The sequence below is a fragment of the Lontra canadensis genome, unplaced genomic scaffold (assembly GCF_010015895.1).
Source record: "Lontra canadensis isolate GAN:19392208 unplaced genomic scaffold, GSC_riverotter_1.0 scaffold1, whole genome shotgun sequence".
In the NCBI taxonomy this organism is placed as follows: domain Eukaryota; kingdom Metazoa; phylum Chordata; class Mammalia; order Carnivora; family Mustelidae; genus Lontra; species Lontra canadensis.
The window spans coordinates 6,583,299-6,655,387 of NW_022630995.1; the positions used below are offsets into that span (position 1 = coordinate 6,583,299).

Consider the following 72,089-nt stretch of genomic DNA (forward strand, 5'->3'; position numbering starts at 1 on the left):
ATTCCTTCACTACTGTCTATTTTTGTCAATTAATATGAGATTTAGGTCAGGGACCATATGTGAAAAACTTGGTAAATAATCATGTTTACAGAAATACAAAGTGTTTATATATCAAGGAAATATGATGAGATTGTTGGATGATAGTATTTGAAGTCAAAGTTTGATCCTTCAAAGATGAGTAAAACTTCCTTAAAATTCTAATTTAGGAATTAAATTCTTGTTAGTCACTAACGGTACTGGGTATTTTAATATCTAGCAATTCTACTGAAATTATATCCAATAAATTAAAGTCTTTTATTGAATTCAATCAGAAGGATACAGGGGTTTTTTTGCAATCATAAATACAGAAATAAATCGAAAATGAATTCTATGATATATCTGGACCAACTGTGAATTTACAAAGTAAATAACAAATATTCAGTTCTCATTTTACCAAATGACTTTGATGAACAAGTGAAAAAATACATCATTCCTGTTGCCGGTTTCCTGTGGGATTCCTTGAGTATATTTTAAGTAAATAAAGAATACATTAGACTACAAAGCAACAAAGAGATCTATAGCAGAAGCAATGATTGAAATGATGAATGTCCCCAGCGGTGGAAGGAGCATTTCGCCAGAGGATGCAGAGGGATGGGTTTTGGGACCGGGAACTGGAACCGGATCTGGAGCTGTTGATGAGAACACACAGTCACTGACACATGTCATTTCTGATAGCCAGCCTCATGCACCTAAACCAGGTACCCTGATGTAGATGATGTTCAAGTTGAACTACAAACTTTCCTCAAACGCTAACCAGAAACAATGTTGGAATAAGTACAGTTCAATACAGATTTCAGGCTGTGTTTTCATGTATATCAGCAGGGTGTGCTGACATAGTTTTTACCTAGGATTCCACAGGTTTTTTTTTTTTTTTAAGATTTTATTTACTTATTTGACAGAGAGTAGGCAGTAGGCAGAGAGGCAGGCAGGGGAGGGGGAAGCAGGCTCCCCGCTGAGCAGAGAGCCCGATGCAGGCCTGGTCCCAGGACCCTGAGATCATGATCTGAGCCAAAGGCAGAGGCTTAATCCACTGAGCCAACCAGGTGCCCTCCACAGCCTTTTTAGTATCTCTGTAGACAAGATACCTTTTGTTGTTCTTCAAGTACTCTAGAATTTCTTAGCAATTTTTTGTCTTCATTTTCTGTATATACATGCAAGGTAGAGTTTGATTCTATTTCAAGACTATATTTCAGATGTATATGCTAATAGTTACCAATATGTGATTAAATACAGCTGCATTTTTAAACACTAAGCCCTGCCAACTGAAAAAAAATGAACTTTTTCCCTCCATACATGGATCACTGGTCTGGAGGAAACAGTTTCCCTTTCACCTGAACTAGTGAAAAGAAACAGTAGAGTCCACTCATGTGAGGATGATCTGTTTCACACAGAATTATGTAACTGAATGATGGCTGTGCTTCGGTTTAGACTATACAAGGGAGGACTGGGAAGTATCCCAATGGAATCACACTCAGACTTCATACACAAAGCCTAGAGAAACAACCAATAAATTTTATAAGTCTTTAACTCCTATTATCAATTTACTCAACCATAATTATAAACATACAGTTGTATGTATACAGATGGGGAAAGGGAAAGACAGGTAGACTCATACATTAGTTTGTTACTATAGACCAGTGGTTCTCAAGGGATCAGTACGGCCCCCTATCAGGCAGTTTGGAGTTTGTCAGGTGTGTGTGTGTGTGTGTGTGTGTGTGTGTGTGTGTGTATTTTAAGAATTAAATCTGTTGGGGCGCCTGGGTGGCTCACTTGGTTAAGAGTCTGCCTTTGGCTCAGGTCATGATCTCAGGGTCCTGGGATCGAGCCCACGTGGTCTCCCTGCTCAGCGGGGAGTCTGCTTCTCTAGCTCCCTCTGCCTCTGCTGCTCCCCCATGCTCATGCTTTCTCTCCTTCTCTCTCTCAAATAAATAAAATAGTTTTTAAAAAGCTAAATTTGTCTTTAATGGGATCATCCCTACTAAAAGTTATCTGCATGTACACTCATGTCAGCATGAGTGTAGGGAAATTGTGAATTAGAATCTTGATCCTGAGTATTTCCTTGTCTTAAACCTTTTCCAAAATTTTGCTCCTTTTATAAATCATTTCCATTTGTAGGTAATCTTCAGGATCTCTAAAAAGAGCATACTGCTTCAAGTTGCTTTTTTTCTTTAATTTTATTTAAATTCAATGAACAAATAACGTATTATTGGTTTCAGAGGTAGAAGTCAATGATTCATTAGTCTTACATAATATCGAGTGCTCATTACATCACATGCCCTCCTTAAATCCAATTTGTATAAGTAAATACAATCATCTGTCAATTATTTCTTTCAGTATAATGTAGACCCTTACATATTGAAATCTATGCAATTTTGTTATAAATTATAGTTATATAAATAAATAACATTATATTGATATTCTTATGGGTGCAAGTAGGTCTTCTTATCTATGAATGCTATTCCAGGACACTATAAAGGCTTTATAAATATTTGTTATAAAAAGGGAGACTGGATTGAGAGGGTTAAGAACCACTGCTCTAAACAAAACACACAGCTGAAAATGATTGCTTAAGAAATTAATTTACTCCCCCCATATCACACTAATAAATATTTGGATATGACATTATATCCCATATAATGATCCCTTAAACTCTTGAAACTTTGTACCTGTTATTGAAAAATAAGTCTGTTACTTTTTCTATATTGCAGATCAGACATTTATCAACTAAGGAAATGAAATATTTCTTACCAGGATTGCCGATATCTTCTTGACTTTTGTCTTCTAAAATATGAACAGATTTTGGGTTAACTATATTGTACATCTATTTACCCAGAAGAGAAAAATCTGATTAAATGATTAGGCAAACTTGGTTGTCTCTGACAATGGGTCTGCAGGGCAGAGTATCACGTTTAGATTTATGCGTGGGGTTGAGGAAGGGTTTAATTTTTTCTCACTTTGCTCTGAATTTTTTTCACCATTATGTATATTTGTTTTCATTAAAAGAAAGATTAAACTTTTATATACAAAAAAAGGTACTTTTTCTGGACACTGTACTAATTCCCAAGTACAACATTAATACCCATCATTGAGTGCTTTCTGTGTGTCATACTTTGTGCTGATGATTTATGTACATCATCACGTTTTTTACAGTCTCAGAAGGTGGATATAGTTATCAGTATTATACAGAAGTTCCTCAAAACTTGCATAAAATCACAGAGGTAGTCAGTCAGTGGCAGCAATGTCTAAATTTAAAGCCTCTGCTCTCAATTACTGTGATATACGACCTCAATTACAATGCTACACTAGCACTGAAATATTACAATATTGCCGTATTTTGACAGCTTTGAAGCCAAATACCAATTCTAGGGGCCCAGGACAGAGGTGTATTTTCTGTAACTACATCTGGTTGGAAGACAAGTGTCATATGACAGAAGGTGAACAAAATTTGAGAAGTCTGAGTCCCAGTTTTCTCTTTCCCGTCTTTAACAGGTTCCTCAAGCTTCCTATATCCCATATCTTCATCTCTAAACTGGCAATAACAATATTTAAGTGGATTAAATGAGATCCTGTGTAAATGTTTTTTGCCACTTCTAAAAAGCCTGCACTACACACATTTGTCTAGGAGAGAGCACAATATGAAACATTCCCAGCAAAACCTAGTGGCCTATTTGTTGGAGGACATGGTGAGCACAGTGAGAACACAGAATGGTCTCATGCCACAGGGTTCCCACGGATGGCTCTTTGACGATGCTGTCCCAATTACTACAGATTCCCTCAACTTGGGAAGCCTACTGTCCTATTCTGGAATAGACCCCCGCAGCTGCAAGCCAGCAGTCTTTTTCTATGCTTAGCCCAGACAGCCGTAATGGCAGCCTGCTGCTCTCCCTGGTTTCTCAGCCTTTTCTCCTTCTGGCTTGCAGATTGCAGTATCAGAAGATGGATAGTCCAGGTGTTTTCCTTTGCCTTCTTAACACTGAACTAACTGAATGATGATGGTAAAGGACCCAGAAAACCATGATACGTCCACCCCCAAAAAAGAATTTATTACCAGGTTTTTCATCCAGTTGTACCACTTTTATTCCTAAATGAGAAAGAATTTCAGATAATAATAAAGACAACCACCATTTACTACTACTTTAAATTACCATTCATTTTGCCAAACTTTATCTCATTAGGACTTCAATCAGTCTTGCTAGACAATGTTTTCTTCACTTTACAGATTCGAAAGCAGAAGCAAAGAAAAGTGAAATAACTTTAATATAAAGTTACCCAGAGGAAAATGGCAGAGAAGAGACTTATTGAAACGGGGTCTGTCTACACAGCCTGTGATCATTTCCCACCCCGCTGGGCAGCTGCCTTCAGATAATCACCGTGCCTGGAAGGAACCCATGAGAACCCTGTGCCAACTCAGGTCACTGAGCTGAAGAGTTGTAGACACACAAGATGGGCCATCGGTGTTGTTAGAGGTTCACTTCGAAGTTGTGAGCAAACAAACACGTGGCCCAACGTGACAAAACCGGGTGAAGGCAGAAGAGCTGCTGGACCTTCTCTCGAGGCCCGTATCTGTGAGTTAGGCGGTTAACTGTGCGTATGCGGTTTCTGCACACAGCGCTGTGCTCTTTCCACAGACAGCGACGTTAGGCAAAGCTCAGCACCGTGCTATTCATTATATAATAATAAGACATATCAAAAATTATTTTCAAAATACTACGTGAACCGAGGAGGAAGGATTTAAGCATTAAATGGGGGCTTGCACCCTGAGATTTTGTGTTTTTCTAGTCCGCAGAGATATCCCCATAAGGTAAGCATGACAAGTATTAGCCTATTTGAAAGATAACAATTCTGAGGCAGAGAAGTGTTACTACTGTCCATAGCTCTCTTGTAAATTATGTCTACTTTTAAAAAATAAACTTCTCTTTGTCCCAGGAGAAAAATTAAGTTTAGGGACCTTTTTCCTCCTCTATAAGCATAAGTTCTGAGCCCCTTCTGAGGAACTTGACAGAAATTACTGTTCAGTCTCTCTGGCCACCGAAGCTCAAGGCCCCTCGGCCTCATCCTCGCCAACAGCCTCACACCGTTTAAATTCTCATTTAGCATTTTCATGGCTGTATCTGATGGGCAGGCTACACCGGCCACGGTAAAATGAAACTGGAAAATCACTTGAAGATCCACAAGTCTCCAGGGATGGGTACTACATCGTAAGTTAAGAGAGGTGGGTCCTTTACTCACTTACCTGATCTTGTGCGAAGTTCTTAGGCTCCCCTGCATCCTCTAATGGTGACAACTATAACTATACCCCCCAGACTGGCAGCTTCCTCTCTCCTATGCCAACTACTGCTTACCTGGTAGTGAAACAGTTTCTGGAATTTTCATTCCTAAGTGAGAAAGAAGTTTTCAGTGACTTACAGTTTGCTCCGGGGAGTCCATTTTCCCAGCTCTTCCCTGATGAGCTTAAGTGATACACGTGCCAAAGCTCCCACTGCGGCGTGGTTTCTGACTACAACTTTGGGCTGTGAGAACCCCCGCCGTGCAAACCTACGTCCGGCTTAGAGGAGCCTTCTGCCTTGGCACTGGGCTGAGCTCGTCCGTATGCCAGAAGACTGTACTTTGTTAGTTGGTAAATTCTAGATGCGGAGTTCCTAGCCAAAGCTAAAAGTCAGCTTTCTGCTGAAGCTGAACTTTCTACTGAGTAACTTCAGCTGTGGAAGCTAGAAAGTGCTGGCTTGCATACCTCCGGGTTCCAGCACCCTTGCCTTCAGCCATGCCCCAAACAGGCTAACTTTCCTGCTCCAGGAACACACGTACACTAGAGAAGAAAGACACTTTTTCCTCTCTATTCTCTTCCCCAGCTAAATCCGAAGAATGGTTAGTAGGCAGCTATAAGGCAAATGTTAATGAATAAGAGTCTCATGATAACATGTTCTTTAATGCCTGGGGGAATTCTTCTCATCTCACACTTGGGCCCAGAGAGTAAAAAGAAAGCCGTCTTACCAGGCATTTGGGTGGCTTCACGGCTTGTCATACCTCAAGACAGAAATGAGTATTAGGGTTAATCAGTTTCCTTGCACTGTGAATGCTCTCTTTTGTCTACATCTCCCCCCTCTCCAACCCTAAAAAAAGGAAGAAGAAAACAGCCAACAACAAAAACACCTTTCAATGGCTCTTTGACAAAGCCCAGTGCTTGGCCTGCACTTTAAGAACTTCCAGGATCTGGCCCCTCTCTCTCCAATCTTATCTTTGCAAGGCAGTCCCAATACAGCAGCTTTTAAACGAAACTGTACTGAGTGGGTACTGGGGAGGGCACGTATTGCATGGAACACTGGGTGTGGTGCATTAACAATGAATCTTGGAACACTGAAAAATAACATAACATAACATAACATAACATAACATAACATAACATAAGAGAGTCTACTTGGTTTAGTTCTATTGTCATCATAATAATCAGCTCTCTGACGGGTCCGGCTTCCGAATCTTTCTGAGCTTCAATTCCTTATTTACGCAAAAGAAATACACTCTAGGCCTGGAGTAAGTGATGATTAAAGGAAATAAGTCGTACAAGTGCTTGGTATACTGCATGGACCATACTAAGTAAGCATGAATTAATGCAGTACCTCTGTTCTGACTTAACTCATTCCTCAAACTCTCCATGTCCAGGAATGTCCTGAGTCCTAGGAGTAAGCCCTTATGTCTCCTCCTAACCCTGCAGCTAGTCTTAGAGGATAAGGAAGAGGTACCTACCAGGTAAGACTGGGGACTCCTGGCTTTTCACTCCTAAAGATGAGAAAAGAAACTCTTCAGTGAAAAATGCAATCAACTTGAAAATTAACCTTGTATTTATATGGCTATTTACAGTGGAAAACGAAAAGCTTTGAGAGACGGCAGGGACCAGGGTAAAAGGGGAGAAATTTAATCCACCAGAGCTTGACTGACTTATGGTGAGAACAACTATGTCTAGCTCTCTCCTAGATTATGCAAAACAGCTCTTATTTTATTTTTTTAAGATTAAATCCAAAGACTCCCACCTACATGTGTCATATTCTTAAAAATAAAACTTCTTGATTACATAATACATTATAATTACTGATAATCTGGAAAAACCCAAGAAATAATTAAAAATTACTCATAATCGGGGCACCTGGGTGGCTCAGTGGGTTAAAGCCTCTGCCTTTGGCTCGGGTCGTGATCCCAGGGTCCTGGGATCGAGTCCCGCATCAGGCTCTCTGCTCAGCAGGGAGCCTGCTTCCTCCTCTCTCTCTGCCTGCCTCTCTGCCTACTTGTGATCTCTGTCTGTTGAATAAATAAATAAAATCTTAAAAAAAAATTACTCAGATTAATCCCAGATCTCAGAGCTTTTCATCCTCAATATTTTGGGTATATCTCCTTTCCATTTCTTTGCTATATATATATATATTCATACCATTTTAAGCATTGTTTCCAGCCTTTCTGAGAAGTAATTGATAGCACTGTATAAATTAAAGGTGTACAGCATAATGATGCAACTTATATATGTTGTGAAATGATCACAGTTAACATCTAGCATCTCATACAGATATTTAAAAAAAGAAAAAAATGGCTTTTTTCCTTGTGGTAAGAACTCTCAAAACCTACTCTCTTAGAAACTTTCCGAAGCGCCACACCCCTGTGCTGCTCTACTCACCCTGCTACATGTTACATCTCCAATACTTGGGTCTCCTATAACCGAAGTTCGTATCTTTTGACATTCAAGATTTACTTATTTTAGAGAGAGAGAGAGAGCACATGAGTGAGCACAAGTGGGGGGAGGGCAAAAGGGGGGCAAGAAAGAGAGACAGACAGATAAGCAGACTCCTGCTAATAAAGCACAGAGCCTGATGCAGGGCTTGATCTCACAACCTTTAGATCATGACCTGAGCTGAAATCAAGAGTCGGATGCCCAACCAACTGAGCCACCCAGGTGCTCCTCTTTTGAAATTTTTAAATAAGCTGCTATTACAGTTCATATGCTTTTTTACACATTTTACTTGCCACTATATTATAAGCATCTTCTCATATTTTTCAAAAATATTATTTTTAGGGGCACCTGGGTGGCTCAGCATGGAGTCAGCTTCTTTTTCCTTTGCCCATCCCCCTGCTCACACGTGTGCATGAGCACTCTCTCTTGAATGGATAAATAAATCTTTAAAAAAATATATTATTTTTAACTTGTTTCGTGTTTCATTATATGGATATTATTTAACAATATCCAACTGTTGAATACTAAGGTTATTCAGAAATTTTGGCTACCACACACTGTAACCATTTTGTACACAAATCTTTATTTCTTTAGTACAAATCTTAATGTGCTGTAACTAGGTTAAAAGGTATGGACATTTTTAAGGCTAATAATACATACCATCAAACCGTCCTTCAGAAAAGTTCCAATTTATAATATTACCATTAATTTATGAGTGTCCCTGTCCCAGAACCCTTGAGGACATTTGAATAATATTATAAAAAAAGATAAAAAACAAAAACTTGGGAATGAGCTGTACTTCAAAATACATGAAATAATCAGATGGATACAGCTAAAAGCATCTATTACTCAGATTGCTGGAAACAGAAATAAACACACAAAATCACTGTAATTTAGAAAAAAACAATGACACTTTACAATGCCTCTGCCAACACCCTAGGTTACAAGAGTCTGTGAAGTCACACCTTCTTCTATCCTGCCACAGCGAACACAAAAGCATAAAATACGCTCTGTAGTATACATGCTGCCACAGCGAGCGCAGGAAGCAGGCCCTTTAGAACCAGCTCCTCGTGTCATGTCTCTAAATGCTCTCTGGTCATCTTGGAGATAAATGGGAGAGTTAAGCAAGAGAGAAGGCAGCTGCGTCATCTTTATAAGGTCGACCTGTAACTCAGGACGGCTCTGATATACCAAACTAGTAAGCTAAAGTGGGTTCTGTCTTCTTCCCACTTTTCCCGACTGTGTTATGCTTACCTGTTTCCATCCCTGAGAGAGCTAGACTACAAATGAAAACCCCTGGAGTTTACAAAAATATCTTACCAGTGTCTTCAATGTTCTGGTCTTTCTCACCTAAGTTATAAGAAGAAACTTATCCGTTTTAATGATAAAACAAAATAACTGAGAATTACTACAGTTACAGCAAACTATTCTCAGATACTAGAACCATAAAGAACCACTTGGTACATCCAATAAACTAGAGCTACTAAATTTAAGTGTCAGCCAGAATCTAAATGCACCACATTGGGCTGGAACCTTCCAGAGGCCCCCTTGGACCCCTTTTCTTAAGAAAAATCACTACAGAGACAAAGTCTCCTGGGGATCTCAATGAGGTAGAAAAACATCCGTCTTGAAGACTGAGCTGAAGCCCCTGTGAAATGACCAGTAAAACTTGCGTCCGCAACGGGCCAGTAAGAAGTGAGGCTATGCAAGCCCTCGGGCTCATGCGAAGCTTCACAAAATGCTTCACCTCGGGACAGAAGTGTCTTCCAAATATCATACTTAAGGAAAACCCAGATGCTTTTCTCTCTTAAGTGAAGAAAAACTTATTATAGCTACAGGGGCCGAACACATAATAAGGAACTTAAATGCAAAAAAGTGATTTGAGTCATATCAACGGAAGTGGAAACTTAGGGGGGAAGCATCCAATCACCCAGGCATCTTATTTAGCCAAATGATAACAAATATCAGCATATTTGACAGATGAAAATGAGTAGCTTTTCCCCTTTCATCTGGATGCGTGGTGCCACATAGGCTAACCTCAGTGATGAATACAGACCTCTCCGTAAGAGGCCCGCATCCCTGTCAAGAGCGACTAGCCCTTCGGGTCCTACCAACCTTACTCCCCAGAATGTTTCCATATTATTCATATCTCCGGAGACCCAACCTTCCATTTACAAAAAGCTAACTTTCCCCCAGAATAAATTCTTTTCTCCCCTTCTCTTATTTCTCAAGTTACACTTTCATATCTGCAAAGTACTCTTTCCTAAGCTAAGAAGTGAATTTGCTAAACAGGAAAGAGCTAGTAAATACTAAACATCCATGTAAGGATTATTTAAAAAAAAAAATTAAAGCCCACTTACCCGGGTTGTAGAGATAGATGGGGAGATGATGTTCTGAAATACAGACATTTTTCATTACCTAGTACTATGCTCAGATGTAAATAAATGTCAGACTCAGTCTATTTTTAAATGCTCATTAATAAAATAGATTTAAGTTGGCTTCCAAAAATATAGTAATATGAGAAATTTAAAATTTCAATCTCAAAAACAAATGGGTATGGATTTATTTTAATTACATGAAGAATTCACAGAAAAACTGGCCAGGAACACAGCTAGAAACAGACCTTTATTCCCAAATCTTTTAACAAGGATATCTTCAAAAGGATCCACCCAAAGCATGCATTAGCCTCAAGCACTTTCTGGAACCTTTGGTTCAAATCTCTTGGGCTTATCTGATAATGCTCTTCCCTCCTAGAATTCCCCTGTATCCTCCCAAATCTTTCCCACCTTCCTCTACGGAAGTTTGTTTTTGTTACCTCCTCCTATCCCCCAAGCCCAGGAAGGTGAGACAGACCCATTATCGTTCCGTCCTCTGTCTCCCCCCTTCAGCTATACGCACTCAATTCCTTCCCTTTTTAGTCTCCCAAATGTTATTTCCTAAGATGTCAAAATACGGGATATGAATCTGGCCCTGTGCACAGGAATTGCGTAGGGGCTTTCAAAAGTCCTTCCCCGCCTACAAGGACAGGCTAGGGTGAGAGTGGCGCAGTCCCTACCCACCCAAGGCGATGTAGTGTCCGCGAGAATGGCCACAGGCATGGCATGGGGTGGAGAGCAGGCAACAGAGGCCCGTGGGCCCTCCACCTGACAAGACGGTGGCCGCTGCACAGCTCAGCCCTGAGAAAACGATGGCTGTAGCAGGACAACATGGTGGCGCGGCTCTGACCCACACCTGGGAGAAGTAACATTCCCCTTACAGAGGAAATATTTTAACAGCGTATCTTACCTGTGTTCTCCACACAATTTTCCGTTTTTAGTCCTGAAATATGAAGATAAAGCTTTATTAGTTAGACACACTCTGCCCTAAGAAAAATTTCAAATTGGTCTTAGAGCTACTGGTAACCTAATGTGTCAGCTTTAATCTATCAGATCTGTAATTTGGCAGGATACAAAATGAGGAACAACTACATTTTTGTGCTCACATTACAGCCATCAAAGAGCAGTATGATCTTTGATAAAACATCTAACATTTCTGGAATTCAGCTTCCTTATCTGCATCTTTTACTGGGAGTTTGCTTCAAATAACCTCCAAATGCCCATCCAAGGCTAACACTTTGATTCTATTCTATGATTAGTCCGCAACCTTAGGAAAAAATTTATCTGTCTGTTCAATCAATCTTCTCTTCAGATACTAAATGTCCTCAACAGAAAATCTAACCTTTCACTATGAGATTTCTTTTTTTTTAGACGAGAATGGGTGCGTGTGTGCACAAGAGCAGGGGACGAGGCAGAGAGAGAATCTTAAGCAGACTCCACGTCCATCCAGCACTGAGCACAACCAGCGCTCCATCTCATACCCTGAGATCCTGACCGGAGCCTGAATCAGGAGTCAGACGCTTACCCGACTGAGCCACCCAGGTGCCCCTATGACAATTCCTATTCATTGGAGAAAAAGAATCGCAATCAGATCTTCAAGATCCTTGGATATAGAAAGATCCTTCACATTCACATAAAGAAACACATTGGTCTGTTCCAGAACACTGATTTATATAGTAAGGAAATCCACAGTTTTTGGAAAGCAAGGATACGGCATAATATGGCATCTACCACTATATCTTTATAAGGCCCCAGACCCTCTTGCTAAGTCTAGGGCCTTATACAAAAATCACCAGAGCTGCGGGATTCCTCTGAGGCAGGACGCACAGGGACAGCGCTGGCCTGCCCCACAGCCAGGAAGGCAGGGACTCCCATGGGAGGATGTTCAGATTTGGTGCCAGCATGGGCCGCGAGGGCTTCCCAGGATGCTGAGAAGGCCTAGGGCTCTGTGGTCTCCTCTCCAGGTCCGGCTGACTCACTGATCCAACCTGGGTATTCAGCTGCCTGAGGATGAATCTCTCCATGTAAAATGGGGGAACCCCTAAGAGGTCTGTCTTCACGACGAGAGATGCGCTTTTCTGTAATCTCTCAAATCCTGCTCTGTGTGTGGAGATTGAACCAAGAATCTCAGTGACTTGGTCCAGTTTCCGCTGGTCCAGGAAATGGTACGGATCCATTAGAATTTGGATGGTGCCCTGAGGCTAACCTCAGGTGTCTAGCTAAGCTAGAAATTAAAAAAAAAAAAAAGGCTAGAGACTAATACAAAATATTGCATTAGCAGGAGATCAAAGAGTGCAAGTTTCACTCAGAAAGCTAAGCTGAGGGTGAGGTAAAGGCAGGGGAAGGGGTGACTTGAGAAAACTATTGGTATAATAGAGAGATTCACCAGGAGATGAGACACTGGGGGGGATTTTAAAGCCTTTACCTTTCATCTGTACCATAAATTAGAGCAGGTTTCTCAAAGTGTAGTCTTCTAATCACATACTTCAGAATCATGTGGGTGTTTACTGAATTTACAAATTTCTGGGCCCTAGCCAGGACTACTGAGAGAGAATTTCTAGGGGTGATGCCTTGTAATCTGCATTTTAAAAAGGATTCCAAGTGATTTTTTTTAATGCACCAAATTTTTTAAAAAATATTTTATTTGTTTGCCAGAGAGAGAGAGAGAGAGAAAAGAGCGAGCGAGCGCACAAGCAGGGGGAGTGGCAGGGATAGGGAGAAGCAGACTCCCCTCTCAGCAAAGAGCCTGATGCAGGACTCGATCTCAGGACCTGGGATCCTGACCTAGGCTGAAGGCAGATGTTTAACTGACTAAGCCACCCAGGCATCGCTATGCACCACATTTTTGAGAGCCTTGTCACTAGTAGAGGATGGATCTCCTTTAATATTTAACACGGATCCATTTCTTCAAGACTGCATTTCTCCTCCCTATTTGACTTTGCATCTAATTTTTCACTAGTGTTTCAGCAGCAGAAAGTAAACTATTTTGGGTTTCTAAAGAAGTAGCAGGGTTAAAATGGAGGACACTGATCCAAAAATAAACAGGAGAAGGCAGAAATAGAATATATAAGGAAAGAAAGAAGAGACTATAAGCACAGATTTGGTAGGTATAAAAAACCAAGAAATACTATGACTAGCTTTAGGCCAATAAGCTTGAAATAGAAGACAAGTACCTTGAAAAGCAGACTTTACCAAAAATAACTCAAGAATAAGTAGAAAACTCGAATGACATTATAACCATGGAATAGCTTACATTTTTTCCACAAAAGAATTACCAAGATAATTTGATTTTTACAGAGTCCTAAAGAGAAGGTAGCTAGCTGCACAGAGAGCTCCGGAGATCTTCAAGTATCGAGCACAATACTGATCAGCTTACACATGCGAGGAAACTTCGGGAGGCCAGGAAAAGAACCCACAGGAAGAAGAGTCGGGTCTGCTCCCACCAGCACACTGGAAAACCTTCTAAGCTGTCATTTTAGCATCGAGCTCTACAGTAAGAAGACTCCAAAACAGTCCAGACAAGTCCTCTCAGGAGCTCCTGATCTGCTTCGGATCCTACGAAATCACAGATGTCTGTGACCAAGCTCGCAGCTGGTTGGAATTTCCAGCAACAAGACTAAGGCGGGTTTGTTGCCCTCCGGGTTTCCACACACAATCACTGCCTCCCTTTGCAGGGCGGCTACTGCCAGCCTGGCACTGCAAGAAAAGTCCGGACTCTCCGACACGCTATCTTATCACGCAATGGATTCTCTCTCAAGTCCCACAGGATAAAACCCTGAAAGTTCCATCACATGGAAATCTGACTTCCAGTTAAGAGCCAAACCAGGCTGCTTAAGCCTTAACCACTTTCACAAACAGGTGCCTGTAGTTTCCAAACAGTGGCCAAAATTCACAGGGCTCCCAAGGGATATTTTAAAATTGTAGGACAAGCACAGATATACGTGGTATCTGTCAGACACAGCAGTTTCAGAGTTTCAGAGTTTCAGAGTTATACCATGCTACATTCTGTTTGATGATATCATGTATTTGCAAGGCTGGGTTTTCAGCAACTGTGATTAAAAAAGCAAATATAAAAATTTTTTTTTTTAAATCTGATCCAAGGTCTGAGAAGCTGTGCAGTGTCTAATAGGCACATACACATCCCATTAGCAAGTTATTGTGGCTAAGAATGAAATAATATATTTTTAAATTTTTGTGTATTACTTTCTCAAAGTTACTAAGATGTACATAATACTTACATGAACATAATACTGAGTTTTTTGACTTCACTTAATAAATGGAACTTTCAGGTATTTCTTTTAGCCTATGGACATACTTAGGACACCACTAGGGACACCATGATCCAAGAAAATCTGAGAACCTCCTCATGAGACACCACAAAAGCTTACTTACTACTTTACCCAAACTACTAGCTCAATGGGGACCTTACCTACAAGACTTCACACCGGGAAAGACAGCAAATTCTCTAATAAAAGAGCTCACCCCAGGTGGGGCAAATTCAACGGAATGCCGTATTCGTCCACTGTAGTAGTAGCTGGTCCATTGCCTTGGATGTTCTGGCGAGGAGAAGAACTTCAAATGTGATCCTGGCAGGGGTCCTCGCACCACTTTGGGACTGACTGAACTCTACGAGTGGCAACGCTAACCCTTTACGGCTGCATGACCGGGCCACTGAGACACTGAGAACTGCACTACTGAAGACAAAACCATGTGCAGTCCCTCTCTATGGAAACAAAACCAGCAAACCCAGCTCATCCAGTCAGTCTTTATGCCATACACCTACCTGCTCGTGTGCACTGACTGCATCTCAGGAAAGGCATCTGGAGTCTGGCCTGACAAATCCAGCCTGTGTGGCCACGGTCTCTACTACAGCTTCTGGCTCTATAAGCAAAGGATTGGGACTTCCAATAACAAATTCTGTCAGCCTCCCCAGTAAAGATGTCTGCAGGGCTGACTGGTCCGGCTGTCTTCCGCTATTTATAAGTCAGCCTTCAACCACGCTAACCTCTCTTGGCTGAGTTCCCAAGCACCAAGGAATTAGATGCTAAAAAATGAGGTGCACTGGGGGACTAGTACACTCGCCTCCTTTTTGTGTAGGCGTACTTGTTCTGACCTCAGTGGATGGACATTTATAGAAAACCTGCTTTTACTTTAGTAAATGAATATATATTCCATATAAGCCCAGCAAACAAATAGATCATACTGATTAGATCAAAACACCAGTATGTGAAACTGTGGGCTGACATTGAGCGGTTCTGTAGCTGGTCTCCTTTGCCAGAGAGGTCACCGTGGAACTCATCATTATGGAAAAAGGAGAGCCAATCTGGGTCATGCCCAAGAGGAAGCGACACTATGTAATGGGTTGGGATTACCGTAGGCAGCTTCTGACATGGTTCCCAATGACCCTGCCTCCTGGTATTCACACCCTTATATAATCCTCTCCTCTTGACAGTGGACTGCACTAGTGACTTGCTTCTAGCAAACAGAATACAGCACAGGTGATGAGATGTTACTTCCGTGATTAGGTTGCAAAAGACTGACTTACTGGCACTCTTTCTTGCTCTCTCTCTTCCTTGCTCTCTGATGAAGCAAGCTCCCATGCTGTGAGATACTCTGTGGAGAGGCCCATGTAGCTGGGAATAAGGGAGGCCTCTGGTCAACAGCCATGAAGAACTGAGGCCTTAGTCAACAAGCTACAAGGAACCGAATCCTACCACCAATCATGTGAGTGAGCTGGGAAGCAGATCTTTCCCAGTCAAGTCTTATGATGACTGTGGCCTCATGAGATGGCAAGATCCCAAAAGACTCAGCTACATTACACCCAGATTCCTGACCCAAGGTAACTGTGAAATAATAAATGTTGTTTTAAGCCACTAAATTCTGGAGTAATTTGTTATGCAGTGATGGATAACTAATGGAGGTGTGAGGGTCAGTTTTATTTATGTCAGATGTCTAGGTTACCGTCCTCTATTACCCAAAGACTAACCTAGCTGTCGCCCTGAAGTATTCTGTAGGTGTGGTAAGAGTCTATAATCCGTTACCTCAGGGAGCTAGCCAAGACCATCAGGTGGGCCTGATTCAATCAACTGAAAGGCCTTCAGAGACTGAGGCTTCCCAGGAGAAGAAATTCTGCCTGGAGACAGCAGCTTCAGCTCGGCCCGAAGTTCCAGCCTGCCCTTCCTGGCAGCCTGACCTACAGATTTCAGACTTGCCTTGTAGCCCCCACAACCACGTAAGCCAATTCTCTGCAGTTAGTGACTTAATACATACATTTCCTATATATTTTCTACGGATTCTGATTCTCTGGGTGAATCCTGATGGATTCATAGGGATGAACAAGTCTGGCGGATGAAAGTCTGGAGGAAGCTGATGGTGAAGAGCTCTCGTTTGCTATAAATACAGATAAACAGTCTGCACAGCCTTCCAAATTGCTCTAGGTATTGACTCACACTGTGAATTTTCCTGGGGATGACTATGTCACGTCCTGTCTGGCCTGTCTACATGAGATCTTATTGATGTCCCAGTACCAGCCAATCTCAGACAGCAGCAACGAAACTTCACTGTTCCCAGAGAAAGCAAAAAAAAAGACTGTTAGAACCAATGAAGATATTTATGTTTAATGAGCCCGCAAGAGTTAGACGTGGGTTTACAAAAATTAAATCTCTAAATCTTCTTTTGCCCTGTAGATCTATCTTCCTTCCCCCTTTGATGGCTTAGCAGAGAGCTGGCTCAACAGGTGAGTAAGAGTAACAAAATCTACTAATACCAGCCACTGGAGTCCAGGGGTTCCTCCTTTCCAAAAGGGCCAAGTCTCCAGCCAGAGAATCTTGCCATTCCCTGCCATGACTGCTAATATGCAGAAATATTTACACATGCGCAGCCTGGCCCCTCTCTATAGAAACACTGGCCAAAATGCCAGATGATCTATGCCCAGCTTGCTCAGTAAAATGATGGGAGTTCAGAGTATGGTGTGTACACTCTACGACTTCATTCTCCAGTAACACCTTACATTGTGTCTGCACTATAAGGTCCAGGGAATCCCAAAGCTATGGCCTTCTACCAGGTATTATAATTCATCTACAGCCTTCCCAAGCCATGTACGTTTTCCAAATGGGGTCTTTTTTAAAAGTAGAGAACACAGCTTGAATATACCACTGACATTCCACCTTTAATCAAGCTTTCTAGAAAATCAGTACAGCAGAAGGTTAACCTGCAGTAATTTCCCCATGAGGAAGGAGACAGGGTTTTGTTGCCATTTACTCACAGTTCTCTCACATATTCTTGGATTAAGAACAAGAGGAGTATTTTTGACCACCAGGAAACTGTATTATCTAATGGGACACTGGTTGTTTTCTCCAGTTCCTAACCAAATGACCTGTTTTTTCAGGTAAAAATTTATTGCTGATCTTTACAAAAATTAGGTATCTTGGAAATCATAAGCAAGTTTAAAACAATTAACAGAGGACTGCGTTAGCACTAAATTTGGTGTAATTTTTTTATCCCCTTTAGAAACAACTTTTTTAATACCCTTTAGAAACAACATCTAGAGTTACATTCAGTCACAATGGAACAAGGCTTTGATTATATCCTCTGGCTTGAATTTTTAAGTACTGGCTTAAGTTTTTAAGTTTTGAGTACTGAGAACAGTCTAGCTTTAACTACTTCTGTGTGTGCCCCTGAGATCCCAAGAGCTGTCTCCAGATGGCAGCAGAGGACACTGGGTAGATCACAGTTTGGGATTAAATCAACGCAATGGCCAGCGGCGGTCTTTGTCGGGACTCCCCAAACAGTGCTTGTGAGTGGCCGCAAAGGTCTCCGCTTGCGGCTGGTTCGGACGTTCACTTGCTGGGACGGCCCCTGCGGACGCTGTGGGCATACCACGGCCGCGTGCACACTCCCTCCTCCCTCACGGGAGCTCATGCGGCGCTTCCTCAGGCAGACCTAAACCCGCTCATTCTCAATCAACCTGATGGCTCCACCCCCTCTGATCACCGTAATCCCACTCACGAACAACTCTGTGGGTTCCACTACCCCTTCTGTCCACCAGCCAGTGACCGATTTGGCCTCTATCTACCGCGGCCGGGGTTCCTGTATAACCAGTGCCTCCACAATGGCATTTGGCTGAATCCATCAGCAGCACCAGAGCGGAAGGATTTTGCCAGCCTGGCTGCCACTGGCTTCCTGGCTGTGATGTGCTAGTTTAGTTGAACGGCTGCTGGGGTGGGTGGTGGGGTCCTGATTTGTACTGTTCCATGATTTCCATGGTAAAGCTCTCAGCCATGGCCAATTTCAAGCTGCGAGGAACTGGGACGAGACGCGTGCCCACAGTCAGCTTCCTTTAACTGGTATGAGTCAGCTCTAACTGGCTTAGGTTTGGGTCAGCTCCACTATATGGCTGGTGAGGGGAATGGGCACTTTTCCTCTTAATACTGATTTACTCGCTTCAGTCTTCATCTGTCCTCCCAACGTGAATAGTTAGTCTCATTTACTTGCAATTCAGGTCCGGACAGGGGCGAGGCAAATGAAGTGCCTATGAGTGGAAAATTTAAAAAGGCACTCACTCTTAGAATCATGCAAATTTGCAGATGGTACAAGTGTATGACCTAACAGTAAGGACCTTCCTGAAGTTTTGTGCCCCAGGCATCTCAGTGGCCACAACACTTCTGCCATTAAATCTCAAGTAGACCAGCCCCGCACCCATGCATGGTATCTCATCAGCACTTTCCTACCTGTTCTCTTTTAATCCCACAGTGCCTTGGTCACAAGCAGTCATGGTCTAAAAGTCTATCCCACTTCTGAGGCACTACTGCGATACCCACCCTGCTTGATCAGGAGCCCTGGTTGTGGGTTCCGCTAGACAGCCACGCTCATGAGACCCCAAAGGCTCTCCTCTCACTTGTTTACTCGGTGTTGCAGAAGAATGAGAGGCAAGAAACACAGCACAGGATTCAGCAGCAGGGCGGAATCAGATATGTCCCTTCAGTGCAAGTCCTCACAGCAATCCAGGCCTGTTCTCCCAAAATGATGGCTCGGGTACAAGGAGACAAGCTTCCACAGGGGATGCAGGAACCACCCTAGCTCAGTAGCCTCGTGCCACATGAGGACAGTATCTCTCATGCGAGTCCGTGAGTGTAGTTCAGGACTCAGCGAGAAAAACATGAGCGTTATGTCACACCACCTTCAGGAATGCCCAAAGCTCTGGCTTCCCCCAGGTATTTATAGTTCATTCACAACCCTCCCAGCTCAGATGCATTTTACCAGTGAAGGGCTGAGTCTGCCATTACGCGGTGTTCTGTGGTTACGCAGCTGTCACTTCACCTTCAGCAGATTACAGAGAAAATGCATTAGAAGATCAACGGGGGGCACCTGGCTGAGGTCATGATCTTGGGGTCCTGGGATCGAGCCCCACATCAGGCTCTCTGCTCGGCAGGGAACCTGCTTCCCCCTCTCTCTCTGCCTGCCTCTCTGCCTACTTGTGGTCTCTCTCTCTGTCAAACAAACAAACAAAATCTTAAAAAAAAAAAAAAAAAAAGAAGATCAATGGGAGGCCATTTTTACAGGAGGAAGGAGAAAGGGTTTTATTAACCTTTCGCTCCTAGACACTATGCCAGAACAACATAAAATCTCAGAATGTTGGGGGCAAGGAAAAATTCTAATACCATCCAAAGAAAAAAACAAGGTCTCCTTCAAAGTTTCAGTAATTAGAATGGCTTCACACTTTTCAACAGCAGCACCAGAAACCAGAAGACAATGAAGGAGTATCTCCAAAATTCCAAGGAAAATGAATTCCAAAACAGAAATACAAATCTATGCAAACTATTGTTCAAGCTTACAGGTAGATTTTTCAGACATGCAAAGTCTTAAAAATTTCCCTCAATGTCCCTTTTTCTCAGAAAACTTCTGGAGAACACAAACCCTTGCCAAACAAAGAAAGAGCAAGATTCAAGAAAGAGCAGAAAATCCAAGACACAGGGGATTCCTCACAGGGGAAAAACAAAAGAAAGTCTCTACAGCTATGAGGAGATTTTAGGATATTCAGCAGACCTGAAGAGTACATCATAGATTAGTCTGATGGTGGGAATCCAGAAGGAATATATTTAAAAAGAGAGAGATAGAATCTGATATATTTGAATGTACCAAGTAGAGATTTATATTTTGAAGGAGTTGGAGTGAATTACTGAAGGGATATAAAAAAATAAGGAAACAGAAAAAATCATATAATAATCTAGGATAAAAAAGGTATTTAAAAAGGTACCAGTCTGGGGATGCCTGGGTGGCTCACTCAGTTAAGCACCTGCCTTTGGCTCAGATCATGATCTCAGGGTCCTGGGATGGAGGCCCGCATGGGGCTCCCTGATCAGTGGGGAGTCTGCTTCTCCCTCTCCCTCTGCCATTTCCCCCTGCTTTGTGCTCTCTCTCTCAAATAAAAAAAATAAAATCTTAAATAAACAAATAAATGAGTAAGTAAATAAAAAGGCACCAGTCTTTCTGACTGGGAGGCTAGGAAAGGAGAAATGCCCGAACAGTGAGGAGGAGTGCAGGGTAGGCTATCAGATATATTTGGTTTACTGACATGACAGCAACTCCTAACTCCCTTCTCCTTGCCTCCCTATACTAGAGAGGCTAGAAAAGCTAATTTCCTCTCTTCCGAGCTTTTCTTCAAGTTATGGATTATCAGGTAGGTGTTCTGGTCGATGATATATAATCAGAAATCTACTAGCAATTTCTGGGAAAGCTTTTACTTTCCTGATTAAATAGGCAGATCTAGCTGCCATCCCACTTCCCTTTCTCTCTGTCTCGAACCCGGCTTGATGCCTACAGCTACAACAGTCACACTGCAAACATGAATCAATAAAACCAACAGGTTAAGACTAGTGCAACAGAAATACAAAAGAGTCTGAGTTACTGATGATGTATTTGATGAAGTTTAAAAATTTTTACATCAAGAAATAACATGCTGAAGCATATCATTAAAAACTTTAGCTTAGGGGCAGCTCAGTGGCTCAGTTGGTTTGGTGTCTGCCTTCGGCTCAGGTCATAATCCCAGGGTCCTGGGATCGAGCCTACATCAGGTTCCCTGGTTGGTGGGAAGTCTGCTTCTCACTCTCCTCTACCTCTCACCTTGCTTGTGCTCTCACTCTCATATAATAAAATCTTTTTTTTTAAATTTTAGCTGAAAAATTAAAAATGAATGCCACTGAGGAGTAAAAATTGGAGATCGGGAACAATGGGGCAGGAGCTGCTATTTTTCATTGTAAGCCTTACAAGCAGGGTTATGGGCCAAGTACTTCTTTGTCATGGGGTGCTGTTCTGAGCATTACTGTTTGGCAGGGGCCTTGGCCTCTACCCATTAGATGCTACTAGTAGCAACTTGGGATGACTGTGACATTTAAAAATTCCAGTTATTACCAAATGACCCCAGGGCAAAACTGCCCCAGTTGAGAACCATTGCCTTATAGTGTTTTATTTCTGTAACCTTCCAGAGTGCTACAATGTATTCTTTTGATAAAATTAAATTACGGGGGGGGGGGGGGACTAATGATATGAAAGGAACCAGGGACCATCAATGTCATTTTTCCCCTCAAACAACTGTCCGTTTCTTTCCTGACCCCTCCCTGGGTCTCAGAATCCCGCTCCTTCCCTAGCAGACGAGCACAGACAGAACCGAGACGCTTACCGCCTAGAAAAGCACACTCGTAATGGCTGCAGGTCTTGTTGGTGCTTTGAAGGATAAGGTTATTGCTGGTCCCATCCTGTGACACATGAAAAATCTCATTCAGGGGTATTAAAACAATTCTCTCACTTTCTTTATCAAAAAAGTGTCCCATGGCAACTGCAAAGCACGTGCGGATGGTTAACAGGACGTGCTGGTCGGCGGCGGCTTGCGGTCTGGCGGAGTAGGCCAGCGTGAAGCGGCCGAGCCTGGCGCGGCCGGGCCCTCCGGGCGGGAAGGACACATCGGGGCTTACACTATAGACCGCAGCTCTGTAACTGTCCTCACAAGGTCTTCTCAGCAACTGCAGCGCTCTTGTCAGATAAAAATGAAAAGCTTTGAACTGGAAGTCATAGACGTAGTCTTTCCGAGACAGGCCGGCCGTCTTCACAGCTTCGCTGAACACGCGGTGAAAGGGCGTCTGCGCTCGAGCTTCAGCAGCGAACGCCGTCAGTGCTATTCCGTGGTCATCTGTAAAACTCCTCGGGAGGAAGGGGCGCGTCTTCTGGGCTTGCCATCTGGCTTCTGCGTTTTCCCACACATCCTTCAAGAGCTGATGGCTTGCTTTCTCCTCCTTGAGCAACTGGGGAACATACTTGACCTCCATTCTGTCAGTGCATCTCAGGTACTCGTCGTCGAACGCGCTATCCGCCATGTCTAACGTCTCAGCCGTCGCCTCCAAAAGAAAAGGAAAAGGAAATGAATGCTCTTGAAATGAGATATTTGGTGTATATCATTTTCTCTCCCTTACTGTTCCCATACTCTCATGCCCCGCCTAGCATCGCTCCCTTACTTAGAACAACTCCGGACATGATTTTTTTTTTTTTTTTGGCATGATTTTTATACAGGAAGTCTATTCCACTGTTACTGATAACTTTTCTTAGCTGTGATCTCTTTGTATGAAAAAGTAAATGTTAGCAATGAGAAGTGTGGGAATGATTATGTCTGTAATTCATTCATCTGAACTTTATGGTACAGAGGAAAGAGTAAGTATGAAATTGAAGAAATGGGTGGCAGCCCTGGCTTTGAATATTCTTTTTTTTTTTATTTTTTATAAACATATATTTTTTTCCCCAGGGGTACAGGTCTGTGAATTGCCAGGTTTACACACTTCACAGCACTCACCACAGCATATACCCTCCCCAATGTCCATAACCCCACCCCCCCTTTTGAACAATATTCTTAGCTAGATTTTCTCAACCCCTTAACACTGCCGAATGATTTTGAAATACCATCTGTGAAATACTCTACATGATAAATACATAATAATAAATATTATTCATTTTCCTTGAGGACTCCCCCGCATGGGTGGGGTAGAACTGATCTGCACCTTGCTGCAATGATAAGCAACGATGCAGGGGTCTTTCTTTCTTCCGAGAGAGCAAGCACGCATGCAGGAGAGTGAGTGAGCATGTAAACAGGCAGAGTGGGGAGGGGCACAGGGAGAGGGAAGAATTTTAAGCAGGTTCCACCCTCAGCGGGGCAAAGCCCCATCCATGCAGGGCTCAATCTCACAGCCCTAAGATCATGACCTGAGAAAAAATCAAGAATCAGATGCTTACTACTGGATATTTACCCCAAAGATACAAATGTAGTAATCCGAAGGGGCACCTGTACCCCAATGTATATAGCAGCAATGTCCCCAACAGCCAACTATGGAAAGAGCCCAGATGTCCATCAACAGATGAATGGATAAAGAAGATGCAGTGTATACACACACACACACAATGGAATTTTATACAGCCATCAAAAAATTAAAATCTTGCCTTGTAATTTACAATGATGTGGATGGAACTAGAGGGTATTATGTTAAGTAAGTCAATCAGAGAAAGACATTTGTCATATAATCTCACGGATATGCGGAATTTAAGAAACAAGGCAGAGGATTGTAGGGGAAGAGAGGAAAAAATGAAACAAGATGAAACCGGAGAGGGAAACAAACCATAAGAGACTCTTAATCTCAGGGAACAAACTGAGGGCTACTGGAGGGGAGGGAGGGCGCGAGGGATGGGGTGGCTGGGTGATGGACACTGGGAGGGTATGTGCTATGGGGAGCAGTGTGCATTGTTTAAGACTGATGAACCACAGACATGGACCCCTGAAACAAATAATATATTATACGTTAATAAAAACCAAAAGGAATCAGATGCTTAACTGACTGAACCACCCAGGTGTTCCAGTGATGCAGGTCTAAAAACCAGAGCACTCCTGGGAAGAGGAAAAAAGCTTTCTTCCCCTACAACCATAAGCTCTAAGGGTGATATTGGCTTGGGGCAGCCAATAGTTATCCTTTATAGTTCCATGAAGAATCCTGTCTGTAAATAAAACCAACAAAGGAAGGCTTGCAGTGCTGAAAAGAAGAGAGATGAGGCCTTGATGACATTAGTCAAGGCCCTGAGTTTAGCTGCACCTGAAGACTGTATTCTACCTTGGTCATAAGTATCAAGATTCCTTATTTACTTGAGCTAGTCTGAATTGTGTTTCTGTCACACACAACTGAAAAAAAAGCCTAATGTACCTTTAAATGATACCTGTAACATAGTAAGTGGGATTGTATAATATAATTAGCACTAGCTTGGAGCCAGACAAATCTTAGGTTTAGATTCCGTAACTAGATACTATTTGATATGGGAAAGTTACTTTTTACATTTCTGAGCTTCAATTTTCTCATCTAAAAACGAGGATAAAGGCAATAATATCTTAACTGGAGGACTGTTGTAAAGAATAATGATAAAATGAATATATGCAAAGCCCTTACCTACACTGCCTACCACCTATTAAGCCTTCAACACGCTGGGGTTATTTTCATTATTTCATGATAGGAATATACATATTATACTGGAAGCTCCTCAGGGCAGGATCTGTGTCACATTTGCCTTTTGAATTCCAAGCTTCCAGCATAGTAACTAGCAAAATATTTAAGTGAACTAAATTAATAAAGGATAGTTGGAAGAAAGGCAGGCAGAGATGACCCCTCCCACCCCAGCCACCAAGAGGAGACCATCCTTAAAAGAATTTTACACCACCCGGGAAAGAGCCCTCCACCCTTTCCCACACAAGAGACAGATGACAAAATCTGTTTGGGTGACAGGGGCAGGGAGGGTTAATCAGATTAAAACAGCTTGCCAACAAGCCCATACAAACCTCTAGACATAGAAACTCCCAGGCCAACCCTCTTGGGTCCTCTGCCTCTTCAGGAGTTTGTACTATCACTTTTCTATCACCCAATAAACTTTGCTTTGCCACCCACCACTCTTCATGGGGTCTACCTCTTCATTCTTCGAAGTGGTGTGACCAAAAACTGAGGGCACTAAAGAAAAAGAAATCCTGCAAAATAAGAACCTGTACTCTGGCCTATAGATCAAAACACAGGACAAGAAAATCTGCCCAGGGATGCCACTTAAGGGTTTCTACAAATAAAAGGACAATGCCCTCATCATCTTCCCTTCCCACTATTCTATACATGTAATAGTACATTGGTGACATAAGCTGCAACCTAAGCAGGAGACCGCAGCTAAAAACTTTATAAAGACCCTTAGTCAGGAGCTCTTGAAGTTGCAGCTTCCACATGAACGACTTTTATTTATTTTTTTAACTCACAAATGATTTTTGAAAAGTGTGTGTATGAGTGTGTGAAAGTGTGTATGCCAAGGGTGAGGGGAGGGAGAAGGGAGAAAGAGAGAGAGAATCAACTCAAGAAAGCAAAATAAACATCCCAGGCTAACTATCTGCTTCCTACCATCTCTTTTCTCCCCCTCATAGACCAACTTCTCAAAAGAAACATCTACCCTCTCTATCTCCACTCATTTCCACTCATTCCCACTCATATCTCAGTCCTCTTCAGTCGGCTTCCCACCCCATTCCTCCACCCAATCAGCTCTTGCTGAGGCAACACCTCTTCTTTTGAAGACCCAACATACTCTATCGGCCATTAAATGTTGGGAATTGCTCAAGGCTACTTATTTTTTAACTCTCAACTCTAACCTTAGGCAATTACATACACGCGCATGGTGTCAGTTATCATCTAAATACCTCTGACCTGTCCCTGTAAGTACAGACGCATATTACCACCTGCCTACTTGGTAACTCCACTTGAACTGCGCAAAGACCCATCAACTGTCAATAGTCAAGAGCAAACTCATCTTACCCCCTACAACCACCACCACCAGCCTGGTGCTTACACAGACCCATCTTTCATTTTTGCGTTTTCCTATGTATCTTCTTCTCAGTCACCCTCTGTGGCCACTCCATCACTAAGACCTAGCAAACTTCTCCCAGGTGTCATCTGTATTGCAAGCACTAAGTGTTCCTATATATTAATGAGCTCATTTAATCTTCATGGCAACCCCGTGCGGCAGATACTATTAGTCCCTTTTTAAGGATGAGCAAACTAAGACAGATAAAGTAACTTGTCTGAAATTGAGATATGAAGCCACACAATCTGGCCCCATAGTCTGTCCTCTTAAACAAATGTCCTATTTCCAATGACAAAGACCACTGATATTTACGCAGCACTTTCAGAAGGCTTTAATTTTCTCCTAACACCTGTTACAAAGGTTGGGCAGACAATTCATAACATCATTTTACAAATGAAGAAACTGGGCCAGCATCAGAAACTGTCTTTATTACCAGCCACAGAATATTCTGCTGGGGAAGTCACTGAGTTTCCTGAAGTGGGAATCTGAGCTCTAGGAGATTAAGTCACTACCATCTCCTAGCCAAGAAATGCATTTTTGTCTGCAGCACAGAACGTACCACGGTGTATCTTGGGCACTGATACTGATTCATCTTCAAGGCTTCAATATAAGACATCACAACCCTGAAACCACCTCCCACATTCCTCACATCATATCTGAGTCACATCATATCAGAGTCATATCCTATCCTATCCTGTCCAGTATGTTCCTATCTTTTCCTATGCCTCTAACCAGTCTCCACAGGTCTAATTTTAGACATTAAGTCTTTCTGGCCCAAAGCCACAGTTGATTCTGTGTTCTGTACAGTGAGTGCCTTGAGCACTGAAAAAGTTCACAAATGCCACCACCATTCAGGGTCAACTGAATGGACATTAAGGGACATGTCCAAAAGGCTAGGTGAACACACTGATTATATTTTCTTCCCCTGTTTTATCCACTGAAACAAAAGCCCATATTAATGAAATTCAATTAGCAAAAAGCTAATACAAAAATATTACCAAAAAATGTGGAAATGACCTAAATGCTAATGAAAAGAAACTGGTAAAGCAAATTATGGAACATTCACAGAACATACACGAAAACTGTATTACAAAAGAATGTTAAAAATTCATAGCAAAACCACAGTGACTACCACTGCACACCTGTTAGAATGGCTATAATCAGAAGGGGGGAAAAAGGGGAAAATCAGTGTTGGCAGAGATGTAGAGTACCTGAACCCTCATACACTGCTGGGGAACATAAAATGGTGCAGCCACTACGGAAAACATAAAGTTACTGTATGACCCAGCAATTCCATTCATAGGTGTACACCCAGGAGAACTGAAAACATGTTCACATAAAAATCTGTACTTGAAGGTTCAAAGCAGGATTATTCACCCCTAAGAGCTTTTAAAAAGCGAGAACTGAAATGTTCATCAATTAATAAAGAGATAGGGGTGCCTGGCTGGCTCAGTCGGTGAAGCGCCCACCTTCAGCTCAGGTCCTCATCTCGGGCTGAGTATTATTCAGCTTTAAAAAGTAATGAAGTGGGGCGCCTGGGTGGCTCAGTGGGTTAAGCCGCTGCCTTCGGCTCAGGTCATAATCTCAGGGTCCTGGGATCGAGTCCCGCATTGGGCTCTCTGCTCAGCAGGGAGCCTGCTTCCCTCTCTCTCTCTCTGCCTGCCTCTCTACTTGTGATCTCTGTCTGTCAAATAAATAAATAAAATCTTTAAAAAAAAAAAAGTAATGAAGTACTAGGATATGCTACAACACGAATGAACCTTGAAAACAAAACACTGTAAGTGAAAGAAGCCACACAAAGGGCCAGATCCTGTATGACTGCATTCCGGTGAGACACCCAGAATAGGCAAATCACAGAAACAGAAAGCAGTAACGGTTGTCAATGCATGTAGGGAAGAGGGAATTGGGACTGACTGCTGATAGCTACAGGGCCTTCTTTTAGGGGTGATGGGAATGTTCTGTAAAGAGATAGAAAAGATGGGAATGTTCCGTAAAGAGACAGTGGTGGTGGTTGTACAACACAGTGAATTTATGTTTATAATGTAAAGATTTTATTTATTTATTTGACAGAGAGAAAGATCCTAAGATACTTCCTAAGTAGACAGGAAGGGAGGGGGGAAGCAGGCTCCCTGCTGAGCAGAGAGCCCGATGCTGGGCTTGATCCCAGGACCCTGAGATCATGACCTGAGCCGAAGGCAGGGCTCAATCCACTGAGCCATCCAGGCGCCCCTATAAATACTCATCTTAATGAATTCACATAAATTTATATTTATGAAAGCCACTGAATTATGTACTTTAAAATGGTGGGATTTTTATGGTATGTAAATTAGACCTCAATTTAAAAAATCATACTGTAGTACAGGCAACAGAATACACAATGATTCTACTGACAAGGGATCAGAATATTAAATTCAAAAACAAAATTTTAAGAACTTAACATATCTTAAAGAAGACACTCAACTTCCCCCTCTCTCTCTCTGCCTGCCTCTCTGCCTACTTGTGATCTCTGTCTGTCGGATAAATAAATAAAATCTTTAAAAAAAAAAAGACACTTCAAAACAGTGGAAAAAGATTCAGTAGTGATGTGACAGTTAACATTGCGGGGAAGAAATCAAATGAGATAGCTCGCTCATATCTTACATAAAAATATGTTACAGAACGTTTAAAGATTCAACTGCAACAAATAAAACCATAAAAGTTTTATCAGAAAAAAGGAACACCAGGTGTGAGCAAATGGTCATTATATAGTTCAATAAAACAAACATAACCAAACACTGCAGTGTCATCTTATTTGGACAATATACATATTTTAAGAATACTTAATGACATAGACATATAGTACAGTAGTAACTTAAAAAGCAAAATAATACTTTATACAGTGTGAATCCATCTTTCTAAATTACAAACACACACACACAGAAAAAAGCCAAGAAGACTATACACCAACAGATTAAGAGTCTTTCCTTCTAAGTGGAGGGATTATGGATGATTTTTACTTTCTTCTGTTTGCTTAATTTTAATTTTTCAACTTTCTACAGTTATTATGTATCTAATGTGTAAAATGAAAAGATAAAAGCTACTTGTAAAAAACCAATTTACCTATTCTATCTATTCCAGCCACTCTCATTTCCAATATCAACCCACACAAATGCCTCAAGCAACATTATATCAAGAGTTCCCATTCCAATGACTACATACTTCCCATTCCCAATATTACCTGGAAAATGTCCATTAGAATCAGAGCTGCCAGCAGCATGGTGACCATATCAAAACGTCTTGCCTTCATTTTTCTCTTCTAAATTAAAATGAAGAAATTCCAATTTAGCAGACTTAAAAAAGAGGTTTAGGGAAGGAAAGCAGGATGACACACTGTATGTATTTCATTCAGGGTGAGAGTAGGCACCATGTTGGTCAGGAAGTGATCATCAGTTAATTTCCAATGGCTGAAAGGGTCATTAGATTCTGTCTGGTGGCCTAACACCCTCATTCTACAGATAGGGAAATAAAAGCTCAGAGAACTTCAGAAATTTGCTCAAGATTAAATCTGTCCATTTCTATTCTTTTCCAGCCATGTTTTCTCTCTCACCATAGACAGTCACTGGAAGTCTTATTTTCTTCCAATCTCTGAATTTCCCCCTAGCATACACAGGAAATAACACAAACTAAAAAACAACCACTTCAGACTGGTGGTTTCCTAGCACCCAGTTTCCAAAAATTCCCCAGTAGTTATGGCCCATGCACAGCATCCATTCTTTTATTCTCTGCAAACTGAGTGACACCCATCTGGGTAGGATAGAGGGAATGATAAGACTAGTAATGGTACTCACTGGAGGGCTACCCAAGGGGGGCTCCTTGCCCCAAATACTCAGATTCAAGAGAAGCCCAAGGACAAAACAAGTGTCTTGCATAAATTTCTGACGGCAAGAATGAAAATAAGGAAAAATTAGGTAGGCAGCAATTCTAATAAGATTAAACAACCCTTTTGGCCAAATGCCCAATATTTGTCCCATTATTTAGGAAAACGAAAGGGGTAAATAGGAGCGTGAAAGGCCTTCAGGAGCTGAAGCTATCCCACAGCCATTATCCGATTCAATTCAGTGCTGGTTCCTTCCACATACCTACAACAAGGCTGACACTACTGGAACTGAACTGAGCTCTCTACTTCATCCTACTAAGCACCATGTCCTGGCATGTACAAGCGGAATGAACAGCATAGGGAGTCCTCTCCTTGGTCTCACGTTCCTGTCTTTAGGCACAGCTTCTTTCACTAGAGATACTAAAATATACTACCAAAATGCCATTTTTGTGTTGAACTTTACTTTCTAAAAAAGATTTGAAATATAATACTTTACAGGGGGCACCTGGGGGGCTCAGTCGGTTAAGTGTTTGCTTTCTGCTCAGGTCAGGATCCCAGGGTCCTGGGATCAAGCCCTACACCTCAGGCTCCCTGCTCAGCTGGGAACCTGCTTCTCCATCCCCCTTTGCCTCTCCCCCAGCTTGGGCCTTCTCACTCTCTCTCTTAACTAACTAAATAAAATCTTTAATATATATATATATATAAAACTTGACAGATAACTGTCACAAGGCAATATATGCCAAGCAAGCTCTGAATCAGGGTTTTCCGAAAATCCATGACCTCTCTAGTCTGAGTGTAAATAAGTCAAAATGTTTACCTGGCTTTTCTGCCTGCGGAGGAGGTTTAAATGATGCTAGGTCTCAGACTGTTCCCCACTCTCTCAGTTGTGGTAAGTGTGTCTTCAGGATGGGAGGTTGTTGACAGTGAGCTGAGAAGGGAATGCTTTTCTTTTTATAAACACCCCCAGCAGTAGCTTGGCAGTGGCACATTACCCCATTTGTGTTCTGCTATTTATATCTGGCCCCCACACTATCCTTTGGAATCACTGCTGTTAACACATGAAGTCTCCAGAGGCTTGTAAAGCCACAGCAATGCCCTCTAACCACAGCATGTCCGGTTCCGAGCCCCATTGTAGGCTTCTTGGAGAGCGATCACCTCCTACTCCGGACCCTTTGACTCTGAGATGTCAAACTAAAGCAAAGGAAAAATCCTAACTAGATGGCTCACGGAACTAAGGGAACTTGCCGCGTTCGTCGCTGGCAATGACGACGGCTATCGCCATTCACTCAACCCGCTTACTGTTTTCCAGGGAAGGGCGCCAGCTGCTGGGATACACAAGCAAATAAAACGAAGTAATAAAAAGCACTCACAATCTGAAAAAACACATTAATATTCATACTTAACCAAAATATATGTTAAAAAGCCAAGTGAGTTTTAGAAAAAGTCAGGGAGAACACTAAGGGAAGGATTTGGTAACCTGCGACTACGGTCCCCATCTAAGTACACAGAGTAAATATACAGACTGCTGAGGAACACGTGGGAGTTCTCGGACTGTGGATAAAAAACTGTGAAATGTCCTAGGAAATTTGTGCATATATATCAAAATACATTAATATAGTGTATTAGATAGTGTATGATGTGTAACAGCCCCAAACTGGAAAACATCCAGATGCCCAACAGCAGCAGAATGGATACATTGTTATATTCATACAATGGAATTTTGTGTGGCTTGAGAATAACCATAGGTAAGAAATGTGGATAAATCTTAACAAAATATTCTCCAGCAGAAGAAGAGACCCAAACATGTATACACTGTATGATTTAATTGGGATAGGGAATAAAATCAAACAAAACCCATCTATAACATCGGAATCAGAATACTGGTTGCTCTGAGTAGTAAGTAGACCTGGAAGAGGAACAAGGAGAGCATCTGGGATGCCAGTTAAGTTCTGGTGTGGCTCTGGGTGTTGATTACATTGATATACTCAGTTGTGAATATATTCACCAAGCTATATGCTTATGTATATTTTCCTCTGTATGTGTGCATATGTACATATATTATTATACAACTAAATATTTAAGTATTAAAGTGCACCCATTTTTATAAAACCCACCTCTCATCTTCAGCCTTCAAAGCCTCTAACTTCTTCTTACCCTATGGCTAGGTAGTTCAAAATACAATTTAATACACTAAACAGACTCTGAGCAACAGCACCATTAAAAAAAAAAAAAGTTTGGTCCAAAAGGAAAAAGAGGGTTTGCACAGGTCTTCAGGCATTACTGACCTTCTTTTAAGTTGCAAGCATATGAGCTTTCAGGAGTAGGATTTTCCTGTCTTTGGCACTAAACCCTACCAAATTTGTCTGTATATCACACAAAAGATGGAGTCCACGAAAAAGCATAACAAACACTGCATGAAGTTCAAGGCAAGTCTGGCCTTCCTTATGCCCGATATGCTTTTGCTCCATTCCTGTTTTATTTCACTTTTAAACTTTTAAAAAATCAAAGTATAATTAACATATAAAACATATTAGATTTAGATGCAGAACATGTTTTTATACTTGTGTATATTGCAAAATGATCAGCATAATAAGTCTAGTATTAATGTCTGTCACCATATAATTACAAATTTTTGTGCGTGCTGTAACTTTTAAGACTTACTCTATTGATTTTCAAATATGCAGTATAGTAGTATTACCCACAATTACCATGTTGTACATTATATCCCCATGACATTTATTTTACAACTGAAAATTCGTATCTTTTGACTTCCTTCACCATTTTCATCCACCTTCCCAATACCCAGTATGGCAACCACCAATCTGTTCTCTATATCCATGAGCTTAGTTTTTTTTTGGTTTTTGTTTTTGCTTTTTAGATTCCACGTATAAATGAGGTCATATGACGTTTCTGTCTTAGACTTATCTCATTTTAGCATGCTGTTCTCAAGGTCCATCTATGTTCTCACAAATGGATGGGAGATATTTTACTCTTTTTTATGGCTGATAATATTCCATTTTATTTATATATGTGTATATATGTGTGTGCATATACATATATCCATACACAAACACATTTTCTTTATCCATTCATCCACTGATGGACACTCAGGTTGTTTCTATATCTTGGTTATTGTAAATAATGCTGTAATGACATGGGGGTGATACATGCTTTTTCAAGTTAGTGTTTTTATTTTTATAAAAATAAATAAATAAATAAATAAATACATACATACCCAAACATGAAATTGCTGGATCATATTTTTTCCATAATGGCTACTCCAATATACACTACCACAAACAGTGCACAAAATTCCCCTTTTCCACATCCTTGTCAACACTTGGTATTTTTCCCTTCGCAGTCCTACCCCTTTGTTCTTTTTGATAACAGCCATTCTTCTACCAGATGTACTGTGATAGCCCACTGTGGTTTTTACTTGAATTTCCCTGATTAGTGACTTTGAAGATCTTTTCATATACGCATTGGCCTTCTGTAAGTCTTCTTTGGAAAAATGTCTATTAAGAGCATCTGTTTATTTTTTTAATTGGATTTTTTTTTTTGGCTATTGTCTGAGTTCTTCATATATTTTGGATACTAACCCCTTATCAGATATATGATTTGCAAATATCTTCTCCCATTCAGTAGGTTGCCTTTTCATTTTGTTACTGGTTTCCTCTGCTGTGTAGAAACTTTTTTGTTTGATGTAGTCCCAATTTTTTATTTTTGCTTTTATTGCCTTTGCTTTTGGTGTCAAATCCAAAAACTACTGCCAATTTACGATGTCAAGGAACTTACTCCCTATGTTTCCTCCCACAGATTTTATGGTTTCATGTCTTACCTTCAAGTCTTTAATCCATTTTGAGGGAATTTTTGTAAATGGTCCAGTTTTCCCAATACCATTTATTAGAGACTGTCCTTTGCCTATTGTATATTCTTCGTGTCTTTTCCTAAATTAATTTACCATATACATATGGGTTTATTTCTGGGATCTCTATTCTGTTCCACTGATCTGTGCATCTGGTTTTTTGCTTTTGCTTTTAACTATTTTTCATAAAGATTTATTTATTCATTTGAGAGAGACAGCAAGTGAGAGAACAAGCAGGGGGAAGGGTAGAGGAAGAGGGAGAAGCAGACTCTCTGCTGTGCAGGATGCCCAATGCAGGGCTCAATTCCAGGACCCCAGGATCATGACCTGAGCTAAATAAAGGTGGTCACTTAAACGACAGAGCCACTCAGGTGCCCCAGAAGATGTTGTTTTTTAAAGTAGGCTCCGTGCCCAGCATGGAGCCCAATGTGGGGTTAGAATTCATGACCCCGAGATCAAGTCCTGAGCTGAGATCAAGAGCTGGATGCTCAACTGACTGAGCCACCCAGGTGCCCCTGTGTGTCTATTTTATGCCAATACCATACTAATTTGATTACTTTGGGTTTGTAATATAGTCTGAAATCAGAGAGCCTGATGCTTTGTTGTTCTTTCTCAAGATTGCTTAGACTATTTGCATTCTTTTGTGGTTCTACACAAATTTTAAAATTGCTTGTTCTATTTCTGTGAAAAAAAAAAGCCATTGGAATTTTGATAAAGGTTGCATTAAATCTATAGATTGCTATGGGTAGTGTGAACATTTTAACAATCTTATCTTCTAATCCATAAGCATGGAATATCATTCCATTTATTTTTGTCTCCTTATATTTCTTTCATCAATGCCATACTTCTCAGTATGTTAGTCTTTCTCCTCCTTGGTTAATTCCTAGTATTTTGCTCATTTTAATGCAACTGAAAATGAAGGTTATTTTCTTAATTTTTCTTTTTTTAAAGGTTTATTTATTTCAGAGAGAAAGGGATCATACATGCAAGTGGAGGGAAGGGCAGAGGGAGAGGAGAGAGAGAGAGAATCACAAGCCGACTCCTCACTGAGTCCGGAACCCAGTGTGGGGGCTCGATCTCACAACCCTGAAATCATGACCAGAGCCAAAAATCAAAAGTTGGACGCTTAACCAACTGAGCCACCCAGGTGCCCCCTTAATTTCTCTTTCTGATAGTTTGTTATTGGAATATAGAAATGCAACATATTTCTCTGTATATTGACTTTGAAGGACTTTTTTTTAACAGAGGGTGGGGGAGGGGGAGTCCAAGCAGAGGGAGGGGCAATGGGAGAGGGAGAGAAATCCTTGAGCAGACTCCCCTCTTAGCACAGAGGCCAACTTGGGGCTCAATTCCAGGACCCTGAGATTATCACCTGAGCCGAAATCAAGAGCTGATGCTTAACCAACAGAGCCACCTAGGCAACCCTCTGTATATTGACTCTGTATCCTGCAATTTTACTGAATTTACTAGTTTTAACAGTTTTTTGGTGCAATCTTTAAGGTTTTCTATATACAAAATACCATGTCATCTCAAGAGTGACAATTTTCCTTCTTTCTCTACAATCTGGATGGTTTTCATCTTTTTCTTGCCTAATTGCTGTGGCTACGACTTCAACACTATGTTGAATAAAAGTGGCAAGAGCAGGCATCCTTGGGGCTCCTGGATGGCTCAGTCGGTTATGCAACTGACCTTGGTTTCAGCTCAAGTCATGATCTCAGGGTCCTGAATCCAGCCTTACACTGGGCTCCACACTCAGTGGGGAGTCTGCTTTTCTCCCTCTCCTTCTCCCCATCCCCTGCTCATGCACAGTCTCTAATAAATGAATAAAAAAAAAAAAGTGGGCATCCTTGTCTTTTTCCTAATCTTAGAGAAAAACTTTTCACTTAACCCCACTGGGTTGTAATGTCAGCTGTGGGCTTTTCATAAATGGCCTTCATTATGTTGATGGATGTTCCCTCTATACACACATTATTGCAAGTTTTTATTATAAATGGATATTGAATTTTGTCACATACTTTTTATGCTTCTATTTAAATGATCATGTGATTTTCTCACTTCATTTTATTAATGTGGTGTATCACACTGATTGATTTGTAAATGCTGAATCATCCTTGCACCCTTGGAATAAATTCCACTTGATCACAGGGTATGATCCTATTAATGTATTATTGAATTCGGCTTGCTAATATTTGATGAGGAGTTTTGCATTTATGTTCATTAGAGATATTGGTCTGCCATTTTCTTCTTTTCTTGTCTGGTTTTGATATCATGGTGATGCTGGCCTCATAAAGTGAGTTTAGAATATTCTTTTCTCTTTTATTTTTTGAAGAGTTTGAGAATGATTGGTGTTAATTCTTCTTTGACTGACAGAATTCATCAGTGCAGTTATTTGGTCCTGAAATTTTGTTGGGAGGTTTTAAATTACTGCTTCAATCCCCTTACCAGTAATCAATCTGTTCAGATTTTTCTCCTCCTGATTCAGTTTGAAAAGTTTTTATGTTTCTAGGAATTTATCCATTTTTTTTTCTAGGTGGTCCAATGTGTTTGCGTGTAATTGTTCATAGTGTCTTATGATCCTGTGTATCTCTGTAGTACCAGTTGTAATGAATCTCTGTCATCCTTGATTTTACTTAAGCCCTCTTTTTTTTTCTTTGTTTAGCTAAATATTTTGCAATTTTGTTTATATTTTCTAAGAACGAGCTCTTGTTTCATCGATCTTTTCTATCATCTTTTTGTCTCTATTTCATTTATTTCCCCTCAGACTTTTATTTCCTTCCTTCTCCTAACTTTGGGCTTCATTTGTCCTTTTTCTAGTTTCCTGAGGTGTACATTGGTTGAGATTTTTCTTGTTTCTGAGGTAGGCATTTATTGCTATGAACTTCTCCCCAGAACTCTTTTTTTGCTATATCCCATAATTTTTGGTATAATGGTTTGGTATTTTCGTTTTCATTTGTTTCAAGGTATCTCTTCAGATTTCACTTTCGAATTCTTTCCTGACCTACTGGCTGTTCAGTAATACATTGTTCAATATCCACATAATAAATTTTCAGTTTTCTTTTTTATAATTGATTTCTGGTTTCATACCACTGGGTTTGGAAAAAATTATATGATTCAATCTTCGGTTTGTGCAGACTTGATCTATCCTAGAGTATGTTTCATGTGCACTTGAGAAGAATGTGTATTCTGTTGTTTTTGGATGGTATGTTTTGTATATACCTGTTAGGTCCATCTGCTTAAATGTGTGACTGAAGGTCAATGTTTCCTTTGTTTTTGCAGTCTAATCTATCTATTGATGTAAGTAGGTGGTGTTCAAGTCCCCAGCCTTCTTCTGAGTTCCATTCGCATGGAGTATCTTTTTCCATCTTTTAATTCTCAGTCTGTTTGTGTATTTATGTTTGAAGTGAGTCTCTTGGGGGGTAACATATAGATGGGTCTTATTTTGTTTTGTTTTATCCACTTAGCCACTCTACGTTTTCTGATTAGAGAACTTACTCTATTTACCTTCAAAGAATTATTGATAGGTAAAGACTTATTACTGCCATTTTGTTATTTGCTTTCTGGCTGTTTTGTACTTCCTCTGTTCCTTTCTTCTCTTGTTCTCTTCCATTGTGGTTTGATGACTTTCCTTAGTGGTATGTTTAAGATGCCTTTCTTGCTGCCTTTTGTTCATTCACTACTGGTTTTTGCTTTGTGGTAATCATGAGGCCTAAATATAAAAATTTGTAAGTCTATTTTAAGCTGGTGACAACTCAAGTTTGAATGCATTTTAAAGTATATTTTTATTCTCCCTCTAATGTTTTGTTTCTGATGTTACATTAAACTAATGTGATGTCACATTAACTAATTATTGTAGCAACATTTATTTTTTGTATTTTTTGTGTTGTCTTTTTTGTATTATTTTGTATATTTGTCTTTTTTTTTTAAGATTTTATTTATTTATTTGCCAGAGAGAGAGAGAGAGAGCACAGGCAGGCAGAGTGGCAGCAGAGGGAGAAGCAGGCTCCCTGCCGAGCAAGGAGCCCAATGTGGGACTCGATCCCAGGACGCTGGGATCATGACCTGAGCCGAAGGCAGCGGCTTAACCAACTGAACCATCCAAGCGTCCCTATTTGTCTTTTTTTAAAAGAAGTTTTATTTGAGAGATACAGAAAGCAAGAGAGAGAGAGCACAATGGGGTCAGGGGCAGAGGGAGAAGCAGGCTCCCCACTGAGCAGGGACCCTGATGTGGGGCTCAATCCTGGGACTTTAGGATCATGACATGAGCCAAAGGCAGACGCTTAGCCAACTGAGCCACCCAGATACCCCTATATTTGTCTTTTAACCCTCATACTAGCTTTAAGAGATTATTCTATTCCTTTCAGTAAATATTCACCTCTACCAGAGATACATTTTTGGTATGTTTTCTTGTTACTGTTTGTATTTCTTCTCAAGTTAGTAAGTCGGTTTAGTAGTTCTTTAAGGCCAGTTTGATGGTGATGAACTCCTTTAGCTTTTTTTTTGTCTGGAAAACTCTTTTCTTCACCTTTAATTCTGATTAATAACTTTGCTGGGTAGCATATTCTTGGTTGGAAATTTTTTTCTTCTAGCACTTTGACTATATTGTGTTACTTCCTTCTGGCTTGCAAGGCTTCTGCTGAAAAATACGCTCATAGCCTATTTGAGTTCCATCACATGGTAACAACTTATTTTTCTCTTGTTGCTTTTAAGAGTCTCTCCTTTCCCTTAAATTTTGGCATTTTAATTATAATGTGTCTTGGTGTGGGTCTCTTTGGTATCATCTTATTTGGAATCCTCTCAACTTCCTGGATTTGGAAGTCTGTTTCTTTCCCCAGATTAGGGAAGTTTTCGGTTATTTCTTCAAATAAATGTTTGCCTTCTTCTCTCTTCTCTTTTTTCCCAGATTTCTCTCTTCTCTTCTTTCACCCTATAAGGTGTTCATTAGTCTGTGTGCAGTTGTTCTGTAAGTTCCTTAAACTATCTTTTCATCTTTTAAAATTCTCTTTGCTAAAGTTCTGTGTTCATCCATTCTTCTTCCAAGTTCAGTAAGCATCTTTATAACCATTACTTTGAACTCCTTATCAGGTAAATTACCTACCTCCATTTCACTAAGGTCCCCCCCCCCCCACCCCGGGGTTTCATTTTCTGCTTTCATTTGGAATATATTCCTCTATTTTCTTCATTTTGCTTGACTGCCTACATTGGTTTCCATGCATCAGATGGAACAACTGCCTATCCATCTTGAAGGGCTGGCCTTGCGAAGATAAAACTTACTGTTCAACACTGTTCTTGCTCTTAGCTGTCTCTCAAAAGTTTGTAATTATACAAACAGCGTATTTTATTTTTATTTTTAATAGGTTCCAGTAATTAATCAGACTGGACCCCAGAGCCAGGTGATCTGGAGGTGTCTCCTGGCAAGTAGGCACAAAATTGGGGCTCCAGGCAAGTGTATGATTTCCTTTCCGGGAGGTATGAGTGAGCTAGAGTGCAAACATGGCATTCCCTCGCCCACATTCACTGAGAGCATCTGTACAGCTGCTAAAGGTGTGCCCAGCCTAAAATTTGTCCTTTAGGCTGAAGCTCTAGGACCAGCAAGTAGGCTTCTTTCACAAAAAGACTACGGGTGTGTTTTAATCTGGTCTGTGCAGTCTCCTGGGATCGGTACCTACCAAGGACTCTGTTACAGTCCCATGAGACACAGGAGCACCAGCGCCCCTGGCCACGAGAGCCAAGAGTGATCAAAGGGTATTCCCTGGATGACAGCCACTAAACCAGGCAACAGATATAAAAACTAGGATACCGGCCACATATAAGAACTCTGCTGTGAGAGATGATGGCGCTCTACAGTGTAGCAGAGGGAGAGCATAAAGATAATGCCCACTCTCTGAGGTGTCAGGGAAGGTTTTTGCCCTTACTTGTGTGTAACAGAAGCCTGCCCCTGAGGTTTCAACTTTGACAATAAACTAAGAAGGCTTTTTCACAAAAAGACTTGAGTTCCTGGGTCTACTGGCTCTTGCTGTGGTAGTTCTTGGGATAGCCACTGGGGGTGATACTGCTATGTAAGAATTCTCTGTTGGTGATAGTCCTATCGGCCAGGAGCTGCTACCACCAAATCAGGTGATGGAGAGGTATCTCCTGGCATCAACAATAAAAATCAGGGCACCAGAGAATGGCGTAAGCTCCTCTCCAGATGATACCGGCAAGTGGGAGCAAGGCAAAGGGAGAGCACAAAGCCTGTATCAATCGGCCTCTGTTCCCTAATAGCAGTTTCGTAGGCCTTCCTATCCTCACCAAACCAGTAGCCTTTCTCAGAAAGACTGGGGACGTGTTTCAGTCTGCTATCTGTGCACTGTTCCAGGAGTCCTCAAAATGTCCCAGCACCATTTTAGGTACTGGGGATAGATTAATGAACAAAATAAACAAACATCTTGCCCTTGTTAAATTAATATTCTTGTGACAGGAGGCAGTCAGATAACAAAATAAATAATCAAATGATATCTTAGAATACAGTAATTACTACAGTTTTTTTGTTTGTTTTTTCTGTTTTTTATTTTTAGTACTATGGTTTTCAAAGAAGTATTACAAGGGAAATTGGGAGTACACGCAGAGTTTGCAATTTAAACTGAATGATTAGGGAGTTAAGAGGCCGGAGTAAGAGGAGGGCCCTATGCTTGCCTCACACCTCAAACACAGCTAGATAAATATCAAATCTTTCAGAATGTCAGGAAACCAATCTGAGGACTGAGAGAACAACAGCACAACAAAGAGGCAAAAAAGAGGCCAGGTCATGGAAGGTAGGAGATGCGGAGATGTGATTTGGGGGAGAAAAGAACAGCGAGTGCTAGGGAAGAGAGGGAGTGCTGATCAGGGAGAGAGGAGAGAGAGAGAGAATAGAGTGCAGGGCATTAAATAACAAGAACACTTCTCCAAAACCACTGAGGTTGAAAACGAGAGGGGTTGATTACTGCAAGTTTTTACAAGTGGCTGAGCTCAGAGACTGAGGTTTTAGAAGTCATGCGATCACTGGGTGAAGGCTGGCGACTACAGAGGTGCTCCTGGAGAGAAGTGGGCAGAGGCCTGGGAGCAGATGGTGTCATCTGAAGCTCCCCAGGTCACACTGTGAGAGACAGTTTCCCCTTCTTGCAGTGCATTTGGGAGACGTGGCATCGTCTCCCAAGGACAAAAGAGCCAGTGGGTGCCACTGAGCTATCTGGCTCATTAGCACAGGAGCAGGGATGCCTGCTGCGGGCCGCTAACCGAGACGCTGGCTTTTTGCTACTCTTTGCCATGAACTCCAAGCCCGTGCTCAATGCAACCGCCCTTCTTGAACTCACCACAAGAAAAATTTGGAAAGACCACAAATATAATGGAGGTTAAAGAACATCCTACTAGGGCGCTGGGTGGCTCAGTGGGTTAAAGCCTCTGCCTTCGGCTCAGGTCATGATCTCAGGGTCCTGGGATCGAGCCCCGCATTGGGCTCTCTGCTCAGCAGGGAGCCTGCTTCCTCCTCTCTCTATCTCTCTCTCTGCCTGCCTCTCTGCCTATTTGTGATCTCTGTCTAATAAATAAGTAAATAAAATCTTAAAAAAAAAAAAAAGAACATCTTACTAAAGAATGAATGGCTTAGGGGTGCCTGAGTGGCTCAGTGAGTTAAAGCCTCTGCCTTCAGCTCAGATCATGATCCCAGGGTCCTGGGATTGAGTCCCACATCAGGCTCTCTGCTCAGTGGGGAACCTGCTTCCTCTTCTCTCTCTCTGCGTGTCTGCCTACTTGTAATCTCTATCAGTCAAGTAAATAAATAAATAAATCTTTAAAAGAAAAAATAAAGAATGGCTTAACCAGGAAATTAAAGGAGAAATTTAAAAATGCATGGAAACAAATGAAAATGAGAACATGACAATCCAAAACCTTTAGGACACAGCAAAGAGTACTAAAAGGGAAATATACTGCAATACAATCCTACCTCAAAAAGCAAGAAAAATCTCAAACATACAACTTACCCTTTTATCTAAAGGAACTAGAAAAATTACAGCATAAAGTCGGAAGCCAGCAGAAGAAGGAAAATAATAAAGATTAGAGTAGAAGTAAATGATACAGAAAGAAAAAAAGCCAATAGAGCAGATCAATGAAATTAGGAGCTTTTTCTTGGAAAGAATCAATAAAATTGATAACCTCTAGCCAGACTTAAATAAAGAAAAGAGAAATGACCCAAATAAACAAAATCATGAATGAAAAAGGAGAGAGCACAACCAGTACCACAGATATACAATTTTAAGAGAATATTATGAAAAGTTATATGCCAACGAATTAGGCAATCTGAAAGAACTGGATAAATTCCTGGAAACATACAAACTACCAAAACCGAGACAGAAAGAAATAGAAAATTTGAACAGATCCGTAATCTGCAAAGAAATTGAATCAGTAATCAAAAGTCTCCCAACAAACAAAAAGCCCAGGCCAGGTAGCTTCCCAAGGGAATTCTACCAAACATTTAAAGAAGAGTTAATACCTACTCTTCTTAAACTGTTCCAAAAAGTAGAAATGGAAGAAAAACTTCCAAACTCATTCCGTGAGGCCAGCATTATCTTAATTCCAAAACCAGACAAAGACCCCACTAAAGTGGAGAATTTTAGGCCAATATCCTAGGTGGTAAAGTTGTGACTGATTTAGCAAAATACTTTGAAATCTATTCACATTGCTGCATTAGTAGTTCTAAAACTGACAGCTATGATGGCTGAAAAATTATGTGAATATACTAAATACCAATACATTGTATCCTCTAAATAAATGATTTATATGGTATCTGAATTGCATTATCAATAAAGCTCTTTTTCTAAAAAAAGGAATGAACTACTGATACATGCAACAACACAGATGAATCTCAAAAGCATTATGCTAAGAAGTCAGTTACAAAAGGCTACATACAGCATAATATTTAAATAACACTCTAGAAAAGGTAAAACTGTCGTGACAAAAAGCAGATCTGTTGGCCAACAGACACGTGAAAAAGTGCTCCATATCACTCGGCATCAGGGAAAAACAAATCAAAACCACAATGAGATACCACCTCACACCAGTCAGAATGGCTAAAATTAACAAGTCAGGAAACAACAGATGTTGGCGAGGATGCGGAGAAAGGGGAGCCCTCCTACACTATTGGTGGGAATGCAAGCTGGTGCAACCACTCTGGAAAACAAGTATGGAGGTTCCTCAAAAAGTTGAAAATGAAGCTACCCTACGACCCAGCAATCGTAGTAGTGGGTATTCACCCTAAAGATCCAAATGCAGTTATCCGAAGGGGCACGTGCACCTCAATGTTTACAGCAGCAATGTCCACAATAGCCAGACTATGGAAAGAACCTAGATGTCCATCAACAGATGACTAGATAAAGATGATGTGGGGTGTGTGTGTGTGTGTGTGTGTGTGTGTGTATATATATAATGAAATACTATGCAGCCATCAAAAGAAATGAAAGCTTGCCATTTGCAATGACGTGGATGGAACTAGAGAGTATTATGTTAAGCAAAATAAGTCAACCAGAGAAAGACAATTACCATATGATCTCTCTGATATGAGGAATTTGAGAGGCAGGGTGGGGAATTGTGGGGGGTCAAGGAAGGAAAAAACAAAACAAGGTGGGATCGGGAGGGAGACAAACCATAAGAGACTCTTAATCTCACAAAACAAACCAAGGGTTGCTGGGGAGTGGGGGGTAGGGATAGGGTGGCTGGGTTATGGACATCGGGGAGGGTATGTGCTATGTGAGTGCTGTGAAGTGTGTAAGCCTGACAGGCAAATAATACATTACATGTTAATTTAAAAAAAAATTAAAAATTCAAATTTTAATTTTAATTAAAAAAAAAAAGCAGATCTGTGATTGCCAAAGGCTTGAGGAGGGAGGACACTGAATGACTATAAGGGGGCATGAAAGAGCTTTTTGTGGTGATGAAATGTTTTACGTCATGATTGTATTAATGGTTATGTGATGGTATACATTTGGCAAAAGTCATAGTGTTGTACTCTTAAAATTAAATTTATATAAATCATAACACAGCTGATTTTTAAAAATTAACAACAAATTTTTCATATTCCTTGGAATGTCTTTGTGTATACCAAGAGTTAAATGTATCCCAATTTGAAAACTACTACTAAAAGGAACTGTAATATTGCAATGGCCCATAGAAAAGGCTGATAAAGAGCTGGGAGGTCCAAAGGAAATTAGGGTTGTGATCAGATAAGTACGCGTATCTTAGAGACCAGAGGCCAAACCAGGACATTACAGCAGTAAATGTAAATTACCATTACCATCATCCAAAGAAAACCAAGCCGGATCAGACACCGGGGACCACTAGAGGTCAGCACTAGAACAAGATGTCTTTCCTCTAATGGCAAGATTTTAGCCTGCTCTTGGGAAGGACAGAAGAGAACAGGAGAAAACAATTCTGAATTTAACTATCCACTCAAAGAAGACTGTTTCAACTTACAAATGACTAAATTTTAATTGGAAAGATTAACGTTTCTACCATTAATGGACTCGAGGGTTTGTGAACAAAGCTGAGTTCCGATATAAAGAAATATAGCTTTGTTTTGCACATTGTTCTCCCTCTACGTTGAGGCACTCTGCTAGTAGGGGAAACAGTCTGTGCCCCGCTGGCTCTAGTGGTTAGGCTGTTCTCTAGCACTGGTGACATTTAACTGCTGGTTCGATAACTACCACTTTTGGGGTCCAGTTGGCATTGGGTATTCTGAAAAATTTCTATGTCCTCCAGCCTCATTATCACAGATGAGCTTCTTTGGCCTTGCTGGGCATCCTCTTAGAATAAAATCACAGCTGGTTTGTGTTCCCTGATATCTTAACTAGTCCCAAAGGCAAACCTAGGAGTTCTTTCACAATAACCTTGATTCTGTAAAAAACTGAAGAGGAAACTTTGTTCTCAACACATTCTGCTGCTTGCTATTTCCAACTTATTGCTTGGGTGGTCCCATGTTTGACTTGGTGCTTTTCTAAGAGACCTTGAAAATGATCCAGTTTGTTCAAGGAGAGTCAAAACAATCCAATTGTTTAAGGATACCCTAAAACTTATCAGCTAGTTTCTGAACTCTTACATCAACCCTTTCCAGGGTTTCAGTCCAAGGAAGCCAGGACACAGGAGTCTAATCTTGTCCCCTTCTCCTTTTCTTTTTGTTCAGGAAACAGCTCTCCATTCCCAATACTTTTTAGAGGTCCTTCCTATAAGCTACTTCTGCTCCTCTATCGTATGATTCCCCCCTATTCTGCTGTATCTGCCTTTTCCTTCCCTTAGACTACTTATGAATTAATATTAAAGGTGACCTGGAGTACGGACATAGAAAACTTTGTAAGAGGAAATAAAAAGGTTATCTACATAGTATTTTCAAAATATTACTCCTATAACATTCCATATACAATGATACAGTGTCTTATTTGTAGACACCGCTCTGTTGGTAGATTTTAAACCTCTAGGCTTTAACTCTCAACTTTTTTTTTTCTCCTGCAGTGAGAAACACATTCTTTTCAAGGACAATGGTCCTTAAAATAAAATTAAATGTGAAAAAAAAAAGGACAACGGGTCTATGGCAATGATTTCCAAGTGTGTATGTATGAATACGTGTGGATTAAGTTATATTAGAGTACAAGACGTGTGGTGTTTAAAAGAAACTCTTTCAAAGATTTCTCACATGTCCCTCATTATATATGTCATCAGCATATCTTTGCATCTCCTATAATGTGTCTTTCATATGTCTTTCATTCTACGAGTAGCTCATACATGTTTATGAAATAAAAAGAGGGATGGAAGAGGGAGTAAAAAATGTCAGGAGCCTTATGAGGTTTAAGATTTCCAGGATAAGGGGCGCCTGGGTGGCTTAGTCATTAGGCGTCTGCCTTTGGCTCATGTCATGACCCCGGGGTCCTGGGATCAAGATCTGCATTGAGCTCCCTGCTCAGCTGGAAGCCTGCTTCTCCCTCTCCCACTCCCCCTCCTGTGCTCCCTCTTTCACGGTCTCTCTGTCAAATAAATAAATAAATCTTAAAAAAAAAAAAAAAAAGACTTCCAGAATAAATATTAGCAGGAACAGTTATCAGAAACCGTAGTCACCAGAAGAAATAATTTAGCTTTTGCAACTAGATCTAATCTATCTACTTCCTTGGGAAGAAATTATACTAATAAGAACTTTTGGTGAAAGTGGTAAGGAGTCCTTTTTCTGGTCACCTGGGCTTATAATTTTGGCCTCACTGAACAGTTACATGAACTAGGACTTGAAACCACAAACCTCAGTGACTCAGCGGTCTTATACTATTGGACCATGTTACACACACAAACTCAGTCACAAGTTCACATGTGTCAAACCATGGAGTTCAATGTCGATGCTACAGTATTTGTAAACTAAATTTATTTTCTTCAGCCTTGTGATAGAAACACTTGTAAGGTAGAAGCACTAAGTTATTCCATGAGTATTTTCCTATACGCTATTGCTGGATGGAGGCTAAAGTCAAGTGAACTGTGAATGTCCTCAGCCAACCTGTTAGGGTCTTACAAATCTCGTTTCCAGCTCCACAATTCACCCCAGAAACTTTTGTACTACCCAGACATCTACCGTCATCTTTTATTATTTAAATCAGGTAATTTGGTTGGTTGTCAAGAAATCTAGATAAGAACCATGAAGTTAGCAATTCACTTTTCTGTGGAGTAAAGCTGCAGGGTCCAATCTACAATTAAACACTCACCACAGAAACAGAGTAACTAAGTCTACTGCAGCAAAATTTTAAGAACAAACTATTTAGAGAATCGTTTTATTGAAAACCAAAAATGTTCCAGGTAGACATCACTCAATGAATACGAATGACCTATAATAAATGTCAAGGATTTGGTTTCTCATATGCCAGTCATTGATTTGGATAATACCCCACCTCTGAGGAAAAGAAATAAGGGCATATGACCATTGCTGCTTGCAGTTCTTCCTTTCGGGATACTCCCAAACTTGCAAACCAAGATTCTGGGACAATGGCTTGTGAATGAAACCTCTTACTGAGAACCATGTTAACACTAAATAAGAAAGAAAACCAAAAACTGAAATATGACATTATTAAAATTAGGGGATCCCAGGACGCCTGGGTGGCTCAGTGGATTAAGCCTCTGTCTTCAGCTCAGGTCATGATCTCAGGGTCCTGGGATCAAGCCCCGCATCGGGCTCTCTGCTCAGCAGGGAGCCTGCTTCCCCCTCTCTCTCTACCTCTCTGCCTACTTGTGATCTCTGTCAAATAAATAAATAAAGTCTTTTAAAAAAATAAAATAAAATAAAATTAGGGGATCCCTTGCACTGACAAGTACTTTAAAAGACAAAATAAAGTATCAATAATTTAGGAACACAGACTTAAAAGGAAAAGGAGATGAGAGAACACAGCACATAGGCATCAACGTCAGGATCTTTCTCCATGCAAGGACCCAATCTTGAGGGACTGACTGGCTACACAAGCAACTCTAGGGGCAGATTTTTGTTGAATTCTTCATAACCATAGGATTCTACAAAGACAGTCACTCATCCATTTATTCTCCACTCTAATACTTAAAAAACCAAAATCTTGAGTTGTCTACTATGTGCCAGACCACAGAGTTTGATGTTGATGCTCTAGTATTTGCAAATTAACTTTATTTTCTTCACTACTGCAATAAGAATACTTATAACGTGGGTTGAACTCAGTTATCTGGTTAGTATTTTCCTAAGTGCTGGACTGAAACTAATGCCATGTGAATGTGACATCTCCATACCTCGCTCTGTCTCAGTAGGGTGACCAGGACCTGAAGTGCACAGAGGGTTACACAAACAACTGAGTTATTTACTGAGTGCTATGTGGTAAGTAAGGTGAGGAATATTAACATTTTTAAGACGGTCTTTGGCCTCAGGATGTTGTTGGAGATGGTAACAGATTTAAGATGAGGAAGTTTGGGTATCATATTGTTAGAAAGGAACAGAGAAGTATTTATTCTTTCTTACAAATGTGTAATTTGGTTTTCTTCCAAAGAATATTGGCTTATAATTACCCTTTCTTCTGAATATATCTATTCCAATTATGTCCATTATCTTGAAATTTTTTATACAAGTAATACTTCCAGCTTAAACACCAACTCTTTCAGAGAGTTTATACTGATAAACAACAGCCCCTGCTCCATTTGTTGCCAGCAATAATCACTTTCAACTATTTTAACTTTTTCTTTTTTTTTAGTATAGTCAACACACATTACATTAGTTTCAGGTGTACAACACAGTGATTTAAATTTATACATTAGTTCATGCTATGCTCACCACACACTAGTACAGTATCAGGGACTAGATGTCTTATGCTGTGCCTTTTATTCTCATGACTTACTCATTACAAAATTAGACGCCTGTATCTCCCACTCCCCTTCACCATTTTGCCCATTTCCCCTTCCATCACTTCTGACAACCATGAGTTTGTTTTCTGTGTTTATAGGTCTGATTCTGCTTTTTGTTAATTCATTTCTTAGATTCCATTTATGAGTGAAATCATATGGTATTTGCCCCTCTCAGTCTGACTTCATTTAGCATAATGCCCTCTAGGTCCATCCATATAGTCACAAATGGCACAGTTTCATCCTTTTTTAAGGCTGTGAAATATTCGTGTGTATACATGCATAGACACGAATAGCATATATGCTGTGTGTGTGTACACATAGTGTATTGTGTATTATGTATGTATATAGTTTGTATACACAACACACATTTTCCTTATCCATTGGTCTATCGATGGACACATGGTGTATATGTACATATAGTGTGTCTGCACACACACACCTTCCTTATCCATTTGTCTATTGATGGACACCTGTGTTTCCGTATCTTGGCTACTGTAAATAATGCTACAACAAACAAAGGGTGCATATATTTTTTTCAAATTAGTGTTTTCACTTTCTTTGGGTAAATACCCAACAGAAGAATTACTGGGATCATGTAATATTTCTAGTTTTAATTTTCTAAGGAAACTGCATACTGTTTTTCACACTGGCTGCACCAATTTACATTCCCCCCAACAGTGCACAAGCGCTCCTTTTTCTCCACATCCTTGCCAGCACTTGTTTTTTCCTGTCTGTTTTATCTGAGCCATTCTGACAGGTATAAGGTGACATCTCACTGGGTTTGATTTGTATTTCCCTGATGAGCGATATTGAGCATCTTTTCATGTGTCTGTTGGCCACTGAATGTCTTCTTTGGAAAAATGTCTATTCAGGTCTTCTATCCATTTTTTAATTGGATTATTTGGCTTTTTGGTGTTGGGTTGCAGATGTTCCTTATATATTTTGGATATTAACCCCTTATCAGATATAACATTTGCAAATATCTTCTCCCATCAGTAGGTTGCTTTTTGTTTTGTTGATGGGTTTCCTTTGCTGTGCAAAAGCTTTTAGTTTGATGTAGCCCCAATAGTTTATTTTTGCTTTTGTTACCCTTGCCTGAGGAGACATAGCTAGAAAAATAATGCTATGGCCTATGTCAGAAATTATTGCCTATGTTCTCTTCTAGGACTTTTATGGTTTCAGGTTTCACATTTAGTTCTTTAATCCATTTTGAGTTTATTTTTGTGTATGGTATTAAAAAATGGCCCAGTTTCATTCTTTCACATGTAGCTGTCCAGTTTTCCCAGCACCATTTACTGAAAAGACTATCTTTTCCCCATTGTATATTTTTGCTTCCTTTGTCACAGATTAATTGACCATACAATCATAAACAGGCTCTCTGCTCTTTTCCTGCAGTACATCTTTAAACCTGCAATTGTGGTATCTGCAGCTTTATCTTTTCCCCCCAATATTGTTCTATTTTTTGTTATACTATTAGTTATTTGCTTATATTACTACTATACCACTAGTATATCAATGTATATTCCAATGTCATGATCATTATCACATTCAAAGCAAAACATTCCTAATATGAAGATCAAATTAATAATCCTTTCTAGCAGAATATATTTCACAAATCATTTGAAATCATGCCCTTTTTTAGTCTGTTTCATATTTGGTCATTACAAATTTTTATTTTTCTTTTGCATTTCTGGAGTTGTCCCTAATGTATTTCTATTTCCAGTTCAATTGTTTAGAACTCATTTTTGTTTGTTCTTAAGGTCTAGTTTTAATCTGGATCAACTGCATTCTAGGTCAACAACCACATAGAAAATCTTTAAAGTATCCCTGGGTACTTTTTCCATTTCTTGTATTATGGAGCTTTTTTCTTCCAGTTTATTTTGTGGGAATAACTTCTGAAATAATTTTCTCATAAAGGATGCATGGAAAAATAAGTATTTTAGTACTTTCATTTTTGAGATGTGAATATGGTTAATAGTTTTGCTAGTATATAACTCTAGGTTCAAAATAATCTTCCCTCACAATTTTGTATAATGGATGATTCTCAAGGATTTGTATAAATTCAACTGTTTAAAAAGCAGTTTTAGTGTGCGTGGGTGGGTCAGTTCATTAAGCATCTGCCTTTAGCTCATGTCGTGAGCTTAGGGTCCTGGGATCCTGAGACTGAGCCCTGCATCAGGCTCCCTGCTCAGCAGGGAGTCTGCTTCTTTCTCTCCTTATGCCCCTTCCCTAGCTTGTGTGCACTGTCTCAGATAAATAAAATCTTTAAAATAGATAGATAGATAGATAGATAGATAGATAAAAGCAGTTTTAGAGCGGCACCTGGATGACTCAGTCAGTTAAGCATCTTGATCTCAGGGTTGTGAGGTCAAGCTCTGCATTGGACTCCACTCTAGACATGGAGCCTTTAAAAAAAAAAAAAGCAATTTTTCATTCACAGCAAAATGAGAGGAAAGTATAGAGATTTTCCACAGACTCCCTGCCTCCAGACATGCATAGTGTCCTCCATTATCAACATCCCCCCACCAGAGATTTGTTACAAGTGATGAACTTATATTAACACAATTACCCAAAGTCCACAGTTTATATTATAGGGCTCAGTCTTGGTGTTGTACATTCCAAGGGTTTGGAAAAATGTCCAATGGCATGTATCCATCACTATAACATCATATAGAGCGCATTAACTGCCCCAAAAATCCTATGTTCCACCTATTAATTGGTCTTCCCTGCCTCAACCTACTTATCTTTTTACTGTCCCCATAGTTTTGCCTTTTCCAGAATGTCATAGAGCTGGAATCATACAATAGATAGCCTTTCCAGATTGTCTTTTTTTGCTCAGTAAAGTAATTTAAGTTTCCCCATGTCTCCTCATGGCTTGACAACTCATTTCTTTTTAGGGCTAAATAATCCCATTCCATTCCATACTAATTTCCATTTAGTGCTAACTACTCCACTGTCTCGATGAGCCACAAGTTTATTTATACACCCACCCACTGAAGGACATACTGATTGTTTCCGTGTTTCGGCAGTCATCAGTAAAGCTACTATAAACGAGCACGTGTATTCCGGCTTTCGTGCGGACATACATTTTCAACTCCTCTGAGTAAACTGGGAGTGCAACTGACGGACTATATATTAAAGAATATATTTCATTCTCTAAGAAACCCCCAAACTATTTCCCAAATGTTGTAGCATTTTGCATTCCACTAGCAATAAATGCTCTACATTTTCATGCCAAAATTTGGTATTGTCCGTGGGCTGGGTTTGGCTCTTCTAATAGATGGATAGTGAAATTTCACTGTTGTTTTTATAGGCATTTCATGATGGCATATGATGTGAAGCACCTTTTCTTAAGTCTTATTTGCCATCCATATATATCATCTTTGGTGAGGCATCGGTTAAGATTTTGGTATTTTAAAATTTAAAATTTAAATTTAAGTTTAAAAACCATTTTAAAATCAGGTTTTCTGTTTTATTAATGTTAACGTCTAAGAATTCTTTGTATATTTTGGACAACAATCCTTTATTCAATGTGTCTTTGGATGTATTTTCTCTCAGTCGATGGCTTGTCTTCTCATTCTCTAACACTATCTTTCACAGGAAAGTTTTTAATTTTAATGAAGCCCAGCTTATCAATTATTCCTTTCATGGGTTGAACAGTGTTGTATCTGAAAAATCATCACCATATTCAAGGTCATCTAGGCTTTCTTTTATGTTATTTTCTAGAACATCTTTTACGGTAACAGAACTTATGTAACTATAACCATAGTTACATGTTTATCTTTTCTGGTTTCTCATTTTACATTTACATCCATGATCCATCTTAAGTTAATTTTTTAAATGGGTTTAAGTTCTGCGACTAGGTTCATTCTTTTGCATGGGGATGTTCAGTTGTTCCAGCACCATTTTTTTTTTTAAGATTTATTTATTTGAGAGAGAAGAAGAAAGCGTGTGTGTGAGGAGTGGGGGAGGAGCATGAGGGAGGGGAAGAGAGTCTTAAGCAGACTTCCCGCTGAGCACAGAGCCTGATGCAGGGCTCAGTCCCTCAACCCAAGATCATGACCCAGGCTGAAACCAAGAATCTAATGCTCAGTCAACTGAGCCACCCAAGCATCCCTCCACCATCATTCTTTTAAAAAGATTTATTTTAGAGAGAGTGTGTGCACAAGTGGAGGGAGGGGGAGACAGAGAGAAGTTGGAGGAAGCCGACTCCCTACTGGGTAGGGAACCCAATGCAGGGTTCAGTCCCACAACCCTGAGATCATAACCTGAGCCAAAACCAAGAGTCAGATACTCAACCGACTGAGCCACTGAGGTGCCCCCAAATCACCATTTCTTAAAAGAATTATATTATCTAAATTCCATTTTTAGAACTGAAATTATTCTCCCTTTCACTGTCATGATGTTAAACTAGTTTTCAATTTTTAATTTCTTAAGGAATCTCCACACTGTTTTCCAAAGTGGCTGCACCAACCTGCATTCCCACCAACCTTTCTTCACATCCTCTCCAACACTTGTTGTTTCTTGTCTTGTTAATTTTGGCCATTCTAACTGGTGTAAGGTGGTATCTCAATGTGGTTTTGATTTGAATCTCTCTGATGGCTACTGATGAACATTTTTCATGTGTCTGTTAGCCATTTCTATTTCTTTGGAGAAATAGTTGTGCATGTCTTCTGCCCAGTTTTTGACATGATTATCTGTTTTATGGGTGTTGAGTTTGAGGAGTTCTTTATAGATCTTGGATAGCAGTCCCTTGTCTGTGGTGTCATTTGTGAATATCTTCTCCCATTCCGTGGGTTGCCTCTTTGTTTTGTTGACTGTTTCCTTTGCCATGCAGAAGCTTTTTATCCTGATAAAGTCCCCAAAGTTCATTTTCACTTTTGTTTCCTCTGCCTTTGGAGACATGTCTGGAAAGAAGTTGCTGTGGCTGATGTCAAACAGTGTGGAGATTACTTAAGAAATTAAAAATAGAGCTTCCCTATGACCCTGCAATTGCACTACTGGGTATTCACCTCACAGATACAGATGTAGTGAAAAGAAGAGCCATATGTACCCTAATGTTCATAGCAGCAATGGCCACAATTGCCAAACTGTGGAAAGAGCCAAGATGCCCTTCAAAAGATGAATGGATAAAGATGTGGTCCATATATACAACAGATATTACGCCTGCATCAGAAAGGATGAATACCCAACTTTTGTATCGACATGGACAGGACTGGAGGGGATTATGCTGAATGAAATAAGTCAAGCAGAGAAAGTCAATTATCATATGGTTTCACTTACTTGGGGAGCATAAGAAATAACGTGGAGGTGATTGGGTGAAGGAAAGGAAAAGTGAGTTGGGGAAAGTCAGAGGGGGAGACGAACCATGAGAGACTGTGGACTCCAAGAAACAAACTGAGGATTTTGGAAGGGGGGGGTAGGGGTATAGGTGAGGCTGGTGGTGGGTATTAAGGAAGGCACATATTGCATGGAGCACTAGGCGTGGTGCATAAACAATGAATCTTGGAACACTGAAAAAATAAAATTAAAAAAAAAACACCTAGTTTTCAAGTGTGAGTTTTATAATATGCTTAGTTTTCCTATTTGTTGTGTTCCCCAAGTCTCCAAATAGTTAATGTTAAACACGTAACTACTTACTAGGAAATTTTCAAAGGGATATATGCAGCACCTCCAAAGTACCTTATTTTAAGTCAATTCTCTATAGTGTTTATAATAGAAAGCAGCATTTTTCATATTTTTCTGCTCTTTTTGTGAATCTTACATAACTAGGTTATATATGCTTTGTTTGTACTCATTTCTTTCTCCACTATTCTCAGCTTAAAACAGTATCAAGTACAGAAAATGTATTCAAGATACATTTAAGAAGGACTTGCTCAATAATACTTTGAACCCTGTGTGAATCATATCCACAGTCTAGTGTATATTCATCATTTCAGATGCGGGCACCTCAGCGGCTCAGTCACTTTGGTGTCGGACTCTTGATTTGGGCTCAGGTCATAATCTTGGGGTCCTGGGATCGAGCCCCATGACAAGTTCCATGCCCAGCAGAGTCTGCTTAAGGATTCTCTCTCTCCCCCTGTGCCCCTCACCCTGCTCACACGTTCTCTCTCTCAAATAAATAAGTCTTTTAAAAAAATAATTTCAGGGCACCTGGATGGCTCAATGGGTTAAGCCTCTGCCTTCAGCTCAGGTCATGATCTCAGACCCCTGGGATCGAGCCCCGCATCGGGCTCTCTGCTCAGTGGGGAGCCTGCTTCCCCTCTCTGTCTCTGCCTGCCTCTCTGCCACTTGTGGCCTCTTACTCTGTCAAATAAATAAATAAAATCTTAAAAAAATTTTTCAGAATGTTTTTTATCATGATTCATGCATTTATAAATTTATTCTAAAAGTTTACTGAGGACATGCTATAGGCCAAGCACTATTCTACATGTTGGGATGTGTCAATGAACGAAACAAAGATCCCTGCCTTCAGGAAGCCTACATCTAGCAGGTAGAAGAAAGGGAGGGAGGCAACTAACAATGAATAATGTTATAAATAACATAAATATAAATATAAATATAAATATAAATAATAAATTAGCAATTATACACCGAAAAGAGATGAAGTAGAGTAAGGCAGATTCAAATTGTGAAGTGTGGGAAGTAAGGTTGTAATATTAAATAGTGGTCAAGGAAGGCCTCACTGAGAGGGTGAGATTTATTTAATCAAAAACCTGAGGAGGTAAGGGAGTTAGCCAAGTGATTATCTGTAGGAAAGCAATCTTTATAGAGAAAGTAAGCTAGAACTACACTGCCCAATTATACCTATGGCTACTGAGCACTTAAAATGTGACTAAATGACAAAGGAACCAAATTTTTTAATTATATCATTTCTTAAATGATACTTGATTTAATAAAAAAATTCAGTATGTTTAAAACTCAAGTATGTCTGTTTCAACTATTTTAAATTTTATAAAATCTAAAAAAAGATCAAGTATCTCTGGTAAAAATTCAGCATCCAAATGAAATGTGTTACCGCAGTATAAAAACACATAGTAAGAAAACTAAAACATCTTATTTAGATATGTTGGGTTATATAAAAGATATACTACTAAAATTAATTTCATTTGTTTCATCTCTTTTTAACATAACTACCAGAAAATTTTAAATTACATATGAGGATTGCTTTATATTTCTTTTGAATACTACTGAGCTAGAACAGGAAGCCTTCCTGCTGTATCTGAAGAAACCCCCAAACCTCTAAACGTAGCTGAACTGAGTGAGTGAACAATATAGTATGAGGTCAAACATGTATAGGTCCTCATAAACTTCTTAAACCTTTCTATGGTAACAATGACAATAACTGAAATTGCAGGGTTGGAGACAGAACTGATATCTGAAACCAGATGTCAGAAATTTCTAGAAAACCATGTGGCCCTATAATCGTGCCCTTATCATAGTGATGCACTACTAAATGACATAAGGTACAATGGTGGGAAGAAAAGAGTTACAGTTAAACCTCATTAAAATCTTGACAGTGAAGAGGACTGGACAGCTTTCAGAGAATGGGCTAACCCAATTCCCATGATGCCAGGCCCACAAACACTCTAGTAGTATCAAATCAGATCTGGCCCATCATTCCTTCATTCTTCACTTCATTACTCTTTCCATCCAATGCTGCTTCTCCTCAAGTAGTAGGAAAACAGCTCTCTGTATTTCCTTTCTCATACCATAATTTAATTATCGCTATCATCTATGCAATAGCCATATGTATTTTTTATTTTTTAAAAGCAGATGAAGCGATATGTATATTCTCATCTTCATTTTTTCTCTATATAAAATTGATTAATTAACAGATTTAGGAAGGACAAAAAAGCTTTTCAATGGAATAAAAAATACGCTATTTTCATTCATTCATCAGCTATAAGATGTCCAGAATTGCATGGGACCTTGTGGATTAAGGAAACAATGTAAGGGTAAACAGGATCTGATTTACTAACTGGAAAGGCCCTGTGGAAGTTATGCCTTCCTAAAAGAGCAGGAAAAAAGGAAGAGTAATTTTTATTTTTTACCCTGTACATTTCCTTTTTAAATATGCATAAAGAACAATATTAAAATGGTGAACATTTTACATAACTTGAAGGATACAGAAAAATTCTGTCTCTGGGCATGACTAATGTGTTTCAAGAGTTTAGTTATTGACTCTCTTCCCAAAGCTGGAAACCCCCATATGAAGAAACTGCTATTAGAATACCATTCAAACTCAAAAGAAAACTGAAGATAACTTAAGCTTGTTAATTTAAGCTTATTCCTTTCCAGAACAAGAAATCCTGCCTTTTTAAAAAAGAGGAAGCAAAACTAAAAGGGGTAGTCCCTTTTGTAGATGAGAAAATGTGGTAGCTTTCTTACATGTGTCTCATCATCCATAACTGCATAACTGCTTTCTCTTCTGAAAGAATTGAGTTCCTGCCTACTCCTAACCCAAACACCAAATTTAAATGCACTCCTGCTAAGCTTTTACATAATACTGACAAAAGACCGCCACTGAGCGATCTCAGAAACTCTGCAGGCTAATACTGTCCTTAGACTGCACAGGGAAAGATACTCTAAAAATTTATGTGGAAACCCACTTTTTCACAATCCTCTACTTTGGAATTCTTATTCACTCTTTAAAGTACATTATTTATTAAGCCCCTAAGTATCAGACACTATAACAGGTGCTTAAGACACAAAAATAAAAGTAAAATCCCCTGTCGTCAAAGAACTTATAGTTTAGAGAGCAGTGATACCACATAAACAAAAAATATAGTATGTGAGGTATGTGCTAGGTCAGAAATATATATGGGGCACTACGGGTCCACAAAGGAGGGCAACTACTTCAGTCTGAAATGGGGAAGAGGTGCTGAAAGAAGTGGCGGTTCAGTTGAAGCCTGGAAACCAAATAGTAGTCAGGAGAAGAAACCAGACAGCATCCAGGCAGATTTAAGAGTGTGGACAAGGCACATAAAACAGTAGCACACACTGAAGAAAATACAAGTTACACAATCTAGCTGGACGGCATGATATGTGTTAAGGAGACTGAAGGCTAGGGAGGTAAGCAGGGGCCAAGATCATAAAAAAGCTTTGTGTGTAGTGCTTAGAAGTTGGGACTTTTCTGAAATGACAATGGAAAACCATGAAGCAAGGGAGAAGTACCCAATTTCAGAAAGGTCCTGTTTCTTCACAGAACGTGAATACAGATTAGCTCTAAATTTTAAATAGAGGCAAGCCAATGTGTTGATAGAATAGAGAAATCCAAGTGAAAAGTGGCAGGAGCCTGACTCTTATCAGTGTCACAAACCTAGAGTCAAAAAGATTTGGTAACGAATGACATGGGGTAGGGATTTATAGAAGGATAGTGTAAAATAGAAGGAGGAGAGTAAGCGGATTCCCAGATTTCTGACCCAGGTAACTGAATGAGTAAGACCAGTAACAATCAAGGTATGAAAGAGGAGCAGGTTTCAGAGGTAAGTTTCATTTCACTGTAATGAGTATGAGGTCCCTACAGGATATCAGAGAAGATAATCCAGTAGGCAACTGAATTTATGGTTCGGAAAGAAATATGAGATAGTGTTTCAAATCTAAGAGTCAATAGTTAGAGTAGTTTTCTATTGTTGCTACAGCAAATTATCACATACTGAATGGCTTAAAACAACACAAATGTATTATCTTGGCGTGCCTAGATCCGAAGCCCAACATAGCTCTCCACAGGTTAGCAGGGCTAATTCCTTTTTAGAGGCTCCAGGGGAGGATCGATTTCTCTACTCATTCAGATAGTTGGCAGTATTCAGCTCCTTGAAGATGTAGAGCTGAGATCCCAGCTTCCCTGCTGACTCTCGGCTTAGAGGAATTTCCAGACTCTAGAGGTGGTCACACCATCCTGCATCTTCCAAACCAACAGCAGCAGGAGGAGCCCCTCTCATACTTGAATCCAGCTCCCTTCTTTTGTTGTGTCCGGCTGTTCGCTTTCACTCCTAAGTGCCCGTGTGATTACACTGGTTCCACTTTATGCATATATGCATCTTAAGATCCACAACCTTAACTCCAGTTGCAAGGCTCCTTCTGCCATACAATATAACATAATCACAGGTTCCAGGGATTAAGGAATGGACACACTTGGGGAGCTGTCATTCTGCCTCCCATATTAGCTCATCGGTGTAGTGGGCTAAGAAGCATAAGACGATGCCCCGGAGAACACGGGCATTTGGGTGCAGATGGAGAGCAGCTATAGAAGGAAATGAGGAAGTAGACTAAGCTTAAGTTGCAAGAAAAGAAATTTTCATGAGGAAGAAAAAAGTTAATTGTGTAAGATCACAAAGAAGTCAAGCTAGATAAGAAACAAAAAGAGTCCTCTGAACCTTGTTTTATAAGAATAACCAGTAGCTCTGGACTGTTCAACAGAAAAAAAAAATCTGGTATCAGTAGGTCAAGGAGAAAGTATAGAGACTATGCAGAGACATTACTGAAAGGATGTGATGACGATGACTATATTAGTCTGCTGTTGCTGCCATAACAAATACTACAAATTGGATGGCTTAACCAATAGAAATGTATTTTTCTCCCAGTTCTGGAGGCTAGAAGTCCAAGATCAAAGTGCCAAGATCAAGGTTTCTCCTAAGGCCTCTCTCCTTGGCCTGCAGATGGCCACATTTTCTCTGTGTCCATACACAGTCTTTGTTCTCTGTGCACATGTCCTGGTGTCTGTTCCTCTTCTAGTAAAGACGCCAGTCCTATTGGATTAGGGCATCACTCTTATGACCTCAATTAACCTTAATTACCTGTTTTAAAGACCCTATCTCCAAGTAAAGTCACACTGGAGTCAGAGCTACAACCTATGAATTGTTAAGTACTGTGTTAAGGGGACACAGTACTATTAAAAACGATGATGATGACGACGACGAGGGTTACAATCACTGCTAACATTTACTGATCATTAAATATGGGCCAGACACATTGCTAAGCACTTCATACATACTGTCATTTGACCCTCAAAGCAACCTTATAAAGAACTATTACTTCTTTCACTTTATCACTTGAAGAGCTGAAGCAAGGTCATACTTGTAGAAGTGGCAGATCTGAAACCTGAATCCTGGTCTTTTAGCTTGAGTCATGTTCTCAAACACTTTGCTCTCTGCTTTCCAGTAGTTGTAATAGAAAAGAAACAAATGGAGAGCAGCCAGATTGATAATAAAGATGAGGGAGTTCTTTTTGTTGTTGTTGTTTTTTGCTTGCTTTTATCTTATTTCTCTAAATCCAAAGCTAAGAAAAGTGCAATGATTAGTATCTTAATTGGGGAAAAAAGCTCACAGAAAGGGAGAGGCTGAAGACTCTACTGTTCCACATTTACTCCTGTGCCAACCTTGATGAAAGCTGAATAAAAAAGTTCCATTGCACAGCTACTTAAAATTATCCCCTCTACAGATAATTCTTATCTATCATGTGATATATCATGTGAACTCTGTAAGAATCTACAGTGAGCAAAAACAGGAAACCGTCTTTCCCTTATAACACTAGTTACATAGTCTAGTGGGGAAGGCAGGTATCAAACACTAATAAAGAAGTATATAATAATAAACTGAGATAAGTGATATGAAAAAGACATTTTATGAAACAATTTAAAAAAATTTTTTTAGATTTTATTTGTCAGAGTGTGAGAGAGAAAGAGCACAAGCAGGAGGAGCAGAAGGCAGAGGGAGAAACAGGCTCCCCACTGAGCAAGAAGCCCAAAGTGGGACTCAATCCCAAGACTCTGAGATCATGACCTGAGCTGAAGTCAGATCCTTAAACAACTGAGCCACCCAGGCATCCCTCTATGAGACTATTTAATAAAGGAAACTGGGGGCACCTGGGTGGCTCAGTCAGTTAAGCATCTGACTCGATCTCAGCTCAGGTCTTAATACCAGGGTCATGGGTGCAAGCCCCATGCATTAGGCTCTACACTGGGTATGCAGCCTACTTTATAATTAATTAATGAATGGAATCTGACCTAGACTAAAGGATCAGGGAAGGCTACTCAAAAAGTTACTACAGAGCTCAAAGCAGAAGAATGAGCAACATGTGTAAGGGGAAGGGGATGTGCAAGACAAAGGCCCTATGGGATGTGTAGGAAGGACTCGGGAGCATTGGAGGAACTGAAAGAAAGTACTGCTGGTGCTGGATAACCAGGGACACAGTGGTGGAGGATGAAGCTGGGGAGGCAGGCAGGGCCGTCATAATTAATTGGTTCTTAATCCTGAAGGCTTTCAGAATGTTTTAAGAATATCACAGAGACACAAGATCGGATCTGCCTTTTAAAAAAGATCCCTCAGGCTCCACTGTGGAGGTCTGATTCAAGAAGGAACAGAACAGATGCAGGATAATCAGTTAAGAAACTACTGCAAACTCCCGTATTTCTGGCTCGCACAACTGGTTGCAACTGGTGGGTGATAGTCCCATATACTCAGACTGGGTATACCATAGGAGGAAAGAATTTATGACATTGGATTTGGATATGTTGAGTTTGAAGTGCCTCCTAAATACGTAAAGGGGGATGCTGACTATATAGTTGTACATCCAGGTCTAGAACTCCAAGAGGTCGGGATTAGAAATATAATTTGGGGGACACCTGGGTGGCTCAGTTGGTTAAGCGGCTGCCTTCAGCTCAGGTCATGATCCCAGCGGCGTGGGATCGAGTCCCACATCAGGATCCTTGCTCGGCAGGGAGCCTGCTTCTCCCTCTGCCTCTGCCTGCCACTCTGTCTGCCCATGCTCACTCACTCTCTCCCCCTCTCTCTCTGACAAATAAATAAATAAAATCTTTAAAAAAAAGAAAGAAATATAATTTGGGAACTAGTGATGCATATGTAATTACTGAAACATTATCATTGACTCTACCGCCTAACACATGGCTAATGACACAGGACAGAAGTTATAGGACAGAAAGTGATAAGATTATCTAGGTCTGAATCACAGAGAGAAAAGAGAAACGGAAAGAGGAAGAAAGAGAGAAAAAGACAGATGGATGGATGACAATTAACAGGGAGGGAAAGATGGGCCTGCAAAGAAGGAACACACAGAAACACACAAGGAAAAACCATGAGTACAATACCACAGAAACCAAAGGAAGAGAATTCCATAAAGAAGGGGTTCAACGGCATGAAATGCTCTGATGAACCACCAATACTCAGACTGTTAGAATTTAAAGGGAACTTAGAAACTGTCTGATTCAGTAGCCCTTTATTTCTCAAATTATGGAATTAAGATTCAGGGAATACTCTAGTTAGTTTGTAGAATCTAAATTAAACCTAAAATTCTTACTGAAGAGGACAATACTCTTTTCATATACTCAGTTGCCTGATGACTAGTGATGACGACAGTACCTGACTCAGCTTTTCCTTCTTAAGTCACCTTTACTCCTTTAGTCTTTCACAGTATTTCACCAAACCTCTGGCTATTTAAGAGTCATAGTTCTAAAGCTTCTCCCAGCCTTTTTTTTTTTTTTTTTTAAGATTTTATCTATTCATTTGAGAAGGAGAGAGAGAGAGCGCCCACGAGCATGGGGAGGGAGAAGCAGAATCCCTGCTAAGCAAGAAGCCCAACTCGGGGCTTGATCCCAGGACCCCAGGATCATGATCCAAGCCAAAGGCAGATGCCCAACTGACTGAGCCACCCAGGCACCCTGCTTTTCCCAGTCCTTAAATCATAATCCATTCTAAGAGTAGCCTTCCCCAACTCTAAATTAAGCTTCAGACCAATATGGATCTATGCTAAGAAAGTAATTTGCCACCCACTCCCTACCTATTCCCACCACCCCTAACCAAAGTTGTTACACATCACAGTTTCAGAATAGCATCCTACACTCTGTATTCAAAGGATTGTTTAACTGGGAAACAACCGGAAGAAACCTCTGGAACACAACTTTGACTGTCAAGCTGGTATCATCCTCTCTTGCTGGGGTATTATAAAAGTTCAGCCCCAGAAAGAGATGACAGAAAAAAGAAATTTAACACAGAAGGGGAAAAATAAAAGGACAGGTGGTAGAAAGGTGGGAACATGGGACACAGTCTCTTTTCTTCTATTGTGTGATTTTTACATGGCAGAAGCAACTAAGCAACCCTATAGTCCACTCTAAATTATCTTTTATATTGAGGTAAACCCATTGCATAGGTAAGCAATCCAATGCTGAACAATTCAAAATTCATTTGTTTTGGGAGTATTATCTCAGTTGGTGGGGTAGTAGTGATATTTCTTTTTTGTCTTTTCAATTTTTTAAATTCAATTAACATATATTATTTGTTTCAGGGGCACAGGTATGTGATTCTTCAGACTTGCCTAACATCCAGCACTCACCACAATACATACCCTCCTCAATGTCCATCACCCAGCCACCCCATCCCCTCACCTCCTTCCCCTAGTAGCAGTATCTTGAAAATAATCTTTACATGTGAATTTGGCTTATGACTAATAACTAGGAACTCATAATACTTTAAAATAAGGAACTATCCTATCAAGACACAATCTCCATAGTCTCTGTACCAAACTCTGCTTCTTACTCCATGTTCCCAATGAATAACATCACCCTTTTATCATTTATTTATTTATTTATTTTCAGCGTAACAGTATTCACTGTTTTTGCACCACACCCAGTGTTCCATGCAATCCGTGCCCTCTCCAATACCCACCACCTGGTTCCCCCAACCTCCCACCCCCTGCCGCTTCAAACCCCTCAGATTGTTTTTCAGAGTCCATAGTCTCTCATGGTTCACCTCCCCTTCCAATTTCCCCCAACTCCCTTCTCCTCTCTAACTCTAACATCACCTTTCAAACTGATGCGCTGTCTCAAAAACAATTTCTGGGGATTTGGGTTTTGTTTTGTAACTGTAGACATCCTAGTTGTTTCATACTGTCTACACCAGTCTCTGGGGTAAATGGTTAATCAAGATTTTTTATTTAAGTGACCTCCTTCCTTAATTTCTACAGTATTCAAAAGAATGCTTTCCAATATAGACATACGTCAGAGATATTGAAGTTTCAGTTCCAGACAACCATAATAAAACACATTATCGCAAAGAAGTCAGTCAAATGAAATTTTTTGGTTTCCCAGTGTTATGAAAATTATGTGTGCACTCTATTATAGTTTATTAAGTGTACAATAGCATTATATATTTTTTAAAATGTGCATGCCTTGTTTTTTAAGTAGGCTCCATGCTGGGCTTGAATGTGGAGCTTGAATTCACAACCCTGAGGTTAAGACCTGAGCTAAGATTAAGAGTCAGACACTTAACTGACCGAGTTACCCAGGAGCCCCAAAAATGCATATACCTAAATTAAAAGATATTTTACTGCTAAAAAATGCTAACCATCAACTGAACTTTTAACAAGTCGTAATCTTTTTGCTGGTAGAAGGTCTTCTCGCCTCAATGTTGACGGCTGCTGACTCATCAGTGTAATAGCTGCTGAAGGCTGGGGCACCTGTAGCAATTCCTTAGTAAAACAATGAAGCTTGCTGCATCGATCAACTCTTCCTTTCACAAACAATTTATCTGTAACATGTGATGCTGTTTGACAACATTTTACTCACAGTAAAACTTCTTTCAAAATTGGAGTAAATCTTCTCAAACCCTGCTGCTGCTTTAAGTTAGCTTAATAACTTAATAAAGCTAGCTTATGTAATATTCTAAGCTCTTTGTTGTTATTTCAACAGTCTTCACAGTGTCTTCACCAGTAATAGATCCCATCTCAAGAAACCACTTTTTTTTAAAAGATCTTATTTATTTGATATATATAGAGAGCGCACAAGCAGAGGAAAAGGAGAAGCAGACTCCCCACTGAGCAGAGAGCCCGATGTGGGTTTTGATCCCAGGAACCTGAGATCATGACCTGAGCCAAAGGTAGACGCTTAACCAACTGAGCTACACAGGTGCCCCAAGAAAGCACTTTTACTCTTCAATAAGAAACAAGTCAGAATCAGTTAGTTTTATCGTGGGATTGCAGCAAATTCAATCCCCTCTTCAGGCTCCCTTTCTGGTTCTCTTGCTATTTCCATCACATCTGAAGTTACTGCCTCCACTAAAGTCTTGAACCCCTCAAAGGAATCCGTGAAGACTGGAATCAATGTCTTCTGAACTCCTGTTAATGTTGACATTTTGACCTCTCCCTATGAATCACTAATATTCTTAATGGCATCCAGAATTGTGAATCCTTTTCAGAAGGTGTCTTTCGTTTTTAATTTTATTTATTTACTTAAGAGCAAAAGAGCAAGTGAGCAAGCAAGCAAGAAAGAGAAAGCATGAGCAGGGTGAGGGACAAGCAGTCTCTCTGCTGAGCAGGGAGTCCAGTGTCGGTCTTGATCCTGGGACTCCAGATCTGAGCTGAAGGCAGATGCTTAACCGACAGAACCACCCAGGTCCCCAGAAGGTTTTTGATCTATTTTGTCAGATTCATCAGAAGAATCACTATTAATGGCAGCAGTAGCCCTACAAAATTTATTTCTTAAATAAGAAAAATTGAAGTTACTCCTTGATGCGTGAGCTGCAAGATGGAAGTTGTGGTGGCAAGCATCAAACAATATTAATCTCACTACATCTCTTCAACAGAGCTCGTGTGACCAGGTGTACTGCCAATGAGCAGAAATATTTTGCAAGGAACCTTTTCTCCCTGAGCATTAGGCCTTAACAGTGGGGTTAAAATACTGTATGGAAGTGCCGAGTCACTATATTGTACACGTGACGCCAATATTACACTGTATGTTAACTACCTAGGATTTAAATGAAAACTTGAAAAAAAATCATTAAACCATTTTGTAAATAGATGTGCTGCTGTTGCCAAGGCTTTGTTGTTCTTTTTACTGTACAGAGTGCAGGCTGAGGAGATGCAACATAAGGACACAAGGAAAAGTGAATTGGGGAAAATCGGGAGGGAGGGACAAACCAATGAGAGACTGTGGACTCTGAGAAACAAACTGAGGGTTTTGGACAGGAGGGGGTGGGGGGGATGGGTGTGCCTGGTGGTAGGTATTAAGGTTGGCACGTATTGTATGGAGCACAGGGTGCAGTGCATAAATAATGAATCTTGGAACAGTGAAAAAATAAAATTTTAAAAATAAAAGATGCATAGATTTATTCATTTATTTTAGAGGGAGGGAGCAAGCGAGAGAACTGGGCTGGGAGGAAGAGGGTATGGGCAGAGGGAAAGGGAGAATCTTAAGCAGACCCCACTGAGCGCAGAGCTCAACATGGGGCTTGGATTTTTGGTATGGTAAATAGACACTGGCCTGAACTTAAATCACCCGCTCCATCCATTCCTAACAAGAGAGTGCGCCTGTCCTTTGAAGCTCTGAAGCCTGGTGGTAACTTCTCCTCTCTGGCCAGGGCAGTCCCAGACAGGATCTTCTTCCCATGGACAAAACAGCTACAGGGAAACTTGGTTTATTTAGCCACTTCATTCATCAGCGCGGCCGGATCTGGCGAATAACTCACTGCAGCCGCTGTACCAGCACCTGCGGCTGCGCTCTGTACTCCGACGCCATGGAGATGCGCTTCCTTCCTTAAACCTCCTAAACCACACGCGCGCGCTTTAAACATGTCCGTAACTCACTCACCTTTCTCAGTCTTTATAGAACTGAAGAGCATTAGGGCCTTGCTCTGGATTAAGCACTGGCTTACAAGACTGTTGTGGCTTGTCTGACCATCTAACCAGACCACTAAAACGTTCTCCGTATCAGCGAGATGCCTGTTTCACTTTCTTGTCATTCGTGTGTTCGCTGTAGCAGCACTTTCCTTCAAGAACTTTTTCTTCGCATTTACAACCTGACGGTTTGATGAAAGAGGTTCAGCTTTCAGCCCATCTCAGCCTTCCTTACTAAACTTAATCATTTCCAGCTTTTGATTTCAAGTGAGAGACATGTGACTCTTCCTTCCACTTCAACACTCAGAGGCCACTGTAGGATTAGCAACTGGCTTATTTTCAATATGTTGTGTCTCAGGGCAAAGAGACGGAAAAGGAGAGAAATGGGAGAACAACAGAGCAGTCAGAACACACAAAACATTTATTAAGTTCACCATCTTATATAATCGGTGACTCCCTTATTATATCTAATATAACTTATGACTCCCTAAAACAAATACAATAGTAATATCAAAGATCACGGATCACAAATCACCAAAACAAATATAATAATAATGAAAAAGCCTGAACTATTACATGAATTACCAGAATGTTACACAAAGACACAAAGTTAGCAAACACTTTTGGAAAAATGGCACTCAACACAATGTTGCCACAAATCTTCAATCTATATAAAAAACACATCTGCAAAGTGCAGTAAAGTGGAGTCAATAAAATGAAGTATTCCCTTTATCAATCAAAAACTTAAGTAGAATATATGACAGTGCACAGGGCACCTGGGTGGCTCAGTGGGTTAAAGCCTCTGCCTTCGGCTCAGGTCATGGTCCCAGTGTCCTGGGATCGAGCCCCGCATCAGGCTCTCTGCTCTGCAGGGAGCCTCCTTCCTCCTCTCTCTCTATCTGTCTGCCTCTCTGCCTACTTGTGATCTCTGTCTGTCAAAAAAAAAAAAAGAATATATGACAGTGGTAATAAAATTAGGAAATAGATATTTGTCTCTGTAACTCAGGGTTCCTCCATGTTTAATCCTAATACACCATTTAGCATAACTGATTATTATATATCCTTCAGCTCTCAGCATCAGCACACTGTTTCACTAACCACAGAGATACTCTTTTCTAAACCAGAAGCACTGCATGAGATTCTGAGGTTTCCTGTTTCCTCATGTCTCCCCTTCTTTGTCTACTGCAAATATCAGGTTTTCCTGAGATCACAGCTGTCCCCAGCCTACTCTTTCTTGTCATAGGATAGATTCAGGTATAGGTCTACAGTGGCTAGTGGCCAGAAAGAGAAAGAAAGTAGAGAAAGAAGTTTCGGCAACATCTTTACAACAGCTCTAAAAGATGCTATTATTATGTAATGGCTAAGTTCTACAGTATTCCTGGGCTTGAATTTCAGGCACCTTAAAAATTAACTAGATTTTGTAAGCCAAGAATTACATAAATATATTTATTAAGACTTTACTAGGGGTACCTGGGTGGCTCAGTAGTTAGGCATCTGCCTTCTGCTCTGGTCATGATCCCAGGGTTCTGGGATCAAGTCCTGCATCAGGCTCCCTGGTGAGCAGGGAGCTCGCTTCTCCCTCTCCCATTCCCCCAGCTTTTGTTCCCGCTCTCACTCTGTCTCTTTCAAATAAATAAATAAAGTCTTTAAAAAAAAAAAAAAGACTTTACTTGACCTCATTTGACATGTGGAAATCTAAAAAGAAAACAACCAAGTTCACAGAGAAATCAGATGGCCAGAGGTGGGGGGTTGGGAGGTTGGTGAAATGATGGAAGGGTGTCAAAAAGTACAATGTTCCAGGAGGAAATGAGTCATGAGGATGTAATATACAGCATGGCAACTCTAGTTAATAATAGTACTGTATTACATGCATGACAGTTGCTAAGAGAGTAGATCTTAAAAGTTCTTATCACAAGAAAAAATTCTGTATGTATTGTGATGGACATTAACGAGATTTGTAGTGATCATTCTGCAACATTTATAAATATCAGATCATGCTGTATATACCTAGAACTAAAATAATATTGTATATCAATTACACCTCAACTTATTCATTCATATATATATATATACACAAATATATTTACTATATATATATATGTACACAAACACACACACACACACACACACACACACACACATATTTGGAAGGAAAAAAGTTTTATGTAAAGCAATTAGGAGAAAATAGCAGATAAATCAAACAAAGTTACAGTCCTGGAGAGACCTCTCAAGTTTAAAAGTTACACCACCGGGACGCCTGGGTGGCTCAGTTGGTTGGGCAGCTGCCTTCGGCTCAGGTCATGATCCCAGCATCTTGGGATCGAGTCCCACATCGGGCTCCAGTCCCACATCGGGCTCCTTGCTCTGCGGGGAGCCTGCTTCTCCCTCTGCCTCTGCCTGCCATTCTGTCTGCCTGTGCTCGCTCTCTCTCTTTCTCTCATAAATAAATAAAATCTTTAAAAAAAATAAATAAAATAAAAATAAAAGTTACACCACCGTTTTAATTAACATCTACAAAAATGTAGGTTCTGATTTCTTAACCCATAACTCCCAGATTTCTTGACCTTATCCCTATAAAAAACCCTTTTGCTTATTTTCTTAGTGTTAGTGCTACACATCCAACTCATTTAGCTGATGGTTTATTCAGTAACCCTCATCTCTCCTCATCAGACATGTAAAAATGTGGGAGTTCTCCAACTAATATTTATATGGATTGCTTGTTTGGGTTTTTTTATGTAAATTCCCCTACCCTTAATGCTAGTGAACTTCACTAATTCATTTTTTAAAATGTCAGAGTTATTTAGTAGTTTTACTCAGTTGTCCACACAATAAGGGACTGCTTGAATATGTAAAGGGAGTACTGAATGGCAAGTCAAAAAACATTTATTTTTCTTCTGAGATACCTACAAGTAGAAAAATCAACTGAGGGGCCATCTGGATGGCTCAGTCAGTTAAGCATCTGCCTTCGGCCCAGGTCATGATCCCAGCTGGGGTCCTGAGACTGAGCCCTGTGAAGGCCCTGCTCAGCAGGGAGTCTGCTTCTTTCTCTCCTGCACTTGCGCATGCCCCCCCAAATAAATAAAATCTTAAAAAAAAAAACACAAAAATCAATTGAGAACAATTGAGAATGTAAGTTAAAAGCCACTTAATTCAAGGTTTTAGATAAAAATTCAAAGGCTCAACTATCAATCTTTTAAACTAAAACCGAGAAATAACCTTTCCTGATCTTTTTCTCACCTTTTAAATAACTAGTTGCTTTTTCTTTTTTTGCTCCTGATGACAGAAAGAAATGAATTTCTCTAAACAAATGCAACGGCAGTGATTAATTCCTAGAATTATAAAGCTCAGTAAACTGTTAATATATGCATTTTATCAACTTTCTCTTTGACTAAAAGATAGTATCTTTCTTGAGAGTAATATGCACCTTGTAGAAACCTCTACCTCTGGCAGTTACAGGAAGTTTGGGTTCGGTCTCTACATTATCTGGTAACCAGACTCAAGTAATTCATTCAAACTCCCAAAGTACTACAAAGTACTACAAGTACTCCATATATCATAATCTCCCTTCATTTTAAAGAATATAAACAAAGCCATTTTTACAATGGCTACCAAGTTGGGTTTAAAATAGGGGCGCCTGGGTGGCTCAGTGGGTTAAGCCTCTGTCTTCGGCTCAGGTCACGATCTCAGAGTCCTGGGATCGAGTCCTTTATCGGGCTCCCTGCTCAGCAGGGAGCCCGCTTCCTCCTCTCTCTCTCTCTCTCTGCCTACTTGTGATCTGTCAAATAAATAAATAAATAAAATCTTTTTAAAAAATAAATAAATAAAATAAATAGGTAATCTCAATATTAAGATGAAAAGGGCATTCATGAGGCACCTGGATGGCTCAACTTGTTAAGTGTCTGACTTTTGTTTTCAGCTCAGATCAAGATCTCAGGGTCATGAGATCAACCCTGAGTCAAGCTCCGTGTTGGGCACAGAGTCTGCTTTTCTCTGCCTCTGCCCCTTCCTCAGCTCACAACTCCGCTTTCTCTCTCTCCAAAACAAATGAATCTTAAAAGAAAAGAAAAGGGCCTTCATATTAATTAAAGTATTCATGAGAGTAACAGCAGAACTTCTTGGCTAAATTCTAAATGAAATGTGATTCTACTTAATTTTATTGTATAGACTGCAACTGTTACTTATGAGAAATTAACACTTTACAAGTAACCCTTGAACAATGCAGGGATTAGGGGAACCGAATCCCCACACAGTTGAAAATTTATGTATAATTTTTGATTCCCCAAAAACGTAATAGCTTGCTGTTGACCAGAAGCCTTACTAATAACATAGTTGATTAACACATATTTTGTATGTTATATACTGTATGCTTATAATAAAATAAGCTAGAGAAAAGAAAATGAAGAAAATCGTAAGAGAAAATGTATTTATAGTACTGTATCAAAATATATCCATATATAACTGGACCCATACAGTTCAAACCCATGTTGTTCAAGTGTCAATTGCACTCATAAAGGCTTCTTTTATCAGACCATCTCAGACGGGATTTCCTAGTTTCCTACACAGTTGCTATCTATGACAGTAAGCATGCCATGAGAAATTTCTGAAAAGAGAATGAAAGAGTGCTCAAGCACAGCTCTGAATATCATGGATGAAAAGCAAAGGGAGCTGCTATCAATGTTCAAGAGTAATTATTCTCTGAAGGATTAAAAACAATAAGTAGTTAACAGAGATTGCCTCAGAAAAGGATAGACCTGTTTTTGGTAACTCTGAATTATTTTTTTATTGAGATAAAATTGGTATATGGCATTATACAAGTTTCAGATGTGTAACATAATTCAGTATCTTTATGTACTACACCAAAAGTCTAGGTGCCATCAATCAGCATATAATAAACCGCCTTCTCCCATTTCACCTACCCTCCAATCCCCTTCCAGTCTGATAAGCAATCTGTTCTCTGTATCTATGAATTTTTGTACTTTTTTTTTTAGATTCCACACGAGTGAAATCATGTGGTATTTGTCCTTCTCCATCTGACTTATTTCACTTAGCACACTATCCTCAAGGTCCATTTATGTCTTCGCAAATAACAAGATCTCATTCTTCTTTATGGAATATGACATATTCCATTGTCCATATATATATACCACAAATTCATTATCCATTATCCATTATCCATTCACCTATCAATGGACATTTGGGTTGTTTCCATATCTTGACTACTGTAAATAATGCTGCAGTGACAGAGGGGTGCATATATCTTTCTGAATTAGTGTTTTCACATTCACTGGATAAATATCTAGAAGTGGAATGGCTCAATCATACTATGAATCTATTCTTAATTTTCTGAGGAATCGGCATTGTTTTCAATAGTGGCTGCACCAAATTACATTCCCATCAACAGTGTATGAGCGTTCTGTTTTCTCCACATCCTTTCCAACATTTGTTATTTCTTGTCTTTCTGATAACAGCCATTCTAACAGGTGTGAGGTGATATTGTGGTTTTGATTTTCACTTCCTGAATAACTAGTGACGCTGAACGTCTTTCCATGTGACTGTTGGCCATCTGTATACCTTCCTTGGAAAAATGTCTACTCAGATCCTCTGCCCATTCTATCTGACTGCTTTTTTCATTGTTGAGTTGTAGGACTTCTTTATGTATTTTGGCTATTAACCCCTTATTGGCTATATGATTTGCAACGATCTTCTGTATTCAGTAGGTTGCCTTTGAGGATGGTTTTCTTCACTGAACAGAAGCTTTTTAGTTTGATATAGTCTCATTTGTTTGTTTTTGTTTCTCTTGCTTTTGCAGTCAGGCCCACAACACATCATTAAGACCAGTGTCAAGGAGCTTACCATGTTTCCAAGCTTACTTATGTTTTCTTCTAGGAATTTTATGGTTTCAGGTCATTTCTTTAATTAATTTTTGTGTATGAAGATAATGCTCTACTTCTATTCTTTTGTGTGTAGCTATCCAGTTATGCCAGCACCACATACTGGAGAAAATTATCCTTTCTCCATTGTATATTCTTGGCTTCCTGGTCATAAATTAAATATAATTAAATATACATGTGGATTTATTTCTGGCTTCTCAATTCTGTTTCATTCATTTGTGTGTCTGGGCTTTTTAAAAAGATTTTATTTATTTATTTGCCAGACAGAGATCACAAGTAGGCAGAGAGGCAGGCAGAGAGAGGGGGGGGGAAGGAGGCTCCCTGCTGAGCAGAGAGCCTGATGTGGGACTCAATCCTAGGACCCTGGGATCATGACCGGAGCTGAAGGCAGAGGCTTTAACCCACTGAGCCACCCAGGCGCCCT

General features: G+C 40.2%; 1 protein-coding gene across 2 annotated transcripts; it reads right to left on the minus strand.

Annotated features, from left to right (window-relative positions):
• Positions 1-259: 259 nt before the first annotated feature.
• On the minus strand, positions 260-29,948 carry ART3 (ADP-ribosyltransferase 3). Of its 2 annotated transcripts, none has more exons than XM_032837536.1 (12): positions 29,865-29,948; positions 29,255-29,332; positions 21,806-22,517; positions 11,039-11,071; positions 10,114-10,146; positions 9,074-9,103; positions 6,781-6,813; positions 6,031-6,063; positions 5,382-5,414; positions 4,088-4,120; positions 2,788-2,820; positions 260-668 (listed from the first exon to the last, which is right to left on the minus strand). In XM_032837536.1, the coding sequence occupies exons 1-12, from the start codon at positions 29,943-29,945 to the stop codon at positions 535-537; spliced, it is 1,266 nt and encodes a 421-aa protein (XP_032693427.1). In that variant the 5' UTR covers positions 29,946-29,948; the 3' UTR covers positions 260-534. The 2 variants fall into 2 exon arrangements, with proteins under 2 accessions (XP_032693427.1, XP_032693338.1); XM_032837447.1 differs by having other exon boundaries at positions 9,074-9,121.
• Between the last annotated feature and the right edge of the window lie 42,141 nt (positions 29,949-72,089).

Bases quoted from the DNA above. Each gene is read 5' to 3' on its own strand.
- ART3 (XM_032837447.1), bottom strand. From the start codon at position 29,945: ATGCAAGACACTTGTTTTGTCCTTGGGCTTCTCTTGAATCTGAGTATT. The intron at 29,333-29,864 runs GTGAGTACCATT...ATTTTAATTTAG, and splicing joins CCCCCTTGGGTAGCCCTCCA to AAGAGAAAAATGAAGGCAAG. The intron at 9,122-10,113 runs GTAAGTGGGCTT...AAAACGGATAAG, and splicing joins CATCTATCTCTACAACCCGG to TTTCTTCTTATAACTTAGGT.